We start from the raw sequence: 72,089 nt of genomic DNA, 5'->3' as shown, positions 1-72,089 counted from the left end.
ATCCACACACAAAGGTCAGCTCAAGCCTCCACCTGTTACCTGCAACAGGGGGAATAAAACCCTGAGTACTCAATTGTACTCAGCAAGACTTACCCGGCAGGAGAAAAGAAAAGACTCCAAGGATATGCAAGGCTATCTGGATGGTGGGTTTATTGCATTTGCAGGAAGCATTACTAAGCGTGCGTCCTTATATTCGATTTTTATTAATAGCCGCATTGGTTCATTAACTAACCATTCTATGTAAGCACCTGTGCTACTTTCAAGCAGGTGGTAAGCAATTAGATTTCCTTTGTCCATCTTCCATCTTTCATCTTTCAGTTCTTACTATGATGCTAAACCACAGACAAGCCGTACCGGATAGCCCGGCGATTCGCGAATCAATGCCCCCAGCTGGGTACCCCGAAAACACACGCACCACTTGTACCCCAAGCACAAGCAGGACCAACCCATCACTCTCCTATCCCGGGTGTCCAGGTCCCCGTCCAAACTAGGACTCTAAGCCCCCGCCCCTGAGTCTCGGACTCAGTGCGGTGCAACGACCTCCTCCACCAAAATAAAACCCTAACAGTCGGTCCGGAAAGAGCCGGATCAGCGACAAGAGAGCAACAAGTCTTCCAAGCACCCATACACAAGTATGTGCTCGGGATAATAAGTCTGTGACCTGCCTAGAGTCATATGCAATGATCGGTCCTTAACCGACCAAATAGGGAAAAACGGTGTAACCAAGCTATGACCCGCCTCCACAGCGACACAACTTCTTACACCCACCAATACCCAAACCATATCCCTGCCCAGTCACCATTTTCCTTTCCACCATTTTATATATTCCAGGTGATAATCATATAGTAACATATTTCCTATATCTCGCGAGTGACAGGCAATCACGCAACTTCTACCGGAGTCCTGTAGCATAGCAATCTACACGATCCAATCATACTAGTAAGACTCATAGGATAAAGATATATATATATGCAAGTAGGTTTCATTCAACTCCTTAAAACTTAATGCACAAATATTATTTAAACTGCAGAAAGTAGGGGTTATGCACCGGGGCTTGCCTAGGTAAGATATATTAAAAAGTTAGTAGTTGCATCTTCAGATCATCCACCCTCAGCTAAAAAAAAGCCCAAAACATCATCTCCTGAAGAGAATACCATCACACCATCTTCGGAGTCCCAATCATCCTTCAATTGATCTGCTGATCCATCATCGTACCTATATGACATGCATGCGATGCAATGCAAAAATGTAATTAGACAACTGTAACCGTGACTCGTAAAATACGATTTACGCCTCTCAAGTTAACGGCTAGTTCTAACGACAACCGTACCAGGCTACATATACACGTTGTCGAATAAGGCATTATTTCCCAACAATTATTTTAGTTATATAAACCAAGATGTTTCTTTACTTTATTCTATCGATTTAACCTTTATTCGCAATGAGTCATCATTATCTACTTAGCAAACTAATTATTACGAAGATACAAAATTACGGTGAGTACCTAATATTGCTAGGAACCTACTATAGAAATTTTAGATCCAACACTATTACCAATTTACCACGGAAATTCCTACAAGTTCTCCTTTTAACAATATTAAGCATTTTACAATAATTAGAGGAAACCCTAAAAACATACCGAGTCTATGTGAACAAAATACACTACTAGGTAGATCATAATTTTAGGAGACTAACAAAATTAGTTTTACCATTTTTGGACTCCTATGTTATTTTATATTGATTTTACAACTTTACCTTTTCAAACTAACTTAGAAATTATTCTACAAGTCGAAATGGGCCGGCGCCAATCACTTGGCCCAACGGCGCGCGCCGTCAGCCGTAGCCCAGCCGGATGCGACCAGGACAGTGTTGCGTGGCCCAGTGGTGCGACCAGGCCAGCAGCGTGGAAGTAGGCCGCCAGGCGGCCCATAGGCGCGGCGACCGGTCGGCCCAAGAAGGCGTATAGCACGCGTGGCCCAGCATCACATGGCCAAATCGGACTAGGCACGCGACCGACGGCCTCGGCCATGGCCCGCGGCGCAGTGAGCCCAGGCGCGGTGCGCGAATGGCCCACCAGCCAGCCCACGCGGCCAAGGCGGGCTGGCCCAGCGCGGACAGGGGCGTGTCACCTTCTTCTACCCATTTCGTGAGTAGAGCAGAGGAATGAGTGCCAAGCCTCACCGATGGCCGGTTCGGTAGGGAAAGATGTCACGACGACGACCAGCTCCAGCACGTGTCTTGTGTGCTCGCGCTCACGCGATGGTAGCCGAAGTGGCCACGGCGGCGCGACGATGGTGGGAGATCGGCTTGGCCCATAGCGGGGCATGGGCACCCATGCCCCACGGCTCGTCTGCCATGGACGGCCACTGAAACTCATGAGAAGCTCAGCTCTGGTAGAGAGAGGGAGAACCGTGGGTTGGGGAGGACAGAGGGTGGTGAGGGGATTCAATTACAACGCTTCATGGCATGAGTGAGGGAGGAAAAAGGGAAAGGGGCGTTGAGGGCCACGGGAGCCGCCATTGACGACCACTGGAGCTCGGGAGCAGCTCGACATAGGCAAGGAGGGGAAGAGAAACGACTTAGAGAAGGTGGAGGAGGGTTTGGAGGTGCTCACTGCCAAACCAATCGAGCCACAACAACTGGACGCGAGAGATCAATGGTGGTGGTCATCACCGCGCAAGAACCGAGATGGAGCACACCCGAGTTGAGAACGGAGCGGCAATGTGGCTCGGGCGCGGACGGCACTCCAGACGCAGCGTGGAGCCCGCGCTCGGAGGTGGGGCGGTTGCTCACGCGAGGTGGAGCGGCACGGCCACAGCAGCAGAAAGGAAGGGCGGCACAGAGAACTTACGCGCGCTCGCGTGAGGAAGAAAAGGAGACCAGGTAGAGCCGCATGTAGGTTCGAAAGAGGGAGGAGAACAACAGCATAGCTCGAGCAACGGCTAGTTGGCGCGATGGAGGTGCGGTGGCCAACTCAGTAGCAAGAGCGGCGGTCACGGGCGCATGGAGAGGACATCAGTGTTGCGGCCATCCCAGAAGGAAACAGCGCGGAGCAACCCAGGGCCAAGGGGCACGCGTGAGGAGGAAGAAAAATGAGAGAGCAGGTGCGGCAGAGAGCAAAAGGAGCGGCCGAGCGCCTCGTGAAGGACAGGGTGAGGGAGCAGAGCGGCCAGGACGGCCAGTAGGCCGCAGAGCCGTGCGTGACGTGGACTTGATGGCAGGCGAGCCATAGCATGGTGGTCGGTCATCAAGCGAGGCAGCGAGCAGAGCACCAGAGCTCAGAGCAGTGCATGGATGGAACAGGTCAACCTAGCGGGACATGCTGGCAGACAATGGCGTTGCGATCAGGACAAAAGTGCGACAAGACACAGAGGCAGACCGCAATAGTTGAGGGGGGAAAAGCCAAGGCAGACAAGGATGAGACGCTAGCTTCACTGGCCAAGGTGACAAGCGAGGACTGAGCGAGTGTAGACAAACACGTTGTTCGGTCGACGTGAAAAACAACCGAAGACAGACAAGACAAGCGAAGCAGAGTGAGAGCAGCAGCTTTGATTGCTCGACGTGCCAGGCAGCAGCAAGTTGTGGCCAAGGCCCCTCCAAAAGCAGCACATCATTGCTCAACTCGAAGAGCAATTACAGACTTTAGAGACAGACACAGACGGGATAGTAGAGGCATGGCGCCAGGACACAGGACAGTGCAGCACAGCAGCGTCCAATGATGTTCATGAGCTTATTTAAAAGTTTTTAAGCACTAAAGAAAAATTGATTAGCACTACTTATGTTGATTCTTCTCAGCCACAAGGGTGAAGTCACAAACGGTTCGTTTATCATTTCATGATCATAAAAAAACTTTAAAATTAGAGAAACTCGTTTCGAAGGTTTTTACTGAGGCCTAAATCGCGGCGCTAAAAAGAATTGTAACACCAGGGTGTTACATCAAGAACCCCTCACAATCACCACGATCGGAGCCGGAGACAATCACCAACCTCCGCTCGATGATCTTCGCTGCTCCAAGCCGTCTAGGTGGCGGCAACCACCAAGAGTAACAAGCGAAATCCGCAGCGAAACACGAACACCAAGTGCCTCTAGATGCAATCACTTAAGCAATGCACTTGGATCCACTCCCAATCTCACAAAGATGATGAATCAATGATGGAGATGAGTGGGAGGGCTTTGGCTAAGCTCACAAGGTTGCTATGTCAATGAAAATTGCAAAGGTGTGAGCTTCAACCGGTCATGGGGCTTAAATAGACGTCCCTATGAAATAGAGCCATTGTACCCCTTCACTGGGCACAACACTGGCTGACCGGACGCTCCGGTCAAGTTGACCGGATGCTGGACCTCAGCGTCCGGTCGGCCAATGACTGCCACGTGTCCTGACTTTAACGGTAACTTGTGTTCACCGGACGCTGCGCTATAATTGTCCAGACACTGAGCCACTAGCGTTCGGTTATTTCCAGTAAGGTTCCAGAAACGCAAATCATCCACCGGACGCATCCGATCATGCACGACCGGACCCTTCTGTCGTCCGGTCAGAAACCCTAGCTTCTAAGCGCTGTCCGACAATAGGACCGGACTCACCTCGCCAGCGTCCAGTTAGTCAATGACCCAGCGTCCGGACGATTGACCGACACTGGCGTCTATGCTGCCACACTTGACCGGACGCGCTGGTCCTTCTGAGACCAGCGTCCGGTCACTTGGTGACCAACAAGACTAACTCTTTTTCACCTCTAACTTCTTCACCCTTGCTCAAATGTGCCAACCACCAAGTGTATCATCTTGTGCATATGTGTTAGCATATTTTTATAAACATTTTCAAGGGTGTTAGCATTCCACTAGATCCTAAATGCATATGCAATGAGTTAGAGCATCTAGTGGCACTTTGATAACCGTATTTCGATACGAGTTTTACCCCTCTTAATAGTATGGCTATCAAAACTAAATGTGATCACACTCACTAAGTGTCTTGATCACCAAAACAAGATAGATCATATGGTTTATACCTTTGCCTTGAGCTTTTTGTTTTTCTCTTTCTTCTTTCCAAGTCCAAGCACTTGATCATCACCATGGCATCATCATCATGCTATGATCTTCATTTGCTTCACCATTTGGAATGTGCTACCTATCTCATGATCACTTGATAAACTAGGTTAGCACTTAGGGTTTCATCAATTCACCAAAACCAAACTAGAGCTTTCACATGCCAACATCCAGCTTGGGGGAAAGGCATCCCCATGTGTCTAGCTAAGTATTTCTTTCCTTTTGTTATTCTCAAGTTTGCTCTACATTTGCTAAAAATAATAATAAGAAGATGCATAACTAAAAGCAAAATAAAAATTTATCTTTGTCTTATATATATATATAATAGTAAGGTGTGATATGAAAAAAAATGAGAAAATAAAATAAAAGTGTGCGTCTAGTTTTTTAATTTTTAAGAGCTGAATAAATAAATAGACTGTGAAGATAATCTCGTGCAATGGAAATGATGAATAGTTGCTATGTTGTAATTCCTTTCAAGTACCTAGTTTTTAGCTTTGAATTCTCCCGAGTTTTGTATAAGATTGGTTGATATAAGGATTTACTCTGAACTTGAAACTCGTGAGTACCATAGCTCGATCTAAGTCTAGGTAATTGACAGGTATGATATGAAAAGGTCCAAATTGTTGTTTATCTTGTTCCGAGTGATACTAAAGTTCTATAGATTTATTTTTTGAAAAAACATAAAAATGCTACATGATGAGTTTCTGTATGACAAAGTTTGAATTCCTACCAGAGCCATATATGATATTTAGATTAGAAAAACTTTTACTCATATATGTTGCTTGCTTTGCATTGAGTTTAGTCAAGCTTTGTTGACCCTTATGAGAGGATTGTCATGCTCTTAAAATCAAGATCACGTACACACCACTCACATATGCACTACTCCTACACTGGTGGTAGCGCGCAAAAACATGTCATTCCATCTAGATCCACCTAAAAATATTTTACTCCTACACTGGGAGTAAACACAAAAACATGCTTGATAGGATTATCCATCAAATAAATTCTTCAAGTTCTTATTGTTATCTCTCAAAAGTTTTGTTGCAGAAAAGAAGCATGTGGATATACAAAAGTTATTCACAAAAAAAATAAAGTTGAAAAAATAGACAAGTGACCGAGATATCTAAAATAATGGGTACTCAGATGCCCGTCTGAAAAAAAGAAAAAAGAAAAAAGAAAAAAGAAAAAAGAGATGAATAAGATAGTCCATGTTTTCTTACAAAGTATTTTCTGAGTTTCAAAAGAGAGATATGTTTTCAAGGAGCATAGTAGAATTAGGTTAGCCACCATAAATAACCACCATATACATCCATACAAATGCACATCTTGATTTAATTGTATGACACAACTCTCATTGGATCCGAGGTTTGACTTTACAGTATATGATTACAAGTATGCTCTTTCATGTTTTTTTCCACTCCTATGAGCTTCACATAAGCCTTAGTTGTAGGAAGAGAAATGCATATCATCATTATTGTCTTGGTAAGGATTCATAAATACTACATATATTGAGAGACTTGAGAGTATCATACAATGTAAGCTCTGAGTTTTATTTTGAAAATATATAAAAACTCTAAAATAATGGTAGAACAAAGAACTTGAGACACCGTGCTTGACTTGATTGTTCTGTCTTTCAATTGCTCAATACCTAAGTGAAGGCTAAGAAGTTCCATGGTTAAAGATAATATGTGTAAGTTTGAAAGTCAGATCGATTTATTCTAATCCGGAGGAGAATTTTTGTTTGAACGCATGTGTATTTTTTAGAGAAAAAACATCGATGTAACTCCTGATCCAATTACTGAGATGAGCTTTACTAAGAAACTAGCAAAAGTTAAGCTTGGAGAAATTTGTTGATGGTAGATAACAAATATTATAAATAAAAATATTCTGCTACACGGGATATTCTTCCACCCCACGGTTAGCTGTCATCCCCTGATCAGGCGATGCACGGTCCAGACATATATCATGCCGTGGCAGACTTTACTTCTTTTGTTCCAGCTAGACAAAAAAAAAAGTACAATGCATGGTCCACAGGTAGTCTTCACGGGCATCTTGCTGGCCCTCTGTGGCGCTCACATTGCTGCTCGTCTCTACCCCTCGCCGAATCAGTTCCCGCTTGTGGTGAGGCTGCCAGGCGCTTTTGCCAGGGGACTACATCAACAAGCTAGCTGTATTTCTCCCGTTCAATGCATGTGAGAAGACTAGATGTTTAATTGATATTATTTCCTACGGAGTAAACCACAAGACAGATTTGCATTTTGTTTGCATCATATTATTTGTATTGATTTTATCTTCAAAATAAGACCAATATTAACTATATTTTTATACTAAAAATAAGTGACACGTGGGGCCCACATGTCCCTCAATCACTGTCCAAACCAACACGGGAAGGCCGCGCGCGTCCAGCCTGGTGCTCTGTCGACGTATGCGATTGTCTACCCTTGCTCTAGTTGGTGGGACGCGGCCTCTCGTGACCCCATTTGCAGCCTGTGGACGGGCTTGATCGTAGAGCGCGCGTCGCGCGTCAATTTTTTGCGTAGGGAGCGTGCGAGCGAGCAAGCCTGCCGCTCCTGGGAAAATTGAGGAACGCGTGGGGCCCACCTGCCACTTATTTTTTTTTAGTATGAAAATATTGTCGATTTGGGTCCTATTTTGTAGATAAAATCAATATAAGGTACTACTTGATTTCAAACAGTTACTACAAATAAAAAATCAAATAATTATTATTGCGGGAGAAGAGAAAGAGTAGTGCTACAAGATTTCAAAAATGAACTATTACAGGTGGATGAATATTTATGGATTCACGTGGTCAAGATGCTATTTTACTACCAGTTTACTATTTGGTTAAGGCCTGGTTTAGTTTTAAAAAAATTTTCACCCTAAACTATCACATCGAATATTACGGTATATGCATGGAGTATTAAATATAGACAAAAAAAAAACTAATTGCACGGTTTGGTTGGAAATCGCGAGACGAATGTTTTAAGACTAATTAGTCCATGATTAGCCATAAGTGCTACAGTACTAACATGAGCTAATGATGGCTTAATTAGGCTTAATAAATTCGTCCCGCAGCAGACGAGCTATATAATTAATTTTTTTATTAGTATCCAAAAATCTCTTTCGATATTTCCAAAACCTTCAATGTAACCTCTAAAAATTTTTATTTCGTGAACTAATCGCAGCCTAAAATTATTGCTGCGTACACAAGTTGGACCACAAGCCATCATCATTTTATAAGCGAAGCATGTACGATGTTGGACCACAAGCCTGAATTCGGCCGGACACCCATCCACCTTGTACTCGCTTACTATTTGTGAACAATACTAATCACACCGTTCCTTTGTACACGTGGCTTACATATGAGGCATGGGTAGCCGTCGCCCCTATGGGGCAGCTATCCCCCACCGTAGAAATTCCACACTAAATTATAAACCGGGGATATAACTTGTATAAAGTTATAAATATGATCACCAACAAAGGTTTTAGGGGTTTAAACTAATAAATTCTACGAGTTTTGGTGAATTTGTATTTTCTGTAAGATTTATCCAGAAAACCGTCAAGGTGGACCTAGATGTTAGACTTAATCACGATTATCCGTGGGATAAATAACTCTAGAAGGTTCCAAAGGACACCAGAGGACACCACACCGAAGCAAAGGGCGAGAGGCCATCAGGTGGGGCCAGTGAAAGCTCAGTTTAGTTTTGGTGAATTGATGAAACCCTAAGTGCTAACATAGTTTATCAAAGTGATCATAAAATATATAGCACATTTCAAGTGGTGAAGCAAATGAAGATCATGACATAATGATGGTGATGCCATGATGATGATCAAGTGCTTGGACTTCAAAAAAAAGAAAAACAAAAGGCTCAAGACCAAGGTATAAGTGGTAGGAGCCATTTTGTTTCGGTGATCAAGACACTTAGCGAGTGTGATCACATTTAGCTTCGATAGCCGTACTATTAAGAGGGGTGAAACTCGTATCGAAATGCGGTTATCAAAGTGTCATTAGATGCTCTAACTCATTGCAAATGCATTTAGGATCTAGTGAAGTGCTAACACCCTTGAAAATATTTGTGAAAATATACTAACACAAGTGCACAAAGTGATACAGTTGGTGGTTGGCACATTTGAGCAAGGGTTAGAAACTTCACCGGCGGAGTGTCCGCCCATAGAGTGCGGACAGTCCGATGGTGCCACCGCCATCCTGTACAGAAAAGACAGGGTTTCACAGAGTGCATCGGACGCTGGTCTCAACTGGACCGAAGCGTCCGATCAGTGGAAGCAGTGAAGACGCTGGCATCGGTCTTCGATCGGACGCTGGCTGGCTACGTCCGGTCCCGTTGACGTGGTAGTGCACAGAGAAGACCGTGAGTGACCGGACGCTGGGCGAGTCCGGTCAGGCATGGCCAGACGCATCCGGTCGTGAGTGGAACCTTACTGGAAACGACCGGACGCTGGTGTTGGTGCGTCCGGTCACTTCGAGCAGCGCGTCTGGTCACAACTTAAGTGCTCTGATGACCGTTGAGATCAGACGATCAGCATTTGAAGTAGGGGCCACATGGACTGCATCGCGCGACCAGACGCTTGGGTCCTACGTCCGGTCGATCTGGCCTGCGCGTCTGATCGTCCTATTTTTTAGTAGACTGAGGAGCCAACGACTCTATTTCGTGGGAGCTTCTATTTAAGCCCCATGGCCGGTTTAAGCTTACTCTCTTGGCCATTTGCATTGACATAGCAACCTTATGAGCTTAGCCAAAGCCCTCTCACTCATCTCCATCATTGATTCATCATCTTTGTGAGATTCAGAGTGAATCTAAGTGCATTGCTTGAGTGTTTGCATCTAGAGGCACTTAGTGTTCGTATTTTACTGCAGGATTCACTTGTTACTATTGGTGGTTACTGCCACCTAGATGGCTTAGAGCAGCGAGGATCATCGAGCGGAGGTTGGTGATTGTCTTTGGGTCCAATCATGGTGATTGTGAGGGGTTCTTAACCTTTCCCTGGCGGAGAGCCAAAATGTACTCTAGTAAATTGCTCGTGGCTTATGTGATCCTCATCTTGTGTTGGTTGTGCGATACCCTATTGAGGGTTTGGCATGCGATGCCAATTTGCGCGTGAACCTCCAAGTGAGTGAATCGCCACAACGAGGACTAGCTTGCCGGCAAGTAAGTGAACCTTGGTAAAAAATCATTGTGTCATCATTTGATTCCGAGGTGATTAGTCTTCATTGGCATTCATTCTTATAATTGATTGGTTCATTTCTCGACACGGCGGTATAACTATCTTGCTCTCTCTCTTTATATTACCGTAAACTAGTTGTCAAGTTCTTTAGTGTAGCTAGTTGTGAGAGCTTGTTAGTTTGGTTAGGGTAGCTCTTTAGTTAGCCATTGAGAGCACACTAACTTAGTGTAGTGACATAGCTTTTGTGTGGATAGAGACTATAAAAACTAGAATTGTGGTAGGTGGCTTATAATTTTAGTAGGCTAGCGCAACACTTGCTTCGTCTCATAATTGTCTAACCGGTTTGTTAAGTGTTGTTGTAGAAATTTTTAATAGGCTATTCACCCCCCCTCTAGCCATTAGGACCTTTCAGCCAGCCGGTCCCACCCTCAGGCCGACCGGTCTGGGCCCCCACCTATCAGCCTCCGCCTCGCTACGTCAGTTCTCCACCACCTTAAGAATTGCATCTACGCCATTTATTCAAGTCGGTTTGATATGAAGGCTCATGATTGACGCTCTGACCTATATATACCAGTCCTTGCCCCTCCTAAAAAAGAATTCATTTGAGAAGACAGAAACCCTAATCATTCTCAAAGCTCCATCATATTCTAGGACATAGCTAGTTAGGCTAGGTCTAGAGGGAGGCAAGCAAGTTTCGCTTGGATTCCCGATCTTGTCAACAGCGTGGTTTGGTATAATTTTTATACCTCTCTCTTTTTTGTATCTCTCATTACTTTTATATGTTTGCTATAATTGTTATGACATTATTATTTATATCGTTTATGTTCCTAGTTATCATGTTCATTATCTACTTTGATTATATGCTTAGTATAGTTGGATTAGCAATATATTCATGCATAAGTTCATATAGCGCTCGCTCTAGTATACACGGGGTGAGTGGTCGACATTGTGTAAGCGTGGTGCTTATACGTTATTTACCTGCAGATACACCCTATATTCTGGATTATGTGGTAGGTCGCAGATGTGACACTCCCGTTGAGTCCTTTGTAGTCCACTCCCTAAATATAGTACAAGTAGGATCTAGTTATGAAGAAAGACAAGCTCTGTTCTTGATCTTTCTTAGTAATATTCCTTATGTGTAGATATGAAGTTGATCTTAGCCATGATTACTAAGTGTAATTGCTCTAATCAATGTATACTTTGACTTGTAATTAAGAATAACTTATGAATTATTCCTCTAATTGAAACATCCTCAATTTTCCTTAAGGGGAAAATCCACAGAATGAATTTTAATATGATAGAACCAAGAACTGATTCCATCATATTATCATATTTCAGTCGATGTCACAGTCATACATCGTAAGATTACAAGAATACAAGATATTACATCACTGGGGAACACACCTATTACAGAGTTAATCTAGCAGAAGACTATCGAGTGAAGGCTCCTCCTTCATGGGTCATCATTAGAGTTGACGTAGTGTAGCGTAGATTCCATCTCTGAACCAAACTTGAGCGTAGGCACGAGACCTCCTAATCCTTCTAAAGTCAACATCTCTAAGAAGCAGGAAATCTGCACACCGCTAGATGTGTGCAGGCCATGGTCAGCACCGATAAGCTTTAGTGGAAAAGATAAACAAGGGATCTGACGATCCTAATATTTGGCTATGGTTTGCATCCTTAGCGCATGGGAAGTAAATAACATTAGTAATATAAATATAATATCCAATTTTTAACACATTCACCACCACACCATCCATATCCATCTGTCAACCATTCATCCCAAACCATCTCCACACCACCACACCTCATCTCATCTCACACACTCAGGTCGATAGGCCAACTCCCTCTCGGCCTTGTCTCAATGGCCCGCAGCCCCCAAGGCTCACGACCAGAAAATACCCCAAACCCTAGAGGGAGGAAAGAAGGACTCATCTCCTATCTAGTTTAAGCGAAACCCAGGAATGGTCCATAACCGACAAGTCGGTATATGTATCGATCGATCAACCATACACTCTGTAGAGGTTTTACATACCCACAAGATAGCCATCCTCGACGGTGCCCCGCCTAGGTAGATTCCAGCCGCTTGCTAGCCTAGAACGATGCCACCCTACCTCTCAGCCCTGGAACATCCCAAGTCTAGTCTGGGATGGCTGATACTGTGAGTCGTAGACAGAGCCGGGGCCCTCCGGATGTCAAGAGCCGGGTCCACAAGGCCTCCTAAAGTCTCGGAAGGGTGTAGGGGAAACCGCGCGCCCCGTACCTCCTTGCACACATTCGCCTAGCAGTAGTGGCATTGTTCTATCAAGTAGTTCGACTGTCCCGCACCATATAGGGCGAGTGGGATGTAAAGGATTCCCGATGAGTCTAAGTACTAGTAAGTCCTTAGGGATGACCAAGCCAGAATGTCTTTATCAGGGTTTCCATTTCACGTGCCACCACAACACCTCTACCCCGGGCTCCACCTTCCGAGGTTCACACCCAAGGCCACCTCTAATTACTATTTACCCACCATAGGTATTCCATATCCAAGTGCCCAGGTAGCACCACATGGCAAGACTCGCCCCAGGCTCATCATTATCCTAGCTCGGTCAACACAACCCTCACTCTCCACGCACCCAAGACACACGCAGCACGCTCATACACCACCAAGTCCGGCACCCATAGCCAAACCCTTCCTAGGGGGTTCACCACCAGCATCACATCCTCGATATAATGCGAAGTGGAGTTAATAATAAGTATAGTGGTGTAATATGCAAGCAAGCAGGCAAGTAAGCATACATAGGCGAGCGAATGCGCACACAGGGTGACTTGGTAGAGTGGGTTGCATCAGGGTAATAATGGCTCAGGTAGTAGCATGCATCAAAGTACTAGCAAAGGAATAATTATAAAGCGCTAGCAGTTCTAAATATTATGCAATGTCTAATGGGATTCTCTAAAAGAGGGTGCTGCCATGACACCTGTGATGTCGAGGTAGTAGTGGTACAATTCTCCATTCGTTGGTGTTCCATTAGCGGGGCCACCTCCTCCTGCGTTGACTCCATTCCGCAGTCCTTGTCATCGTCCACGTTCTCTTGGTCCGATCGTCAGCTACTTCGCGAAGTGACGCGTAAGGCAAGAGAGCACTCAACACTCAAAAAGACGACGAGACGCAGGAAATCCAATAACGCCAGCGAGATAATAATAGATACATGGCTTAGCCCTCTCGGTGGTTGTCCAATTTCCTTGGGCCAAAGAAACAAGAGTGGTGGTATGTTGAGCACAAGCTTAAGTCATGGCCAAGCCAGTATGGCTTTACGATAAATGGTTTAAGCTAGAGCTTATCCAGAGCAAACACCACGGCTCACAATCTTTTGATCTGGTGTCATTGAATTGACGGGGATTAGAAGTCGGGCCCCAAGAAAGAAGAACGACGGGGTTCGGCTCTTATAGCTTTATCCCGCAAGTCACAATTGGACACGAGTAGCAAACAAGAATGATTAACACTATTGTGACTTGGCTCCAACGTACTTCGGCTCAACCGCTATGGTAGAAAGCGGTAGCGCAAAGAGATTGGACATCAATGGTTCCCCTCGATCCACACGACACAATAAGAGGGTCGCTCAACACGGCTAAAGATGCAGGGTTAGCTAGGCACATCCATGTCATGTTCTCAGACACATCTTCGGGAAAGATGGTTTTAGACAGTCGATCGGGTCGACACGCACGGGTCTGAGGTACGACATAAACCATTGCTTCACTAACCCAAAGGGGATAGTCCGGTCTTTGATCCAATCATCATGGGCAAGACAGAATCGAACAGAGCAGGCTAACGGTGCAACAAGAGCAAGAACAACAAGGGACAAGGTCTACTTCTTCCAACACTCGCACCACGACGAAAGACGGGGCATTGGAAGGAAGCGACAAACATCAAGTGTGCAAACCACTCATAGGGTGCCCGACTTAGGTGCACTGGCACTAAGACATCTCTCTAATTCATAGCGGTGCGGTTGTCACCGCGGGAATCAAAGAAATGCGATGGTCATACAAGGTACAAGCATACGGGGGTTTGAGCACGAAGAGTCAAGTAAAAGCAAAAGAGTGGCGTAGCTCCATGGTCATGGCGAGGCGAACTCATGGCCACAAGCTACACCAACGAGTTGGCATCCATCATTCCATGATTGTTATCTCCCAGGTCATCTCCCACAAGACTTGGTCATGGAGGGCTCAAGGCGTGCGGGTGATATCCGCATTGATGTTAGTATCGACATTGAATCCATCACGACCATGTTCTAGGGCCGAAGACAGGAGCTATCACTCGTGGTACTATGAAGTCAACTAAAAAGTGAGGGGTCGAGTTACACTCGGCTTCACGGCCATGGCGAGACAAATCCTGCGATCGTAACGTCCGAATGAGGTACGATCCCTCTGCCGGCTCGAAGGTTTGGCACACAGGCAACAACACCGCGATAAGAACCAAACATGACCGAAAGATGCAACAACTCGACATGACTGCGGAGTAGCACGTTCATAGCTAGGGGAGATGGGTAGACCAGCTGGTGAAGTGGTCGAAGAGGTCACGGAGGTGGTCGAAGCGGTTGCCGAGGTGGTCAGAGTGATCACGGAGGTGGTCGGAGTGGTCGCCGAGGTGGTCGGAGCGGTCACCGAGGTGGTCGGAGCGATCGCCGAGGTGGTCGGAGTGGTCACCGAGGTGGTCAGAGTGATCGCAGAGGTGGTCGGAGTGGTCACCGAGGTGGTCGGAGCGATCACAGAGGTGGTCGGAGTGGTCACCGAGGTCCCCGATACTGGTGCGGTTTCATCTTTGGCATGACGTTAGCATGGCGTTATTAGAGCTAAACTACGGCTGACAGGTGGGACCGGAGCTCTTGGGTCACTGTCATGAGGGTCCGGTTAACGGTCAATGCTGACCGATCAACGGTCATCAGGGTTGGGCCCAGTATGGGCTTCGATGGGCCAGACTGGTCTGGCCCGGCCCAGACACGTGTCGGGTAGGTAGGCTATCCACGTGGTGCTGTTGGGCTCTTGATGGGCTAGGTCTAGACTGTGCACGTGGGAGCGGCTCACGGTGGACCGGCAGGCGCTGGTCCATGGACCGCACACTGGGTCCATGGTGGACCGTGTCCAGTCCCCCTTTTTCCCCCCACTGGTGCATGTGGATCAGGCTCACGTTGCTACATCACTTTGGGGCTTTGGTCTATGGCGAGCGCGGCGGCGAGAGATGAATGGGGGCTAAACAGCTGCCTCGACCGCGGTACGTGTCTCACGGGCAGGCGACTTCAGCTTCCAGGCTTCGACGGTGCGACAACTCAGCAAGGCAGGGTCTGGGGCTGGGGGTGCTCGCGACACGCGCGTCCGTGGCCAGGCAGAGGTGCGCGGCGACTGTCCTCCAGGTGTTCGATGCCATGCATCGCTGGCTGCGTGCAGCTTGTCACGCTCGTGGTCGTGGTGGCCATGCGTGTGCGTGGTGGCGTGCCGGCGTGTCACGCGAGTGTGAGGGTGGCGCATGGCCGTGCTGTGGCTGTGGGACAGTGTGTGTGTGCACCACACACGGGTGTGTCCATGGCGTGCGTGTGCAAGTCCAAGGCCGCTGCGTGTACGGCGAACAAGATCGATGCTCGCCAGCTTAGACCATGCTAGTGCGCCTGTGTTTGTTGAACGGCGGAGACTTGGTCATGGCGGTCATGGTCATGGTGGTGAGATCAGACGACTGCGAAATGGTAGCAACGTCGTCAAGCCTATGGCGTCCGCGGTGTCTGTGACAGCGCCGCCTAGGCTTGGGGCAGCCGTGAGCGGGGCTGGGTCAGAGGGACCGTGCTCGTGTGTGTCCACGTGCAGTCACAGCCGCGTGCTTAGGTTGCGGTGTGGCGTGCGTCTTTCCGTGGTCAATTGGCAATGGGCGGGCGTGGCCGACGTCGATGGTCGAAACAGGCAAGCAAGGGCCGAAGAGCTAAAGGAGGGCGAGGCCTTGGGGATCCTGGTGCTTACCGAGGTCGAGGCGGACGGTGGCGATGCTGGCTCGACGCAGGAGCGGCGACACGGTTCACGGCGAGGTCACGGCTGTAGACGTGGTGGCACGACGTCGGCTTGATGGTGGCATCATCACAGCGCAGGCGTGCTACTCCGAGGCGAAGCGGGCTCGGTGCCGAGGTCACGACGGCGTTCCCGTGTGTGGGCACGACGACGACGGCGTGGGCATGGGGGTGCGGCATGGCTGCTCGAAGGCTCCGACGGCGTGGTGCTGTGGGGCTCAAAGGTGGAGCAGTGGGAGAAGAAGGCGGCGAGGATGGAGGAGGAGTGGCGGCGTGCGTGACTTTTATAGCGGCCGATGCTAGGGTTTTGTGGAGAGCAGGGAGCTACGGGCGACTACGATCATCGGGGTGCGGTAGCCGGACGCGTGGTGTCCATCCATGGCATGGGGTAGGTGCGTGGCTTGGGAAGGTTCGAGAAGAGGAATGGGTCATGGTGTGGTGCGGTCACGACGCGGGGGCGGTCAGGGCGCGATGCGGCGTGGGGCCAGTGGTGTCGCGACGTGAGCGCAAGGCGAGTCGCGACTTCAGGCGTGGGTCCGAGTGACGTGCACGCAGAGGCATCCAAGGGTGAGCGGTTGGGCGTGGAGTCCGAGCGGCGTCGCCTGGCTGGCTAACGGAGGGAGCAGGTGGAGAGGACGAGGCTGGGTACCTTATGAAGAGGACGACGGAAGGGATACGGTGGGTTGACGGGGGAGCGGCATCATTATCTTTTCTTTTCTTCCCCGGCTGACAAGCGGGACCCACGGGTGAAGGGACAGGGCCATGCAGTTCGTATGCGAGGCAGCGGCGTCGCATGCTGCGTATGCGAGCGAGCGGAGGGTTCTGCTGGCTGGGCCCGATTGAGCGGCATTGACTCTTTTCACTCCTCCGCTGTCCTGCTGCGCTCATAGAGGAAACAAATGGCGTCGGCGTCCCCGGATCCTCTTTCTGTTGAGCGGCTGACGGGAGGGTCCTACGGAGGATAGCGCATAGGTGCATGCAAAAGGCGGCGGCGGCCTCGCGTGTGTGGTGCTCGTGAGCAAGGCGAGAAGCTGGCTGCTGCCGCTCTGGTGCTAGGCCGCGGAGCTTCTCAGTTGGGCCATCGGCAAGGGTGGTGGCCCAGGCTAGCTTTAGGTCGACACATTCAGATCGACGGCCGAAGAAGCCACCAGTGGTGGTGCCTCAAGATGAATACATGAGGAGGTGTGGGACCAAGGGTACAGGAGCATGCATGGCTGGCTAAGTACGTGGTTCTCGTATAAGCAAATAAGCATAGGAGCATGCAACTCTATGCATTGTGCTGCTGCACGTGCATGCTTAGAATAAATAGCAAATAGAATTAGGAATGGGTGGGCCTATTGGAGAAGATAAAGAGAATGGGAACTTGAAGGGGAATTACAAGGGATAAAATGAGGGATCTTGCTACGGTTTTTGTGCTTCTCCAAGCATGACAAGACTCGAACACCACACTAACATAGGAGCACAAGTGCTCTCCTACAAACAAATCTAAATGCATGCAATGACTTGTTAGTGGCTCGGACTCATGTTGGACCTAGCAACTACATGTTCCACGTAATCGTAGGAAAAATTTTAAATAGTTCGCATTTTTGGCTTCTCCAAAAACCCAGGTTGTTACACTAATATTATACTTAACCATGCTAATGCCATAGAAAGGAGTACTATGAGTGATCAATAATTAGTTATTATGAACCATTCATATATACATTTACCTCTTGACTTACCCCTGTTGTGAGTAGAATATTGGTTATGGTTTACTTCTCCATCAATAGCATAAGTTATCAATACATGTCCTTGCCATACCTTTCCTGTGGTAAAAATATAAATAACAATACCTAGAATACTTCCGGGTGAAGTGCTACAATGGTATATTATCTGTGCGCTTGCAAATCCCTTTCATATATATATAGTCTTCCTAGTCACATAAAATAATAAAGAATTATTTAGTATTATTCTAGTAGTAGTGCTAAGTAGTACCAACAAGCATCTCTGGCATCATCACTTGTGATAACAACCTGGTAAAGTAATGTTAAGAGATGTAGACATTCATTAGGTGGCTACTAAAATAAGTGACAAGTTAATAAATACCAATAGATGGTCGATGAAAGAAGGTCAAGTAAAGATGTGTCGTGCTGATGGACTGAACCGATGAAGGATAGACGCGAGGCTTGGACCGAGGGACCTAGATTGCCAGAAGACTAATCCGGGGTGGCTGACACTTGGTTACATCGACAAGCAAGTTTACAGGTGGAGAGTAGACCGTGTTGACCAAGTCAAGAGATAACAGTTGACCAAGTCAAGCGGAGGCGTCGGAAGACTTGGTGATTGGGCGGTCGAGGACGACGATGACACGTGTTGAGATCATGGAAGAGGCGTAGCGGATACGCTTCTCCAGGCGGTTTGGGCCTATCAGGTTCATAAACCTGAGGTCCCTTGCGGACCGGCTTCCCAACAAAAGCTCGACCCAAACAGACAACGCGCAACTCATGGGCCGGCCCAAGTACCTAAATGATAGGCCAAAGGGACGATCTAATCTTTGACCGAAAGGCCTGGTCGAGGAGGAATGGCACCCGCTTCCGACTCTGGCCCGCCTCTCTGACCGGAGCGCTCGCTTCGGTCTCCAGCCTGCCTCTAGATAGCCTCTCGACCAGAAGGCCTGGCCAAAGCACTACTTCCGACTCCGACCCGTGTCTCCGACTAGGGATGCACCAAACCCCTGCACACTGCTCTTCTTCAACTAGCGTATTCAGAGCCGACTGGGACCAACCGACCGGGGACACTCGCTCTATAAGGACCAGGAAATGGACGAAGAAAGTAAGGCAGGGCGCACAAATCAAACCGCAATACCGGGGACCGTACCCTGTACACCTATAGAAACAGTACTCTGCGACCTTCCTGGCATGACAGAACCCAAGCAGTATTACAGGCGCTGATATTTTCCCCTACAGTATTGTGGGCGCCATTAACTCCCATACGGTAAGGCTCCCCGCACATGCCTCTAGGCATCGACAGAGTTGTGGGTGACAGCATTTACCGTATCAGGCGAACATGGTAAAACCCCTTGCACGCCTCCGGATACCAACAGTGTGGCAGGCGCCGACATCTGCCATACCCGAAGAAGACAACACGACCTCCCACATGCATCTGACATTCAACAGTATTGTGGGTGCCTACCGTTATCCTATACCCACCGCCATGGGTAACAAGGCTTAGTAGCATACGTACTCTCTCCCTCTCACTTGTAAGGACATCCCCTTCATCTATAAAAGGGGATGCACTCTCTCCCAATAGAGATAGATTCATTCAATCGATTAGTTCACTAGTCCACAACAACAGAACCTCCAGGTTGAAACCACGAGCACACCCTTAAACACTTAGCGCATAGCGAGGCTCTCATCACTCTTGGCTCCTCTAACCAGAGTCTGACCGGACCTCTTGTACCCCCCATCTTTCTCCTTCTTATTTGTAACCCCACTGCAAACTTCGAGCACCTGAGCTCAGGAATAAAGTCACCGACTGACTCAAACTGGATGTAGGGCACATTGCCTGAACCAGTAAAAACCCTATGCCATTGAGTGTTAGGCCACCTCCAATCACAACGTACGGCAAAACTACAAATATTTACGTGTTGGTCACTTTCTGCACCGATAGTTGGCGCCATCCATGGGGAAGACGTTGTACGTTCAACACTTTTTGGTCATCAGATGGCCCACTTTTCTACCACCTTTGCCATGGCAGGCTCAAGCGATATGACTCGCTTCGGCTCACTGGAGTTTCCCGCACTCCCACCTGTTGGGATGTGGGTTCCACCCAAATTCGAGCCATCCCAGGCCTTCCTCTTCGGAAGCCTGGACTTCATCGCCAACCGGCTCAACATACTACAACTCCACGACGAGGCACTCGTTCCAGCGCTTGTCAGAGGGGCACCCTCCATCAGCTTTGGAACGCACGATGACTTCAATGATGAGGCACCTATGCTTCATTTTGAGCAAACTCTCTGCTCAAACCCCGTTGTGAGTAATGTACATACTGTTATCTACTCTCTATTTACTATCTCTCGCCGATTATCTGGGGAGGACCGTATTATCCGCACCGCAAACACTGCACGACCGGTTCCCCTATGACCTTGTGTCCCCCGTAAACGTGTGTGCTCGGGGGCTCTGAGGGATGCTGGCACCACCCCCTCTCACATCTGAATTCATGGGAATGGTGAGCTATGCTTCCACCACCTTTCACAAACTCCTGGATGATGAGGTCGAGAGTGACAGCTCCAGCATCGGTGACATGGCACCTAGCCAACATCCATCCTAGGAGTGTGTTATGGCGGACGCTATGGGACAGCCACCGGTGGTTGCGGAGTCTGCACAAACTCACACCCCTTCGGACCCACGTGCGAGGGCCCTCGCACTCGCACAAGGGCACGTCGAGGAGCTACGACAACGGCGGTAGAACCAGTTGTCGCCTACGCCGACGAGCTTGGTGCAGTACGTTGTGCCCCATGCTCATGACCTGGCTGGCGGCGTCTGGGGTCATGCCCGCTCGGTCCAACGTGACATCATGAATGAGGGAAATGACCCCCCATAGTTCACTCGGGCTAGACAGAACATCACCGCTGTGGCAATGCTTCTGCGCGGCGTTCCCGAGCCCATCGACAAGGCTTAGTAGCATACGTACTCTCTCCCTCTCACTTGTAAGGCCATCCCCTTTATCTATAAAAGGGGATGTGCTCTCTCCCAACAGAGATAGATTCATTCAATCGATCAGTTCACTAGTCCACAACAACATAACCTCTAGGTTCAAACCACGAGCACATGCTCAAACACTTAGCGTATAGCGGGGCTCCCATCACTCTCAGCTCCTCTGACCAAAGTCCGACCGGACCTCCTGTACCCTCCATCTTTCTCCTTCTCGTTTGTAACTCCACTGTAAACTTTGAGCACCTAGGCTTAGGAATAAAGTCACCGACCGACTCAAACTAGACGTAGGGCACATTGCCTGAACCTATATAAACCATGTGTCATTGAGTGCTAGGCCACCTCCAATCACAATGTACGGTAAAACTACATATATTTACGTGTTGGTCACTTTCTGCACCGATAGGGCCTCAAAACCATCGTCAGACTATTTTTGAATTTGAGCCTCAAAACCTAGTTGGAGTTTTGGTCGGAACGAGAGACGACACGTGGCATCATCACGAAGTTTGTGTCGAGGCAAAGCAAAGTCGTGAAGAGCTCGTGGTCGTCAGATTCACCGATCAAGAGATCAAGAGATGGACCATTTTGTCCTTTGGTTAAGTGGTTCAGCCTAAATATCTAAGGGCAAGTTAGGGATTATGTAATAGCTCTGAAATTAAGAGGATAACTGCTCCTAACCTGCCTATCTCTCTAGTTGTCATTTCCTAGGCTTCCTAGTCCCTACTTTCTTAGTTTTCTACTGTTGAGATCTGTAGTGTAGAGGGTCATTACTCTGGTGTTTGGTTCTTCCTCTTCCCTTCCCTTTCTCTTGTGAGTTTTTACTGGCTCTTGTGTTCTAGCGAGTTTTGTGATGTTTTGAGGTTCTAGATATTGACGGACTAGGGTCCTAGGGGTTCCCCATGGGGGTACTACCTAGATAGGCCCTAGTATGGCCCACAATCTGTTGAAGGACGTGAGACAAGGTGGAGTGGACTTCAAGCTATTCCAGATCGACTTAGTCGGCTGACTATGAAAGCTAGATTCTGTAATAGGACTAGGACTCTTCTCTTGGAACCAACTAGGACTAGATACATGCACTTACCCTCTCTCCTATATAAAGAGAGGTACGACGCACCCCCTTGTAATACTAACAATCATACAATCAATCCAATACAAAAGGCTACACGTTGACTGGACGTAAATGCTATTACTCGATAAGAGGGCCCGAACCAGTATAAATTGTTCATCTCTTTGCATTTACTGTCGAGTTCTGTGTATGTCGAAACCCTTCAAACACCATCCTAGGTACCCCTATGATGGGTTGTCAGTCATCAAACACCGATAGCTGATGCGCCAGGTAGGGGCTTTCGATGACTTCACGATTAAGGGCTCGGTGGACCTCGATGATATGATTTTCTAGGCGAGTATCACCTTCATCTTTGGCTCCTAGATCTGCAAGGCAGACGACAACGGCAAGCTCCAAAGTTGTCTCATGGAGATCCCAACGCCTCAAGCTTCACCAGACGTCTCGACGACCGCACTGTATCAACTCGCCGAGAAGTTTTCACACCTCTCAATCTCTGATCCAACTCGAACTCAGGAGGTCACCATCAACCATGACTCCCGCTTGGACATGTCACCTTTGTCTAGGTTAGAGATCTCATCTAAAGTCCAACATGAAGACCCAGTTCATTTTCCACTCGGACTCAAGAACTCAACTTCAATCTATCAAGATACGATCAGCTACCTCGTGTAGTCTGAGCAAGAGATTCCTCTTACGGATGCCCAGAGAGGTTTGGTTCTATCCATCACACCCAAAGGAGGCATCATCCATTGGCCTGGTGCTCAACCTAACACTTCTTTAATAGATCCATCTCATCTAGTTGGCATGGTGGAACTCTTGCCTTATCAGGACGACAGAACTCTTCCAGCAGATAATAATGATCACGGTTCTACAGAGATCTTGGACATCACGACGACTGCAGAATCTAAAACTCACTCGGCCACAAGACACTCCAGAGAAGTCTTTATGGCTGGGCAACCACCTCAAATCCCTATGCCTAACCCACCAGATATCCAAGATGGAGAGGAAGCCTTGTTCGACATCTCCCCAGACACTGCGCCACCCAACGAAGAGACAGATGAGCAGAAGACGGCTAGGGAAAAAAAGAATAGAGCTCGATAGGCTTGGCACGACCACGTCCAACACCACAAGGAAGAGTGGCAGCAGTATCAGTCAGCTTATCGAGACGTTGAACGTTGGTGCTTAGCTGTAGAGGCAGCATATGAACAACGTCTATGGGATGAAGAAGCAGAATGACAGCACCAAGACCGTGATGCCACCAGAGCCTCTACATCACACAACCTTGAGCCTGAGTTCATGGAAGTAGCTGGCCACATGGTCTTCACTACACCCTACGCCAATGTCTATGCCCTGGTAGAAGAGATGGCGGCCATAGAAAACCCTACTCCAAATCAGCAACGACTCAAAGTCATTCTAGAATACACAACCCTTTAGATGCAGGTTGCAAAAGTGACATCCCAAGCTAACCCTTCCTAAGGACCAGAGGCGCGGGCACCAGCCCACTCTCGTTTGGAACCACAAGGTATCCAAGGAGGAGGATAACGAGTACCAGTCCACTCCCGTCTAGGGCCATAGGGTAACCAGAGCAGGAATCAGGGTGCCACACAATTGGCCTATCATGGGCACTAGTGCAGCAACAGGAAAGGTAGAGGCAAGTCTAAATACAAAGAGGCTGGCATCTCATCGGACATGTTCCCATGTTTCTCTAATAGACTACTCTCTGTCCGGCTTCCCTACAAGTTCAAGCCGTCTAACCATACCAAGTACGACGGGAAGACAGAACTCAACCAATAGTTGTGCATCTACTCTCAGTCCATCGAGTTGGCAGGCGGCGACAACGACATCAAAGTGTTATATTTTCCCATGGCACTTGACACTGTGCCCCTCGCCTAGTTTGATAAGCTACGAGCCATCTCCATTGATACTTGGGGACAGCTTCAGCGCAAATTCTGTGAAAATTTTTGCGACGTCCTTATCCACCCAAGTACTCGGAACGAGCTTAGAACTTGCAAGCAGAAACTAGATAAAACCTTCCAGCAATATTATCGCCGCTTTGCTGAGTTATGGGCCTAAGTCTATGATATCACAGACAGGGAGGTGATAGATCACTTCGCCAATGGGATCAAATATAAGTGGCAGTTTGGAAAATTTTGCGACGATAATCCAGAGACTGTCGAGAAATTTAAGCGTATAGTATAGAACATGATTGCATCTGAAGAACGTACTCGCAAATGATTCCCACACGGCCAACAAGATAAGGGTGGACAGTCCAATAGAAAGAGAGGATCCAACAACACCCTTGCTTCCATGGATAGGTCCAAGAAGTCTAACAAAAATAACAAGAAGTTCGAAGACCTCAAGAATTTACCCTGTCCTTTCCGTAAGAACGCCAAGCACACGGCGCCCGAATGCAGACAACTCCAAGAACTAGGTTTCTTCGGCAAAAGCAACAAGGGCAAGGGTAAAACTGATAACAAGAAAGATGGAGACGACAACGCTGACCCTGACTTTCAACAGTTTAAGGGCCAAATTGCAGTAATCTTTGCGGGGCTACTGACTTTATCAAACAAGCGCTCAGGGAAGTTGGCTCTTCGGGACATCATGGCAGGAGAGCCCTCAACACCAAAATACCTTAATTGGTCTGAATACTCGATCCAGTTTTCCAGAAAAGATCAATGGACTAGCGTGACTAACGCTGGCCACTATCCACTCGTCTTGGGTCCAACAATAGCCGGCATGACAGACCCCAAGGTCCTGATCGATGGCAGCGTAGGATTGAATATAATATTTATAGATACGTTGAAGAAGATAGGCCTGGATTTTACTAGCCTACTCACCACCACTGACGTCCCTTTCTACGAGATAGTACCCAGCAAGGTTGCCATGTCACTCGGACAGATCACGCTCCCGATCACATTTGGCAACCCAAATAATTTCCGAACGGAGTTCATCAAGTTCGAGGTGTCTGACTTCGAATCATCATACCATGCTATCTTCGGTCAACCTGCTTTGGCCAAGTTCATGGCCGTACCACATTACCCAAGTGATCTTTCGCAGATTCATCACGAGCACGAAAATCCATCATTGGGAGGAAATTTGAGAAAACCCCAGCCTCTTTGATGGATTTTGAAATTGTGGTATTTCGGGTGAGATCTGGGTGTTGCTGAGGATATCCTCTCAACACCCTCTGAAACCCTCTGCAAAGTTTCAAATTGATCAGAGTTGATTTGAACCCTCAATGATTTTTTCTTGAAAAATTCAGCAGCAGCTCAACCATACTAGACATGTCCGGTGTGAATACTGGACAAGTTCAGTATTAAAACTTTTAGTTTGTAGCTGAAATTTGGTGGGTTGCTTCCTTAAGGTGTCAGGAGGTTGTGGTTAAATTTTCATAACTTTGGACACTATCTGATAGGGTTTCACTTTTTCTCCCAAAGTGACTCAGTGTTGTCCCGTTCATACCAGACAAGTCCGGTATACACACCGGACATGTGCGGTATGAACTGAGTTTTCGAGCTTTTTGCTGTTTCGTGCTCGGTTAGCTTCCCCTCTTCTCCGATGTGTTCTCTAGGGTTTGTTGAGTGCATCTGGTCACTGGTCGTCATGTGTGATCTTTTCCTTATTTTGGAGAGTTTGAGTTTGTGAGTGCTTTGGGGTTGAAAGGCCAAAATCGAAAGAAAATTGGATTAGGCTCCCATTCACCCCCTTTGTTCGCTTGCACATGCTTCAAATGGTATCAAAACGGGTTAAGGATCAATCTACCTTAACCAATTCCTGATTTGCGAAGGCAACCTGGTGCAAGGCACTAAGGCTCCCTTCTTTGATGGGACCAAGTACCCCTACCGGAAGGTTCAAATGTCTTGTTACTTGCAGAGCATCAATTCGAAAGTTTGAGAGATTTGGTTGGCTCAGGACTATGTGGTTTTAGCGGCTTGGGTTGATCAGACCCAAATTGATCAACACGAGACTAACAGTAAGGCCCAGAATACTCTTTATGTGAGTCTCTCTTTGCCTGAGTCGATTTGTGAACAAGATGTGTGCTAATAAGTCGCAGCTAACATATGATGATCATGAGAAGGCCTTGAAACTGCTACATGCCCTAGATCGGAGGGTTTGAGAGATCAAAGTTGCCGTAATGATTAGGTCCCCAAACTACGAGACTCTCATAGTCGATAAGTTGTTCAGTAAGCTAAGTCCACGGAGATAGACCAGCAATTCGGAGCCAAAATTAAGAGCTCAACAAACCCATCAAGGCTCTAATGTTTGGTCCAGGAGGATCTTCTGCTAACCTTTCACCGTTTTTTTTTTGTTTTATATTCTTTGATGTTCATTAGAGAGGAGCAGGTTGAGGTGCTTGATGACGACAAGCTTGTGCTGGTGATCAACAGGTTCAAGCAGTTCTACGAGGGCATGGTGGACAAAAGGAATTACTAAAGGTGAAAAAAGGTGGAAATAACCAAAAAATCAAGGGGCTTCTTTAATAATATATATATATTTCTCCAAAGAAAAAAATATCAGTTGACTATTGGAAAATAGAAACATGTCCATTCTATTACTCTACAAGCTTGTTCAAAACGCATATTAGCATTTCCTTTTGTGGTTGGTACGTCACGGATTTTATGTAAAGCAACATTATAAATTATATACAATTTGCAAGTAACATTTCGGCAATACAAATAATTTGTCTTCTAGAATTATCACGAAAACTATTTCTTTTTGAAAAATGATGAAAAGATTGTACTATTTTCTTTGTATCAAAATAAGTGTATATCTCGTCGAGCAGTCTTCTTGTGAAACGGAATATGTACTGCTTATATATTTTGGAAAGGTGAGGAGTAGGTAGCAATTTCTCCGTGTTGAGTTTTTCTGAGTTGGACTGAGGAAAGGTGAGGAGCACGTAGCAATTTCTCCGTGTTGATTTTTTTTTTTCTAAGCCCATGTTTAGTTCCAACCCAAAATCCCAAAAAGTGCTACAGTAGTCATCACATCGAATGTTTGTGGCCTGTGTATGGAGCATTAAATGTAGACGAAAAAAACTAATTGTACAGTTTGGTGGGAAATTGCGAGACGAACATTTTGAGCCTAATTAATCCTTGAACATTAATTGTTAAATAAAAACGAAAGTGCTACAGTAGCCTAACTCAGTGAACCCAAACACGGCGTAAGTTTATTTAGACTGAGTTTACCCCCGTTCGAGTTCCTCAAAGAGATGTGAGATCTGGCACCTTACCTGTTCGGTTATTCTCCCCACGCTAGTCACCTTCAACCACCAGGACCGAAGCCACGCCACACCACACCAGCCGTCCTCGCGATCTCTCCGTCTCCCATCCCCCACCGCGTCCTTCTCCCCGCGCCTCCCCGCCGGATTCGGAGGCGACTCGCGGGGCCGGTGCGCAGGCTGCTGGCGGCGGCATCCGCGGTGGGCGGCTACCATGGAGGATCTGGGCATCGAGGCCAAGGAGGCCGCAGTGCGCGAGGTGGCGAAGCTGCTCCCGCTTCCGGAGCTCCTCTCCTCTATCGCCTCCATCAAATCCGACTACCTCGCGCGGCAGCAGGTGACGTGAACCACCCCGAAACCTCAAAATTCTACTCGCGGTGGTGCCGCCAGTTGCAGCGGAATCTCATGTAGTAGGCGAATTTGTTGGGTAAACCCGGATTGTCATTCTCAACCTGGTCGCACGGGACCTCTCCATGTAGTTTTTCTCCTCCGTTCTGACTTCTGAGCCCAAATACGCTGCTCTGTTCTGGTTGAAATTTAGTCGTGGCGTGGATCATAGTCTTATTCCCAGCTTATTGTAATCACATTCGCGAAATTACGACTAATGACTAAGTTATTATGTGCCACTGAGCTTCTTATAGTGCCACATCCAGAGGTGGGTGACTGTTCAATTCTTTCTGCAGTCAGTATAGGCAATATGTTCATGTGAAATGGTGATGATTTTTTTTTTTTGAAAAAATAGCAGGAGCACTGCCATGTCATTTAAGTAGAGGAGAGAAATGCAAGGTTACAAGGTGTTATTACATAGGAAACTTAAAGCACATAAGCGTAAAAAATGTGAACACACCGAGAGAAAAAACTATCATTACAGAACAGTAGGCGAATCACTTGCTTGAAATCGTAGCGACAAATGTGCCACAATATTCTGGGCTAGCTCAATTATTTAGCTGAATCAGAGATCTCTCCGATTATGGTGAAGTCTTGCACAATTTTTTCAAGTAATTTATCTTCTATGCAAAGCTGGAACTGCTAAGTTTAAAAGCATGGACACTTGGTTCAAACCTTGATGAGCTATGAGCTATCTGCAACTTTGATATAGACGGTTGTTTCTGTTCTGCAGTGTCAGATGAAGGTGCTAGCAAGCTGTTACAGTGTTATGTTAATATAGTTTGATACTCACACTTTCAGTTATTGAACTGGAACTCACATTTCTTCCATACAAGTTATATCTAAAGTTTGATTAACAAATAAGGCTAGTGGAGAGATAAACCTGAACAAAATTTTGAGATGACACGGTTGGGGCCTTTCGCTCCTTTTGTTTGCTTGCCTTTTTTGTCAGTCTACCTGCTTTTGTATTTCACTTTAGGACAATGTTTGAACTGTAAAACAGACAAAATTCAACCTGCTATTTGAAATATTTTCAATTTCCACACAAACTGAAAATCAAATGCACATTGATTCTATTGACAAACAACAAACAAGAATGCCTTTTATTAGTCCTAAGCTGGTTGGGGTGGGATTTTGTTTATTCAGTCACCCCGTTCTTATGCTTGTTTTATTTCTTTGTATTTTGTTATCTTGATTATAAGCTAGCTACATGTTTTTTCTGTTTCATTGCTGTTATTGTGCAAGTTCATTTTGGGGTTAGCTCAGGCTCTTGTTGAAAAGATTTAGAGAGTGTTTGAATGTAGATATTGGAGGTGCTGGAATTGAATCGTTTACAGTACCAATCAGCCTAGTTTTGGAAATGGCTTACAATACCAAATCTATCGTTTGGATGTACATAGAATCGATCCATCTTCTTCTCTGCCTCTTCACTGTACACATGACCCAACTCCTCACATCACCGGAGCTGGGGAAAGAGTCTGCCGGGGCTGGGGAAGGAGCGGTGAGAGAGGCGCCAGGGCTCGAGGGTGCGGAGAGGGTCCGGGTGGCGGTAGTGGCCGGGCATCGGGTCTGGAGCGGTGTAGAGAGGGTGGACCAGCAAGGGAGGCGTCAGGGTCGGGGGCGCATGCGCGGAGAGTGTGGGGGCGGCAAGGGACTAAGGGAGGCGTTGGGGTCAGTGCTCGGGCCTTGGGGCGCACATGCGGAGAAGGTTGGGGCGGCGAGGAAGGCGTCAGGGTTGGGGCTCAGGGCGCACGCGTGGAGAGGGTTGGGGCAGCGAGGAAGGTGTCGGGGTTGGGGCTTGGGGGCGCATGCGGAGAGGGTCAGGGCGGTGGATCAGAACGCCCAATTTCACCCAATACGGAGCCACACCCAATCTCTGGCGGCGGGATTCTCCGTATTGGGAGAGGCCACTTCTAGTTGTAGTCCAATGCCAAGGAATTGGGGTTGTAATTCCAAATCTCAATTCCACGGCATCCAAACAACAGAATTAGGGAAACCTGATTCCAATTCCAAATTCCAAGCTCCAATATCTACATCCAAATGGGGCATTAGAGAATACTTACAGAAACTGTTTAAATTAGATTGGTCATCTCGTAAAATGGCTTGAGCCACAAAAGAAAGCATGCTAAAATATAATATGTTATATAGAAAATGATTTGGACATATGCAAGTGCAATATCTTCTTGAGATTTTATCATCACATTCACTGTTTCAACCACTTTGTGTACCTTTTTGTTGTCTGACTATTTTTTACAAATTTTTCAGACAAATGATGCACAACTCAGTACAATGGTGGCAGAACAGGTATTCCTTAATATCTGCTATGAGCAGGCAAACTTATTAACTGAACTATGTTCGGTTATATTACGTTACTATTGCCGCTTCCATCATCTATATCCCTTCATGTGTGTCAGCTGGATGATGAGTTATTTCTGGATATGCTTGAAAACTGACAGGTTGAGCAAGCCCATGCTGGCATCAATGCTCTAGCATTATCTCAGGAAACAATAAACAAACTACGTGAGAATTTCATTGATATAGACAAGTAAGCTATGTATCTTGATTTCTACATTTTTCACATTCTCTTGCTTGACTGATATGCTAGACTAGCATACTTCCAAAGTTTATATGTTTTTTCCTTCATTTCTCGCTCGTATTATCATTAATTCATTAATTGCTTGCAGGTTGTGTCAGGAGTGTCAAACTTTAATTGAGAACCATGACAAGATCAAGCTTCTTAGCAATGCAAGAAACAATTTGAACACAACTCTAAAGGTTTGCTAACCAAATTTGTTGTCACCATTGCATTCCCACTCTCTTGCATCATGCTTTTTGCGTTTTCTTATACTCCCTCCGTTCCAAATTATAAGATGTTTTGGCTTTTCTAGATTCATAGCTTTTGCTCACACCTAGATATTTGTTATGTCTAGGTACATAGTAAAAGCTACGAATCTAGAAATGCCAAAACGTCTTATAATTTGGGACAGAGGAAGTAGTTATGAAAAGATTGAGCTAACCACGTTACAGGAAACAGGACCATGGAAACCTAATTAAGTATACTTGTTTGTATGCTGGTAGGATATGGGAGGTATGATGTCCATTTCTGTTGAGGCTGCTGCTGCACGTGACTCATTAAGCAATGACAAGGAGTTAATTCACACTTACGAGGTTGATTTTTCTTCTTCTTTGACTTATCAGTCAACACCATTATCGGATGCGCTAATGGTAATTTTCTATTTATCTGACTCTTCCTTGTCATCTTGCTTGTGTTGAAATTAGAGACTAACAGCTCTTGATGGTAAGAGGCGTTTTGCTCTAGCTGCTGCTGCATCTCATAAGGAAGAAGTTGGAAGATTAAGGTTCTCCTTTTGAACTTCAAAGGCTATCTAATATTAATTTTTCATGAGACACAGCATCCTTATTTAATTTTCCTTTCAACTCCCTTGTTAGTTGTTAGAATAAGATAGGCATTTCCAATAGAGGTTTGCTTCATTCTAAGGTCACTTGTGACCTAAATCAGCATTTAACTAATTACCAGTAGCATGTATTTTTTCTAAATATGAAGTTTCTACTGCTCTGCATATGCAACTGTACTCAACCAACCACTTTCTACTTTTCAAATTTAGTCCATGTGTGAATCATTTAGGCTTTTTTTAATTACTCCAATGGACAGGTAATAGAAGTATTGCTGATGGCATAATAAAAAACAGTTGAAGAAAAGAAAATTTACTCTCATTGATCCTTCTAAGGATGATGTGTTACCTAGCTGAGCTGAACCGTTTATTTTCATAGCTAGCCTCTTTTACGATATCAATGGATGCAAAAAAATAATTGAGTTCTGTATTGCAATGAAGTACACAAGTGTAATTCACTTGATGGATTCTTCACTCCACAGAGAATACTTTGAGGATGTTGATCGAACATGGGAAACATTTGAGAAAACATTATGGTGCCATATCACTAACTTTTTCAAACTTTCAAAAGAGAGGTAACTTTTTTGGCCACATGCATTGTTTATTCTATACGATTATGACATATGACTATAAATCGAGGCACTGTTTTAGATTCCTAGATTCTGGTCACTTTTTTTCTTCTTATATGCACCTGCTGCAAAGTACTAAATATTAAGTCTTGCAACAAACAGGTTTCTTTAGCATTTAAACACCAGATGGAATAATTGCCTTTCAAAATTGAAATATAATGTTTTTACATTTGAGCAGGATAAATTCACATTCTTGTTGGAGACGACATGAACCAAACAACCCCTAGAGACAAATATAGGCTATCTTATATTTAAAGCAACCTGCTGCCTTACCCTCTTCGACATGTAGCTTTTTTCTGGAGGATATATCCAAAAATGATATGACTCTATTGTTCCAGACATTTTTCCACATTATATTTCATTGACAATAAAGATACATGCAATAAACATGTTACTGCTTGTTACGTCCTTGTGCCAAACTGCCAATTTTTGGTTAAGTCTTGGCTGTGGTCGGGTTTTATTTTGTAACATAGGCGAGTTTTCTGATCTGGGTGTGTGTGTGTTTGTAAGGTCTCTTCCCCTTTATTTTCCTTCTTAATGTAATGGTACGCAACTCTCCTGCTTGTTCAAGAAAAAATGTTACTGCTTGTTATGATCTAAATGGCACATGTCTTTGTTATTTATTCTTTCTATTTGTTTATCCAAAAACTTGGTTTATCAATATTGCAACAGTAAACTCAGAATACATGCTTTAATTATATTTAAAGGTACCTCATGCACTATGTATGCTAGTATTTATACTTCCACCTTTAATTTTGCAGCCCTCAGACATTAGTTCGAGCTTTGAGGTACAGCTCATTCTTCAATTTTTGCTTTAATACAAATTTGTCAATGAATATATTTTTCAAATACAATATATTTTCTGTTTATTTTCTATTAGGTATATATCATGGCACTCACAAATTTACATTCTTGCATCAATTTTATTTTGGACTACATCAGGGTTGTTGAAATGCAAGAGATCTTAGATCAACAAGTTGCAGAAGAAGCAGCTGAGGCTGAGGGTGCTGGTGCTATGGCGACAATAACAAACCAACGTAGAACTGCAAAGTACACTTCTCCTTTTTTTCGCCAGATAAATTTCTGTTCTTCCAGTATGATACCTTTCATGCTTTAGAGGAGTGCAGTCATAAGTCCTTCAGGATATAGCATTTTCTGTTAACCTTCACTTTTATGCTATTATGATATGTGTAACACAGAAATATGTCTTGCATTTTGTGTTTTTTTTTATAAGTCTTGCATTTTGTGTTTATTTATACCAGCATTTGCACATCTGTGCACCTTACAGTTGTGCCTGAGTTCAGTAAATGAATTCACAAGCAACAAAGATGGCAGGAAACCTTTCATCCGTTTCTGCATATTCATATTATTCTGATGGTCATGTCAATCATAGAATGCCATCTTTCACGTATTGTAACTGCAAGACTTGATGACTTGTTTCTACTATTGATTGTATTGCTTTTTCTAGTGTCACACAACTTGATCCTTTACAACGCCATTTTTGTCCTTCTTAAGGTATCTATATCAGTCATAACATATGTGAGAAAGCAATGAATAATAATATAAGTTACCAGGTTCTCTATAATCGGCTTACTAATGATTTTTTGCTGCCCTTCCCAATGCTAGCAGAAAAGGTGCAGGGGCAACCCCAAGAAAGGGCACTCAAGAAAAATCGAAGGTTCAGGGAAAGGGCTACAAGGACAAATGCTATGAGTCTATCAGGATGGCTGTTGAGGCCCGCTTCAATAAGTTGCTTACTGAGGTAGTACTTGTGTCAATCCTGGATTTTAGGATCTAGTATTGCAATTCATGCACAACAGTAGCTAATGTTTTCATCATGCAGCTTGTTTTTGTGGAGGACTTGATGGAAGCTTTGGAGGAAGCCAAAGCAGTAAGAACTCTATTTCTTAGCTTTGGTTTATTGATTGATTGAATGCACTTCTGTGAGTTCTAGACTCACGAGTTACATGATTCATGATGGTGAAGCTGTCATGGTCAAAACATGTTTGCTAATTAGTATTACTAACCTGGTACACAAAAATTCACAGCTCAGTCCGGACCATACAATATTATCAGCTAATTAAAACCTATTTGTCATGCATGAGGGGAAATGTTGTTTGTCTTCTCTACAAATATTCCTCGTCACAGAAAAGAGTACTGTTTTGAACATAGACATGGTCCCCAAAACAACTTCGATCATTTATTTGTATCAAAATATATGTTGAAAAACAAATTAATTGTGATATTAGGTGCATTCTCAAGACAATTTATGCATATTATTTCCATATGACAAATCTAAATATATATAGACATACTATGTGGCAAGCGAGCTTAGAAGTGGTTGGGTGTAATATCCAAAATGCCGCCTTTCTTTTGTGACTAACGCGCGTGTGTGCGCGAGCAGGAGGGGGGGGGGGGGGGGGGGGGGGGGGGGGATCTCACCATCCTACTGGCTCTGTAATTTGGGGTGTAAAAAGAAGTACCTGATGTTTCTTTGTAAAATGTACTTGCCTTGGTTTACCTTATCAATCTTTTTGACTCATAGCTTGCTACTTTGCTTCTATTGCAACACAGATTGGAGATGAGCTTGGCGATATATATGATTATGTTGCACCATGCTTTCCTCCTAGGTATGTTGATAATTAGTATAAAGTATAAACTACACTTATCTAGTTGCTAGATTTGGAATATCTGTTCTGTATACACAGGAAGTTGGCAAATTTTTTTTTAGAGTTTTAGGGCATAGCCCCAGTCTTTCAACTAAAGTCAAAAGACGGTTCAACCGTTTACAGCATAGCGAGCGGCATCCCACTCGGGAAATATAAGCTTCCAGTTTAACCCAGCCAAACAGACACTGACACAAACCATACCAGCTACCGAAAGAAAGACAGCACCTTACAAGACAAAAAACAGGAAGTTGGCAATCAGTTTACTATAATAAAGACAAGTCTGTGCGCATCAAAATAATGTAATAGCCACCTCTTGCTGTAACTTTTTTTTAAAAAAAAAACTATAACAAGACAAAGGCATGTTAAGAGCTCACACAATGGGCCACAATTTGTGTCTCATAAAATTACCTTTTGTGAACGCTTCCAAATTCAACAACAACAACAAAGCCTTTAAGTCTCAAACAAGTTGGGGTAGGCTAGAGTTGAAACCCAGCAGAAGCAATCAAGGTTGAACACTTCCAAATTCATGTTCTTATAATTTCTCGATAAGTCAGTTGATAGAGAACAGAAGTAATGTTATTGCTGAAAACTAGTATGCAGGAGTAAAGGGAAGAAGTCTTTGCTTTTATTACTATAGAATATTGATGACCTGATTGGTTATTTTGACATGCCATCTAAAGCTAATATCCTGAAAGGAAGCAGGGCTATCCTTAGAACTAGTGATTTGCAGAACATTTCCTGATGGTTTCCTTATCTTTGCCAACACGTTAAATTGTCGCATTCCTTATTTCTGCACAGATATGAAATTTTCCAGCTCATGGTAAACCTGTATACTGAGAGATTCATTCAGATGCTTCGACTTCTCAGTGATAGAGCAAACGATATTCAAAATATAAATATCCTGAAGGTACCTTATCTCAAATATCATAATATAGTTCTCACCGCACCTTTTCAGATTGTGCTCCTTCGATTCATGAGTAATGAGTAAACATTTTTTTTACTTCTGTTCTTAGCAAGCTCGTTAATAGACTAATCACTGTAGGTGACTGGTTGGGTTGTGCAATATCAAGAAAATTTGATTGGTCTTGGTGTGGATGAATCACTTGCCCAAGTTTGTTCTGAAAGTGGTGCACTGGATCCCCTCATGAACATGTATGTTGAGCGTATGCAGGCAACAACCAAGGTACTTCTTTCTAGATCTGTTGAATGTAGATGAACTTAAACATGAGAATCATGTATTATTTCTTGTTTTCTTCTGTAGAAATGGTACAGTAACATTTTGGAGGCTGACAAAACACAACCACCAAAGAGCACAGAGGATGGAAAACTATATACACCTGCAGCAGTGGATCTATTCAGAATATTGACCGAGCAAGTTCAGATAGTTAGAGACAACAGCACAGACGTCATGCTATATCGCATTGCTCTTGCGGTTATTCAGGTATTTATATAGTTACTCTATGAGATTATGTAGTCTACCGGGTTTGTTGTGTTGTGCTTCACGCTTTTGTAATCAGTTAATACGTTATTTAGATCTTCTATTTTTGTCATTTGCAGGTCATGCTTGATTTTCAAGCAGCTGAGAGGCAAAGACTTGAGGAGCCGGCTTCTGATGTTGGTCTGGAATCTCTATGTGCATTGGTATGTTCCTTTCTGCTTTTGGACCTCGATGAGATGTGAATTTCCTGTCTTCCTTTATTGCTTATTATTTGATCCTTATGTTGTATGTGGGTGCAGATTAACAATAACCTGCGTTGCTACGAACTTTCATCAGAGCTAAGTAGCAGTACATTGGAGGCACTTCCACAAAACTATGCTGAACAGGTGCAAATCTGTGACAAAGCTTTTGCTCTTTATTAGATGTCATTCTTTCAACCATGTTTTAACTTGTCAAGAGATGATTTCATGTTTTTTGAATTACATAGCTCGGTCATTCTTAAGTTTCTTCTTATGAACTTGAAATATTACACATAGTATCAGGGCCAGGGTTCTATTTCCCACCAGGGTCAGATTTTTACTTGTCTCTGAAGGAAAAAAAAAAGTCTTCTGGCATGGTTCCAGAGAGAAACTTGTCTAGGCATACTTTTTTTAAGGGTACAGAGAGCAACCAGACTGTATGCATTAGCTATATCGGTTCTCTTTCTCTGTAGGAACCAAATTTCTTACTTTTGTCTGGCGTGCAGAATAAAGTTTCCTGGCAAATATCAGTAGATGGAAGCTGTCTGGATTTTGATATTCATAAATCAAAATTTGGATGTAAATATGTATTTGTCCTATGGGTGTAATTTTCAACTTTGACCTGACCAACATGGAGGCATTCTTGTGGAGTTGTGGTTGGTCTAAAGAATACATTCTTGTTGTAAAAAAAAAGAATACATTCTTAAATATCACCAAACTTGTACTCCCCTACCTAGCTAGAAAGCATCAGATGTATGTTTCTTGGATCATAGCTTGCAAAATTGAGAATTGTCCTAAATCTAAGCATCGCATGCTTTGCAAATCTATATCTATACTATAGTATAAAGAGCGTGCAAGCCGGCAACTTCCGTCGCTCTCACAGATCACTGTTACCGGCACAGCCAACGCGTGATGTTTTTTTTCATTTTCTGTGAACAGTACCGGGTTTTTATGAACAGTGACGGGTTACTATGAGCAGTACTTTACCCATTAATAAACAGTACGAACCTGTTTTTTTTTTTTTTAAAGACGCAATACAAACCTTTTTTCCCCACTATTACCCGCGCAAAGCGCGGGATTACCTGCTAGTATTGTACTATTTATATGCAAATGTTGTTTGTGCTAGTGAAATTCCACTGGGAACCAATCTCACTTCCAAAACTGGGATGTTTGAAATTTGAATCGGGAGAACAAACTGGCTGGGAGAAATCCGGTCCCTGTCGACTACTGGTCTGGGTGCTTGGCTGTATTCTTGCATTCTCTGTAAAACTGAAAATATTAACCCTATTTGTAGCTTGATGTTAATTGTTCTTTACTGTACAATGTTTCTATCTCTTCACTCACCTTATGTTTTTTGAAGTATAAGCAAAATATTCTGTTACAGGTTAATTTTGAGGACACTTGCAAAGGATTTCTCGAGGTTGCCAAGGTTTGTGCTGCATGCATACGATATAGCTATACATCTATTTACCTCGTCCATGAAACAGTCATTTCAAGCATTATTATTTGTTCTTTCAACAGGAGGCTGTCCTCCAAACTGTTAGTGTTATTTTTGAAGACCCAGGTGTGCAGGATCTACTCGTGAAGCTTTACCAGAAAGGTACTTCAATAGCAGCATTGTCTGTGTTCTCTTTTTCTTTTGGGTGTTTAGTTTCTGAAGTTAATCGATCCTAGATGGAATGGCCCATCATGAGATAATCCCATGAAATTTGGTAGGATGGCCTCATTCGTCATGTTTACACTAGATGTGTGTTTATGAGGGACGAGTTGATGGGTCAGGTGAACCCATTCCATTTCTCGAAGCAAACAAGAAAATTAGGTTTGAAGCTAGTATAAAATGAACCATCAGCCTCCCACTCAAACCAAACACTTCATATATGTCAGTTCTTGGTCAGTTTTTGAATTTTAACGCCTGCAGGTCCTTTCATTCTGTAAGAGATTGATAGATTTTCTGTAAATATTGCCTACTATTTTCAACAGCTACTTGTCATATTTGGTGCTAACAGTTGGTTACACTTGTTTGGTAGTAGTTAACATTCAAGGCCTTTTTGGATAAGAAGCATTAGGACCTGGATGCTTAGGGTTTAGCTTAAACTAAACCCTAAAATCATAGAGCGATCCCATTCTTTTGAACACACCCTCAAATTCTTTGAGAATTTACTTTTGCCATTTTGGCTGTATAACTATGTGCTGAATCCCAAGTGGGCATATCTGACGTGTGCTTTAGTAGTGAGTCCAGCATGATTCTGTTAATACCCTCCCAGTAAGCAAGCTAAGTTGATGTACTGCTTGGCACAAAGGTGCCAACAGTCATGAACTGTTCTAGTGTGCTTTGCCTAATTTTTGTGACATACTTCATGTAGTGTCTTCTCTTGTCTATGGAATGTCTGGTTGCAATTTGTTTTCTCACACGATTCTTTCTGCCCAGACTGGCTGGAGGGAATGGTCACAGAATATCTTGTCGCGACATTTGCTGATTACTTTGGTGATGTTAAAATGTAAGCTTTATTTTCCTATTAAAACTGACATGTGGTATGGAACTATGTAGGAATGTACATTCCCTGGAAAATCCTGTGGCCTATACATATTTTGTTCATTAATTATGAAACGATTTGTGGCATAGTTTTGAGAAAACTGCACCACACCATATTCTATGCCATCAAGCCATGCCTGAAGTTTACTGAAAGATCACAAAATATCAAACATAAACAATGTGTTTGCCAAATATGGAAACTCATGTGCATGTTAATAAATTTAAAATACTTGAATGGATTTGTGAATGTTAAAAGTTGCAGGTAGATCCAGTGCAATTAATTTTGTCTGCACTATTTAATGTTTTCAACATATCAGTAGTGTTTCTCATAAACTAGGGAGTGTTGTTTGAATGTACACTTCAAATTTCTGCTCCGGTCAATTTAGTTTCTCGAAGTTAAATGTTAACAGTCTAGAGTTTTGCTTATAATAGTTGTCTTTATGTGCTTTAGTTGTGTGTGTGTGTTTGTAGGTATATTGAAGAAAGATCATTTCGAAGATTTGTGGAGGCTTGCATAGAGGAAACAATTGTGGTCTATGTTGATCATCTCCTTTCTCAGGTTTGCAGAACTACCCTTAGTGTTCAAGTTAGTTAAATCGTATCATACTGTACCCTAAATCTCCATATCTGCTGTAGTGTTCAAGTTAATTAAATTGTGTCATACTGTACCCTAAATGTCCATATCTGGAGGGACTTTAAGGATCATATAATATATATTAACACTCTAAAAGGAAGACTTGCAGTGTTTCCTAGAAATGATTCTGTACAGAATAGTCACTGCTGTACACTGGGTTCATACCAATTTGACAACATTCACCTCCAAAAAAGAAATTCACATGACATGTAATATTATGTCTGAGAAGAACTTTCAAAAGCTAATCTCACAACTGCTGTCTGACATGTCCTTTCAATAATTACTATGTGTTTCCTTTGCGTCTGTAGAAAAACTACATAAAAGAAGACACAATAGAGAGGATGAGGTTAGATGAAGAGGTGCTTATGGATTTCTTCAGGGAACACATCAACGTGACAGTAAGTATAATTTCTGCTAGGATTTTGTTCAGTTACTACTACAGATTTTTCTTCATTCAAAGCTGAAAACTAGCCAGTCTCATGTGACAGTTCGAATGCTGAAAATCGTCTGCAGTTTTGTGCATGCATTTTATTGAAATGTGGATACTGTGGGGTTTTTTTTGTCATTGAACACCCATTGTCCTAGAAAGGCATATGATGTTTCTGTATTACTAACTTGGAACTGAAAAGTTGTCTTTACACTGATCCAGAAAGTTGAAAGCAGAGTGCGGATTCTGGCAGATATGAGGGGAGCTAGCTTCAGCTGAGAGTTTGGATAGCTTTACTCTCATTTACACAAATATACTGGAACATCAACCTGATTGCCCGGTAATTTGTCTGCCTAACAAATATATTCAGCTTTGCTAATGCTTGATTATTAAAAATATGAAACCGCGTGTTAATTTCTCATTATGCCCTACAACTTGACATCTGCGTTTTTTAGCCTGAGGTTGTCGAGAAGCTTGTGGCAATGCGGGAAGGCATTCCAAGAAAGGAAGCTAAGGAGGTAACGTCACAACGCCTCTCACATCGTATGCGTCATTGGTGCTGCTCTGTTTTCATGAACCTATGAACGGTCAACTGTGGTCCAACGGAAGGCCACTTTGTGCTTATTGACAGATTAGGGTTTTTTCGTATGCTTACTAGTAATTTGGTCGTAGATTCTTACTCCCTAGTCGTTTCTTAGGTCGTACAAGAATGCAAAGAGATATACGAGAACTCGCTTGTGGATGGCAACCCTCAGAAGTCCGGTTTTGTGTTTGGCAAATTGAAGTGCTTGACAGCAAAGAAAGGCATATGGAGGAAGCTTGGGCAGTAAGTGAGGACTTGCAGCACAGTGGACAAACTTACCACCAAGACAAAGACTGTACATTTCATTTCTAAATGATCATTCTTTTGTTTTTTTTTTTGTCGATGCTACTGTTGGGTTTCACGTTTATACTATCAGTGTGTACGCAGCTTCAGGAGCAAAAATGTATATTCCACTTTGCTTAGCTACAGAAAATTTTGGTGTAAAAACATGTAATTTATTCAATAAAATGATTGTTATTTGCAAGAAGTTTGCGCTAAGTCATCGTACGCGCTTGACAGCTGCGGATTCAGGCGCACCGCGCACGTCATGTATGCTACTCTGTAATCTCTGTGAAATCAGAACGAGGCGGCTATAGCATATAGACGGTGTCAAGTGCAGAGAAGCCTCATTCGCTCGTGGGTCCGTCGAGCCATTCGAAACATGTGTTCGAGGTGACGAGGTATAGGCCGAACCCGCCCAGCAGAAGGCGACTTCCCAACCGTCGACAGTGAAGCATCGCGAATGAATTTGTTTCTTTTTCCGGCGCTGCTACGAGCAGTGCCACGACGGATAAAGTCGACGATGTTTAGACGAGGGGAATCGCCGGCGTCTAGACGTCCGATGGCATACGATTTTGTCGGACAGTAACATGGGCGCACTTTCATCGAACGGCACAGTAGAAACACCATCACGCGACCTTTGATCGCCAGCTCGCGTCTGCCGTTGCGTTGTATGGCTGCTGCACGGACACATCCGTCTCGTTCCACCTCGCACGCATACCTCGCCCCCGTCCGCCACTCCTTACCCATGACCCCCTCCTCTCTCTCCGTGCGGGTGGGACCCGGGAGCCGCGATGAGGACGAGCACGCCCTGTTCGCCCATTCACTGGCCCCCAGCTCGTCGCGCCCCTTCCCCCGGCGCCCGGGGCATATCCCCATGACTCTCTGAACATACCTCTGAAACATAAAACACTTGCAGCATGAAACACTTGAATGCAACATACGTCTGAAGCAAATGAAACATTTAGAACATACACTTGCAACATGTGTGTGAAGCATATGCAACATCCAGACAAAAATACTTGCAACTCACAACATGAAAACACTTATTGCAACATAAGACCGAAACAGCTGCAACATTTTGAACATACTCTTGCAACATATGTGTGAAACATATGCAACATCCAGATAAAAAACGCTTACAACATAGTCTGAAACAGATGAAACATTTTAAACAAACGCTTCCAACATATCTCTGAAATACTTGCAACATGCCTCTAAAACATTTGTAACATATGTAACATCCCGATCTACTTTTGCAACATCCATATGAACCACTTGCAACATACCTCTACTGAAACATTTGAATTGTAGCACTTGCAACATGCATCGTATCCCCGTGTGGCCTCCTCCGCCGTCTGCAACGGGGTGCGGCGCGCCGCAGCCATAGCAAGAGGCGATGTTGGAGGGCTTCCGCACCGGGGCCCGACGCTTCTCCTTGCGCTAGCGACGCCTGTTGGCGTCGTCGGGCGAGGCAAGCAGCGGAGCAGGAGAAGCAACAGTCAGGCGGACGCGTGGAACAAGAGCAGGAGCAGTGTTAGGAGCGGTGGAGCGGGCACGTGGAAGAGGAGCAAGAGCAGTGGGGCGGCGTGACAAAGCAAGAGCGGGAGCTAGGGCGGCCGTGGTGCGAGGGTGGGAAACGCTGCGACGGATGTGGCCGATGCGAATGAGGAAAACATCACTCTCTCTTTTTTTTACAAACCGTTTACGTCGTGGTGAGGGGAGCAGGCCTGTGGGCGGGTCCACAGGCCCAGCTAAGAGCGTCCAGACAGACGGACACGGAAGGGACACCCGCTGGAGCATTACCGTCAGATGAGATGTCCACCACGACGGATAAAGTCGATGATGTTCATGTTTGTTGAGATGAGATGTCCACACCAGATTTTCATCTACGCATGCCCGTGATTCATTACGGCGTAATCGGATACCGGCCTATTCAGATACGGCCCCGCCTCCTTGGCCGTAATCGCATCCAACTTCCCTCAACTCGTGTCTCCCAGCTAAAAAGCCACAAGCAGTAAGCCATCAGTCCTCAGCGACCTTATCATCCATCCATTCGCCTGTCTGTTCATGACGCTGACGGACCATCTGTTCGTTGCCGCCACCGTCATGCCAGTTCATGATTCGATTCATCTCCTGCATTCGTTCGACAAACAAAAGCAGACCCAGGAGCGAAGAAAGTGATGTTTCAGCCAACGGTACACTTCGGATTATCTCCCTTATTCCATTCCTTTACAGCTTACAACAAGAAATGCTTCAGTTTTTTCCTCCCTCGTGACAATGCAACGAACAAATCACTCAACAATGCCCTAGGTGATACGCTACGGTACAAGGAAAAGGATTAACATTCTACAAAGTCTGTATCCTTTGGATCTGCGACTCAGCTTGCGAGTCGCTAGCTGGATTATCTGGAGTGTGCTCACTGACAAAGCTCTCGATCTTATGAAGTGACTGTGAAGATGTTAAGAGTGTTATCTTATAAAAAGCTGTCTGATGATATGTGGAAACTGGAAAGAGAAATGGTATTCGAGGTAAGCTTACCTCAATTGCGATATCAGTGGGTGTCAGCTTAGAGACATCATGGTGACCTTGTTTAGATGCAATCTCTGCAAATGCCAGGCACAGGTGTGTTAATCCAACTGGAACTTGGAACAAAACTATAATCAAGTCTTATGAAGGACCATCTGATCATATAGTTTGCCAGATTATCCAGATGGGAATCTTACCTTCCAGAGAAACCCTGACATCTGCATTTGCATAAGCATCACCCCTTTGCTCTGCAAGCATGCTGAGCTTAGAAAAGGCCTAACATAGAAGGAACCCAGTGAGTGATCCGTATTAGAACTAGCATAAAAAGTGTGATCATGCCTACAGATACCACAAGTAAAGGCCTGGAATCCAGGATAGGGCTTCAAGGCTTAAGTGGATCTATGAGCGGTTCTTTGTCCAAATAGAATGGAAGAAACAGTTCCGTTTCACCAGCATGAAAGAAATTGAAGGAACAAGTAGCTACCATTGTGTATGGATCACCAGATGGTTGATCCAGAAGAGGACGAGAGGCAGTTCCCACTTTAGCAATACGCCTAGCAAGAGCATCCAAGGGCACATCTAACCAAACAGATAGTCCCTTCTTCATATATTTCCTGATAATGCAACGACAGGTCACAATACTGATTTAAAGAAAACAAAGCGACCCATTTAAAAGAAAGAAATAAAGTGAGCTCTAGATACCAGTTAACCGGTCGGATAACAGCACCACCTCCGGTGGCAACAACTAATCGTTGCATGGAGGACAAATCTCTCAAGACACTACTCTGCAAGGCATGAAACACAAAGAAAGGTAACATCATAAGCCAAAGCTTCCAACTCTGGGCATTAAGGAATAAAAAACAATCATTATAAATCAGAGAGAGTACTTGAGGATGTCAGTAAAGAATCGGTAACCATTACCTCATTATCCCGAAAGAAGGCTTCGCTATGAACCTTGAATATTTGGGCAACTGAAGGCATTCCAACAGCTTGCTCCACTAATTTGTCACTGTAAAACATAATTCAGAGCAACAAATCTCATCATCAGTACCTGTGCATCACAACATCCATAGAAACCTTCAACAAATTGCTAATTTACTTTCACAAAAAGACACAGACCTATCGAAGAACGAATAACCCAAGACTTCAGACATAATCTTCCCCACGGTACTTTTTCCAGAACCCATCATTCCTGCACACAAACACTCACTCATCAATCATAAATTCAAATATGGCAGTTTCATCTAAAAGTGGACATTCTTTATAGCAATCGCAATATAGGAGGATGAGGACTAACCTACTAAGTAAATACACCTCCCGTTCAAGTAGAACAGGACTTCTTCTGATTTTCTCTGAAATCGTAGTACAATAACATTAGACCGGTACAAAAACACATGCACTCTCCATAGTAATTGTTGATCTGATGTTTTAGGAATCCAAGATCTTGGTCAATACCTTCAATAGGAGAGCTTCGTCAACGGAGTTATGCAAGTTTTCATGACCTGCACAGGGATAAGATCATAAAAAAATGTCAACCATAGGGATACAAGCATGGGGCTCCATCTTCCTATTTTCCATTTTCCTATAATCCGAAACCCGATTGATTTATCAATTTCTGACAAATCAAACCACTCAAAAGGCATAGATCCTCCCCGCAACCCTAATAAGAGGAAAACAAAACTCCGGAAATCACTCGGAACCCATGGAACCAAACTACTTCATAAAATCCTACAGCCAAATCACACGTCAATTCCATGAAAGTCAACAAATATGACGAATCCAAACATGGCCCAATAGCATTGATTCGATTAGAGCGAACCGAATTCGCAACAGACGGAGTAAAAAAAAACGACAAGGAAGACAAAAAATGCCGAATCACGCCAATCTGACCACAATATGTGTATGTAATGTAAAAAACAGAGAGGCGAAGAAGGGGCTGTACCACCGAACGATTTCTTCGCACGGAGCGGTGCGACGGGCTTGGACCCGCGAGCCCGCACAGCAACCGCTGTTCCCGACGGGTCAGCGACTCTGAGGCTGCCGCTGGGCGACTGTAGGCCGCCCCGGCGCCGGCCGGAGCCGAAGCCCGCCGCCCGCGTCTGCAGCGCCAGGCCCACGCCCCCCGCCTCCATTGCTCTGCAGCGCGGGGAGAGGGGACGCGGCAACTAGTCAGCTACGGCTCAATCTCAGCGCGATCCGGACGTGTAAAGAAGCAGAGGGAGGTGGTGGTAGCCGGTGGCGGTGGCGGAAATGTGGGCATGTGGGGACAGTAAAATAGTGACGGGCGTGCATCGGGCAGGACGCACCAGACGCTGCCGAGTAGTTGCGTATTTCGACCTCGAGTTTCCCTTTTTGCCCTTGGGCATTTGCTTTTGTTTGCTGTTTTGTTCATTTGTTGTGATCGCTTAGGGGGTGTTTGGTTCCTGCAGAGAAATTTTAGTCCCTGTCCAATCGGATGTTTGGACACATGTATGAAGTATTAAATATAGATGAAAAAAATAACTAATTGCACAGATTGTGGCTAATTTGCGAGACGGATTTTTTAAGCCTAATTAGTCCATGATTTGACAATGTGGTGCTACAGTAAATATGTGCTAATGGCGGATTAATTAGGCTTAATAAATTCATCTCGTAAATTAGTCTTCATCTGTGTAATTAGTTTTATAATTAACTCATATTTAGTTCTCCTAAATAGCATCCGAACGTCCGATGTGACATGGACTAAAATTTAGTTCGGGAAACCAAACACCCCCTTAGGTAGTTGGTGCCCTGCCCTGTGGCTGCGCCTAGAGCCACACGCTTATATTGTGAAAAATCATTTAGCTTCATTTATATTTATTGATTGATTGTTCTTGTGTAGTTACATGTCACCGGTATTAATTATTTTTAATAAATGTATAAAAAGAGATATATCGATCGAGATTTTCAGAGTTACTTATAAGGCCAAGGGCATAAGGGTTGGCATAAAAAGATGGGTGTTGCCACAATGTCACCTACCATTTCAAGGATCCTCGTCTTCCAAAACGCAGCGTTGAAATGAATTTGGATCGGGGCGTGTTACTAGTATTGGTGAAAAATATTTATACAATCGCATATGAAGGTTGGAATTCCTCAGCTTATCCGGTTCAGCTGGGTATTTTAGTCAAGGATGCACGGTGGGTTAGTTGGGGGATCTTGCTGAGTCAGAGTCACCTAACGCTGGGTCGGGGTCGGGTGCCACGTCAGACAGATGCGGCTGGTGGGAAGGGGGTATCTCGGCAGAATCGTGCGGTGGACTGATGCGGAATCGATGCAACATGCGGGAGAAGATCATGGGCCGGCCCGTGCTTTTCGCTTGTTTTTTTGTACGTATAGTTTTTAATAAAAGCAAATTTTCAGGGAAAAAAATATAGTAAAATTCACGTCTTCCTCAGTTCTATTTTGGAAGTAAGCCCCTCAAAATATATTACTGGGAAATCAAGCATCTGCCCTTTTTCTTTCGAGATAAAGATTGGGAAATTCTATTGTTTTGAGACAGGAGCAGTAGATTGATGACCGTCAATAGAACTTAGATAGACTTGCCAGTCAGCAAGGACTGCGGCATCATTAAATATTCTGGTTAAATATCACGAGGAGCATAGGAGAAACGGAAAACACTAACAACATGTATTCCATGTGGTTGTTGCACTGTGTGGAGAAAAGTCTAAACAAAATGCAACGCGATAGTAGCTCGTAAATGCTTGTTTCCTGCTAATTTAAACGACCAGTCGAAACATGCGCCCTCTTCGCTTGGCTTATAAGCCATACTTTTTCAGCCGACAAACATTATTTTTCTCTCATAATAAATCAGCTAACAAATAGTACTTTCAGTCATGGCTTATCAGCCAAACGAACAAGACAATGGTCTTAAGCCACCAACCACACAACTCCTGCTAATTTAGACGACCGGCCGAAACATGATCCTAAGCCACCGCCCACCAACCGCACAAGCACAACTAAATAGTCGCAATTGGGAGCGTGCTTGCTTTTGGCGTGGTCAGAACCAACTCTTCAGAGTGACAATGCCATCCCATCACGGCATCACGCCGGTCGCCACCAACCCAACAAATGGGGCAATTTAATTTATTGCCACTCTTACGGTTGCCACTCCTTCAGTTGCCAGCGTTAAAAGTGCTCCTACATATTTGCCACTGCATGCAATTCGCCTCCTACGAATTTACCATTTTCGCCGACGTGTCGTGCCAGATGGACTCGCCAGCGTGGAAGGCAGCCTGAGAACCCTATTTGGGTGTGGCAAATGACCATACTGCCCCTCCTCCACCTCACGTTCTTTTCTGGGCCAGGCAACCTTTTTCTTCCTCTTCCCCCCTTGGTTTTCGTTTCGGTTTTGCTCGAGCTAAGCTTTGAGCTTCCGTTTTTAGATTTTGGCCTTCCTTCCTCTTCTTTCTTTGCTCTCCGATCCGTCGTCTCTCCCTGACTCCTCCTGACAAAAAGAGGGAGGAAACCGAAGCGACAAGCAAGCAAGCAATGGGTGTCAAGGGATTCGTCGAGGGCGGCATCGCCTCCATCGTGGCCGGCTGCTCCACGCACCCGCTGGACCTCATCAAGGTCCGCATGCAGCTGCAGGGTGAAGCCGCCGCAGCGCCGCAGCCAGCGCTACGCCCGGCGCTCGCCTTCCACGCCGGTGGCCACGCCGTCGCGGCGGTTGTCGTCATCATCTTCGTCGTCGGCACCGATCGTCTCAGAACTCGACGCCCTTGAAGACCTTGCGCACCTGCTCGAGCGTGACGAAGAGCACGACGGTGAATGGCCCCTAGCGCATCACGGTGGGGATGAACCCCTTGTACAGCGCCATGGGCCCTTCCGACCTTACCGTCTTGAGGGCGTAGTCGACGGCGCCGGCGTACGGCGGGGGCGAGCCGGGCGCCACCTTCATGTTCATCATCCTCGTCTTGACGACATCCACCGGGTTGGACGCGGCCGCCGCCACGATGCCCGCGGTGAAGCTGGCGGCAACGTGCGTGGCGAGCCCGTCGGCGCCAGGGCCCCGGCGCGCCAGGATGGCCTCCTTGGCCTGGTCGTACGTGGCGAGCTGCGACGCGGTGACGATCATGGCGCGGTTCACCGTGAGCGACGACCCGCGCCACAGGCTGCGGACGCCCTCGTCACGTGCCATCCGGCCGATGGCGTCGCCGACGCCGGCGTAGTTCCGGCGCTCCGCCAGGGGGAGGCGCCCGTCCGCCTGCATCCGCACCATGGCCACGTCGGCCGGGTTGCCCACGGCCGCGCCGACGCCCGCCGCCACGAGCCCCGCCGCGATCTTGCGGTGCAGCGGGAGGACGCCGTTGTTGTCCTGCGGGGTCCACTTTGTCTTGAGGATGTCGTACAGCCCCATCCGCATGGTGGAGTAGAGCGTCTGGCGCAGCATGGTGGCGGAGACACCAGAGAAGAGCCCCGCCGCGCCCTCGGACCGCAGGATCTACGCGCCCACGGCCAGCGGCCCCGGCTTCCTCGGCGCCGCCGGGATGTCGTGGTGCGGGAGCGCGACGGCGTGGCCACCGGCGTGGCCACCGGCGTGGAAGGCGAGCGCCGGGCGTAGCGCTGGCTGCGGCGCCGCGGCGGCTTCACCCTGCAGCTGCATGCGGACCTTGATGAGGTCCAGCGGCAGGAAGGTCATTTGTCAGGCCCAAACAGGCCTCCCAGGCTGCCTTCCGCGCTGGTGAGTCCATCTGGCACGACACGTCGGCGAAAATGGCAAATCCGTAGGAGGCGAATTGCATGCAGTGGCAAATACGTAGGAGCACTTTTAACGCTGGCAACTGGAGGAGTGACAACCGTAAGAGTGGCAATAAATTAAATTGCCCCAACAAATGCGTTGAACAGTGTAAGAACTAGCTATGGATAGAAGGGACGGAGCTGATGCTGAAATTTAGTTTATGCAGATGTTTATGCTCAAATATTATGATAGAAAAATATTGTTTAATGGTTAAAAAGTAGTTCTGAATAAACCCAAGCGAACAGGGCGCATAAGATGATAACTCAACCAGCTATTCAGGCAGAGAAAGCAGCCAAATGGTAAAAAAAAATGCCAGCAGACTTTGATTTGATTACGGGCATGACGCGAGTGGTTTCGGCGAATCTCCTTTATCTTTGATCCTCGCAGTTGCAGGGAAAGCCGGAAAGTTACTGCAGCCCGTTGCTGTCACTCGATAAAATGGAATGACCGTCACTTCGCTCACTTGGCACGCTTGTTGATTTCTGGATTGGTTTAGGCTGACTGATGCTGGTTTGTTGTGAGAGGAAAATACTATTGGTTGGTTGGTTTGGGCTGGCTGAAACTAATAAGCGAACAGAGTGAAACCATCATATTTCTGACTAGGCATAGACTAGTCTGGGCCTTTTAGCTTCTCTCTCGAGTCATGACAGCGGCACAATATATTCATCTGCGGACATGTGTGTGGAGCAGTATGAACATTTCCGACTCGCATGCGTGACTTCACGCCGGTCAAGGGATCCGGCTAGCCAGTGTGTGGAAAAGACGAAGCTGAGACCTGAGAGGACAGTCAAGGGATCCGTCAAGAAATGGGCAGTTTCGTGCCGCCCAATAAGTGAATAGGACAGCGGTCTTTTACACTTTGGTGGGTAATAAAGAAAGAGAAGTTAAGCAAATAAATACAACTAGTCCCTCGCCTGCATTCTCCCATTGCCCAATAATGGCCCCGTTGGCTTCGCTGAAAAAACAAGCCGAAAGTTCCGGCTGATTTGTTGTGAGAGAAAAACATCGTTCCGGTTAAAAAATAAGTTGAAAAAGACGGATTATAAAAGAAGCGAACAGAGCCACTGAGCTCCAGCTATGCAAACAGCGTGGAAGACTGTTGCACACTTGCATTGCATAGATCGTAGATCGACCCTAGCATATCAGGTGGTACCGTGGCATGGGCGCACGCGCATGGCACCCAACTGCCCAGCATAATTGTCAGGGACGCGAAAACGTGATGAATGAAAGAGACTCCGCAAATGCACTGTGTGCATCACCGATTAAAAGGATGGCTCGCCGCCGCGCCCAATGCTGTGGCCACGGAATTGTGAAATCGGACGCATGTGGTGCTAAGTCCAGGGACGATGCGATTTCTAGAGCACACGTTCATTTGTTCCAACTGCTCTCTTTGCGTGGACACAATCTTTTCTGACAATAATTTTGAGAAGATCGTGCTCCCTAACCTCTATCATGGACGAGTCAGATGATAGTTCAGTACGCCAGTTTGATTGCTACACAGGGTTCGCAGGTGTGAAGGAGAACTAACCAACACATTTACAACATGTAAGGGCCAAAAATACAATACTGCTAACAAACTATTCCCTTCCATTGTTTTGATACGACAACGTTTCTTGGCAATGGGAGAATGCGAATGCTTAGGCATCGTGGTGATTCCAGCCATCGACTAGCTACCTTAATAGTAAAGTTGTTCTGCTGAATTCCATGCTGAGAACTAGTATGAATTAACTGAAAATTCGTAAGCCGTTTACATCTTGTTAAGCCTAATGCTTACCCAAAGTAGCTCAGATACATCATTCTGTAGCGTATAGCCGATTTCTTCTGATTCTACACCAACATTACCAACCCTTGTATAGTAGGCAAAACTGGTGTTTACCTAGATTTTTTTTGTTTGTACAGGGTGATTACAAGGTTATTCAAATAGGCTCATGGTAAAAAAAAATGAGACTGATTCCCTAATCTACAACAGGCAGCCTAGATGTTACAGAGATACAGTATGGGTAAATCTCTACTATAATGTCAGTTGCCAAACCCAAATGGTGATTTAGTCCTGCTGCCACCTTCCCCATATTGTTCGTTCCATTTTCTCAATTCATTCATACTCGTTGCATCATAAGAAACAGACGAGCTAACCTGCGTTAGGAAATAGCCAGATGTTACGAAAAGTGAGATTAGGCAGAGAAGGGAAATCAGGATTACAATCAATACCTTAGCTTTTGCTTGGATAAAATCATCCAATTTAAGGGGTCTCAGATAACTGTTTTCGTTACTCACACGTCCCTAGAAAAGATAGGAATCATGTAAGGAAACTTAGTAGAAGTGCAGTCTTTATGGTAGAAAGGTCGACACAAGTGAACAGTTGAACGAGCATAAGCACCTTTTTTTCTTCTTCTAGCAGTTCATGAACTGGCCTATATGCTGCAGCTACACATAGGTTCTGCAGAAACAAACAGTGAATGGGTTGCACATAGACATGAAATAACAGTTTCATTCTTCTGAACAGGGAAACAAGAATACCACGATTGTTCTAGTTTGGTACCTTTAGGTCGCTCCCTGAATAGCCTTCTGTGGCATTTGCAAGCTCATCGAACTTGAAATCAGATTCTATCTTTTCTTTAGCAAGTAAAATCTTTAGAATCTTCATTCGGTTCTGTGCATCTGGAAGGTCAACATATATCCTGTGGACCATGGAACCAATGAACATCTTGCTAGATGACCATTGCTTAAATTTGTGTGGGAAGCAAGAACATGGAATCTTAGATGTTACCGTCTGGGTAAACGCCGTATCACAGCATCATCCAGATCAAATGGACGATTTGTCGCACCAAGAATAAGGATCTGTTGGCTCTCTTTGGACCTGAGACCATCCCAAGCTGCCATAAATTCATTGCGCATCCTTCTTGTTGCTTCATGCTCAAATGCACCTCCTCTTGCGCCAAGTAAGCTGTCAACCTATAACAACCAAACCGTATCATGCCAGGAGATCATAAAAAAACCACCGTACGTTGAATCATGCTCAAATTTCAGCCAAAGTAATGACAAGAAATGGTTAAGAGTACTCTTGTTTTTCTTCTTCCATTTTACTAGTAAACATACAAAAATTCATCTTTCATGTTGAGATTCAAAAAACACAAGTGTCACTGTCAGCACATGATGAACAGTGCCAGGTTGACTGCTTGTCTCTTTTGTTTCTTGACATCTAGGATGAATTTCAAACTGAATTGCTGCAACTATACTTAACTTTATGTGTACTAAATACATGTTTTTTTTAAAGATTTTTTGAAGCATTGCAACATGATATTTTAGCTAATGAGGGCACCAAATCTGCATTGATTAAACATACCTCGTCAACAAATATGATAACAGGAGCTAGTCGACTCGCAAAGGAGAAAAGGGCCTTTGTGAGCTTCTCTGCATCTCCAAACCACTGTTTAAAGAAAATATAATTTTAAGTCAGTGGTTGGTTGGAAAATGACTAGCATATATGCATGAGACTGCTGGTCAATGATCATCTTGTTCACAATCATTCAAGATCTTTGGTTGCTTGTACAAGGAATAAGAATATAGTTGATTGCTAATATATTTTGATGCAAGATTAACTACAGATGGTCTTTTGGCTGCTTGAGTTAGACATGTCACCCTTGTATCAAATTGAGAAAAATGGTGCTTTCGTGCTCACTTACAGCCATGACCACATGGAATTTGACTTTTAGAAAACCAAAATTTATGTTAGATCATTACTATCTAATAACTATCACCAGCCATCACTGATTGGCACAAAACACAAGAATTGTTAGCTAAGCCACTAATAGTCACTAGTCACAAATAAGGTGTGCATGTTTGAGAAAAACAAATAAGGCGTGTGACTAGGACATCCTAAAGCAATCTGGTGCAGCATGAACCAAAATTTCACAGTTGCCACATGTGGGAAACATTATCATAATTTGAATCCACTTATCCTGCGTTTATTTGAATATTATATATTAGTAAATCCTGCATCATCCCAAACAGGAACGTTCAAACCCTTAACCAGACAAGACCTAGAACAGAACTTTTCCCCAGTAACAAATAACAGATATTGTTACGATCCAACTTCACACAAAAGAAATTTCATGTATGTCATGAGCCAATATTGGTACCTTTCATCAAGCAAAGAACCTAACTGCCAAAGTCAATGGACAACCCCAAGAACATATGCCTACATAGAATAAAACTGCCAACTTGCCAAGATTGAATGGGGTTCTATTGAAACATCATTTAAGGTGTTCATAGTTTACCCAGGTGTGCAGCCCTCTAATTTTTTGCAGCAAGAATCTTCAGCAACATTTATCAAGCGTCTTGATTTTCTTATATAATTCATTTTACATATTACTAATGAACAAATAACTGAAAAAATCGATATAAAGAATTAAAGATACAGGTCAAATGAAATTACCTTTGATGTGAGTGTAGAACCAGTTATACTGATAAAATTTGCTCCAGCTTCTGTTGCAAGGGCTTTTGCCAAGAGTGTTTTTCCTGTTCCAGGAGGCCCAAAAAGCAAAACACCTTTACAGGGCTGACAAGGTGCACACAATCAAATCTTTGTTAGAAATTCAGTCAAGCACTTAGACCAATTCGAATATGCATAACTTCTGATAAGACGAATATCACAATGTTCGAACGATTAAAAAACTAGAACTCAACATTTAGAGAATGAAGCTAAAGCAACAAGCTGTCTAAGAAATAGTGATTTCACTTGCAGAATCTCCACATTTTTCTGTTTATCTGTAACAAGTGTATCTTTAATTGCACAATCTCATTTTGTAATATAAGAAAGAGTTTATCTAAGAACCACAGATCAATTTAATTGAAGAACCTCTGCTTTTGGTTATCTGCTTCACATAAAAGCTAAAACTTATTTTTGCATCCATATGAAATTTGCATGCCTCAATCACATTACACGTTGAAAAGCAACCATCATAAAACTAGACTTAAATACAATTAGGTGAATAAATGAGCAGTCATGTATGATAAATTGGTAACAATCAGAACCAAGCAGTAGCTTGGATGGTTAGTGCCACCAGTTAAGAGGATCGCCACCCATGCTCGAACCCGGGACTCAATTTGTGGGTGCCGGCACTGTAGGCGCTTTTTTCTGACACACAGACGGCACAGTGGCGTGCATGGCTTGCACAGTACCGTACAGTAGCGGGAGCAGGAAACGCGCAGGGGCACGTGGCTAGTGAGCGCGCAGGAAACGGACGCAGTAAATGGGCAGCAGGTGGAGACAGTAACACACAGGATGTGAACAGTAATATACCGCACTAAACGAACAGACGTGAACAGTGCGAACAGTGCCGAAGCGCTGAGGAGCCAGGGATTCCTGGGCGCTTAAAGAGAGTAGTTAAGTTATAGTTATAATTATAGTTATTTACACAGCAATATTTGTATCAATTTACAGAGTGCAAAATAGATGTTGCAAAAGTGTAGTGTAAATGGGAATAGGATCATTCCAAATGACGCGAGCAGCTTTGAATGTTGCATCTTTCTCTACTACAGCAACCACATACATGGAAAGAACTCAAGTAATATCTACAGCGAAAGAACTCAAGTGACATCTACAGCATAACCTTGAATTCAACCTGAAACATACTTCTGGAAGCTTGACTACAATGCTAAAGCAACAGCATCTTATAGCTATTTATTGCAGAAAATGTTTTTTTTTCCTGCAATAACTAATTCTACCACCTAGCATTTTGAGTTCATGCTAATATGAGGTGACTTATGTGTCTATCAATAATAAGGAGTCACTTAAATGCAATATTCAAGGCTCTGTGATATTTCTAGCAAAATATACATTGTGATTTTTTCATCATTGTTTCATACAGTTTTGTATCTCTATTGTTAATTTACTATTATATGTCTTACACTATCAAAACAATGCTAAAATATTTATGATATTTTTTAACACAAATTATGATGTCCGCTATCACCTCACAAAATTTGAAATTGAAACTCAACTTGTAAGTGGAGAAACAAAAAACAAATCTGTTAAGAGGTAAATTAGAACAACTGAAATAGTTGGAGAGAGTAAATCGAACCAAACATTAGTTTGAGGGTTATCTGGACGTAGCGCAAGCTTGGGGGGGGGGGGGGGGGTACTTTTGTCTTTTTCCCAAAAAAAAACAATATATCTAGCAGAAAGTATGAAGTAAAAAAAAATCTAGCAGAAAAGCAAGCCATACCCTTAATAAATTTCCATGCGAAAAAAGTTCAGGTCTCCTCATTGGAAGAGTAACAAGCTCATCCAATGTTCTCTTCACGTCCTCAAGTGCACCGATATCGTCAAATTTCACTCCAATTTCATTTGGAGGTACAACAGCAGAAATGAAATTGCGTTCATACTCATCTTTAGCCAAAACCTGAAGTTAGGAACCTTATGAGTTTGTGTAGGCATATAGAACAATGACATAACAGAAAAGGCAGAGGAAAATCTAACTTTATGAGATAGACAATCAGTTGAATACCTTCAGATTTTGAGATGATTTCTTAATTGTTATACCCTGTTCCTTCAGCCTCTCGATTGCTATATCCAGACTTCATATAAATAAAAAACATTAGTAGCAAGGGACTGGCTAAGGTAAAAACAAATAAAACAATATTCAATGTTTCCCTAAAAACTATATGATGTGAAGTAGATATACCTCTCACGGGGAATGATTAATCTGTCACCCTTGATAGAAGGAAGATCTGTTGATGACAGATAGTGGTTTCTAGCCCATCCAACGACCTTCTCCGCTTCTGCAATAAACAACAAACTCATTGAACTTACTGATTCACATCAGTGCCACCAACTAGCAACGGAAACCTGTGACTGTTATGCAAAAATGGAGGAACAAAAGGAAATATATTTCAAATTTAGCACTTCACCCCGCTTCACTATTTCAAAATGTGCACCTTTTGCAGCGTAGCATTAGGATAGTGAATATTTTTTTATACTTTTCCATCTGCAACCAACCAACTATAGGGTTTATACAATGGAGCAGACCACTTCACAATTAATTGTCAATAACTTTCAATGATTCATCATGTACCAGAAGTCCAGAATTTTTACACTATCTCTACATATAGAAACATCATGCTACCACTACAAAACCTTCACTGCAACAAGATTAATCTGGCACCAGGATTTTAGTACTGGTAACCACCCCCAAGCTGGCCACTGCCAATCTGCCACGGTGCCACCTAGGTGAAACCAGGATGTAGGTACATTTTTTTTTTTTGACAAAGGGATGTAGGTACAGTTGGTTGCAGTAGAGGGTTAGTTGCACTTCAAGTTAGTAATAGCAGTGGTTCACTCGAACAAGCATAAAAGCACTAAACCCGAAAAAGAAATTCAGGATATCATAAAAAGAGTTGGTGTCAAATTCCACTATACTTATAAAAAAAAATTATATTTCTGTTCCATTTTTCTTGCATTGAACCAGCACAAGACAAACCAGTTAAAAAAAATCAACTCATGTGATGTGCATGAAATTCCAGCAGAAGCATGGGCTAAAAATTTGAGTAGACATACTTTGTTTTGTTAAAACAATACCATCCGACTTCACATGCAAAATGTCCACACAAGAAAGATCATGCTCCTCAAGCACCTGCATTAACCAATCATCGCTTAGAACTCAGGAACCATGATAGTGAAGTGGCAATCTGAACGAAAATGGAGATGGATGGGAAGCACAAGATCTGCATCCAAACCTTGTGCAATTTAACAAGGTTATGCCGCGAAATCATAATTTTTCTATCCTCTTCAATCTGATTATTAAAAACTCGTAGTTGTTCATCTTCCTGTATGTAAAGTAAAAAAGAAAGAAAGAAAGTTAGGAGCTATCATCAAGCTACAGGGCACTTGTAATTGAAATGTGGACTAGGCACTGTAATTCATTGATTTAATAATAAGAGGCACCGTTATAGCTTCATCATGTGCTGGTACAGTGCATGTCAATAGTTTGTTTTGTGTAGTGCAGAAGATTGGTGAAAGATGCTAACCTCTGGAAGAGGAACAGTTAGACTATTGGTGAAGAGCTTTGATATGTCACCGGACCTTGAATATCTTTCTCCCTTCAGGCCCCCTACCAACTGCTTCAGTGGTGATGGCTGCATAGAAACATTTCAAATGAGTCGTATTGATTGTGAAATACTATAACTGAGAAGACAAACTTAAAACTTTTCATAGGCAATGACAAAAGAAGTCAAAGCTAATATTATAGGTTTCACAATTTGTGCAAATAACATTTTGTAAAGAGCTAAGCACTTCTTCAAGTAGCACAATTTCAATTCGTGCTAAAACAGTAGGTTTACATATGTCCTAGTAATGATAATGACCCACATTCTCTACCCACTCTAAGTCAAGGAATGAAAAACATATGTAATCAGTCATCATTCGCAAACAAGGTACTGATAACTGAGAATGGACCTGAACGAGCTTGCTAGACAGTCATGCTTCACAATGTAAACCAACTAGTGCTGTTTTATGAATGTTTAGAGCAACTCCAAGAGACTCTCTATATCCTTCCTAATTGCTAGGAATAGAGATTTTGGTGAAAAAGTACCATTCAATAGCTTCTTTAAGTGGTTATCCAGAAATAGCCATCTTCTATCCGGATTTCTCTCTAGCCAAAGATAGAAAACGAGAATGGCTCTCTAGAGTGCAAACAAGATAAAGGAAAACTGTTGGAGAGTGGAAAGATATAAAAAGCGATTTTTATGCAAATGACTCTCCAAATGATGATTTAAAGAGTGAGCTTTAGAAAGACTCTTGGAGATGCTCTAAGGCAAAATAGGAACAGCAATATAATGGTGCAAAACTCATCCATTAGTTACCAAAAGAATGGAAATAATCAACCAAGACCCTTGATACAATAACAATAAAACCTATCTCAAGCATGTTTTAACATAAAAACAGTCAATAAAGGCTTTTGATACAAGTACTGAAGAAATAAATCATGATTATAATAGAAAATAAACAGACAATAAACATATATTCATTTGAACAACATAGGATAATTACCAGTGAAGACAGGCGAGAGAGATTGTGGAACATCAGTGCAGGCTGTACATGTCCATAACATGCATAAGACCTAACAAATTGCTTATGTAAGTTGAATTTGAATTTTAGCAAGAATTATTAGATCTTACATGTTCCTTATCCTTGGGTGCTGCTGCCAGTATGTTCTGCCCACATATCAATACTACTGGTCCGGTAAGTCGGTCAAACATTTTCTCAACCCTTTGCACAAACTCTCTGCGATCTGATTTTGAAACTGCTCTAGATAACCATTGAGAACTGTCTGGAAAGTAGACAATTATTGGCTGTAGAGATGGCAGAACCTATACAGAAAAAGGTTCATTAAGCAAGTCCATATAGAGATTAACTTCTTCAATGAGACCAACAACACTGGCAATATTTGAGGATTAAAACCAGCAGTAAGGAATGATTGCAGTATGCATATGTAAAGCACCATATTTTCAAAACTTATGTAAAAATGCGTGTCAAGATATATTTTGAGAAATCACCTCACAAAGTGCTTCAAGTGCGATATGCCAATCGTCTGATTCGGTATCATGATCATGTGCAATATCCTGAGCTAAGGCACAAAGAAATCAGATGGAATCAAAGTGATGGAATTGTCAAATTAAATCAAACAGCTGTTAGGGCTAGAGAGTAGAGACATACAATCAACCCAGTAAACAGTTGCTGTTCCATTTTCCTCCTTGCTAGTTACATCTTCATGGGCATCGTGTGATTTCTCTATAGAAGGATCAAATATGACAGCAACCTGATCCCCATTGACCTCATATACCTCCCCACGCTGTCCATTTGATAGACCCCTGTGATTATTAGAGTTAGAAATGTTCCTCTTCATAATCTATAAGAACAATTTTCTAGACACAATTACAAGAGCAAATTTTTACATATCTTGTAAGTTTCTGCATGCATGGTAGAAATATCAATAGCAAAGAACTTTCCTCATAAAAAGGACAGCGATAGACAGAGAATCAATTGTCTAAGGAGCCGCAAATCAGGTATTTGCCAATTGCCAATACATTTCACTGGAACAAATTTTCAAAATCCCAAAATACTCAAATAAAGAATACAAAGTTGTCTGAATTGCTCCTATTAGAGAAACTACATCCTAAACTATCATACTTTTCAAATTGGAAGATAAGCTCATGAGATATTCAGAGTGTTTCAAATAATAACTGGTGACCATTAATGATTTGCCATGTTTCACATGCTACTAACAATGCATGTTTCAGCTTATAAACATCACCCAATTCTATATATGTAACATTGACAATTATATTGATAAAGGGAAGATCACAATTAAATTTTAATATTGACATGGGGAAAATAATATACAGAACTACAAAGGGGAGGCCAGAACTGGCATAGCACAGAATCGGGTGTACTACAAAATCATTTTGTCCTGTTCCATGATATATACCCACCTTCCACTAATAAAAGTATAGGCACTCCTTGAGCCATCTTGAGTAGGTATTTTCCCCAAAATGATCCTGTGTAAGGTATATATGGTACATATCAATGTTAACATCAAGAAATTGAACTTTTAACATGGGGCCCATTATTGTGATATAAAGCACTTGTGAAACCAGAACAAAAAAAATATTTTCTATTTTTCACCACATCATTATGCATCTATGCGAGCACATGCATGCATGCTCACTTGCTTATTCCAAAGCCAAATGATCCACACCTATAAGACCAAACCCAAACAAACCAATGTTGTTTGATATTTGAGTAAACATAACAAAGATAAGTCATGGTACCAAGCTAAGAACCACAAAAGTTAACTCGGATCAGCATCTATACTGTATCAAACTCATCAGTTGGTTTGTCCTTCGCATCCACACACATTAGCCTACAAAGGTCAATCTTATCCATCTATTTGACCTCATCCAATGGTTCATCTTGATTTTGTGCTTCACCTTCCTTTATAACAATAAATAACATTAATGCTGCTAATAATGCTCCTAATCACCCTTCACCACACCCAACTGATAACCATAATATCAACTAATGTGCATTGCATGCAGAAAAAAAAAGGGTAAGAAAGTCAATATCCAACAATTACCTCTGATCTGCTTCAACAACTGCAGAGGCCCCAACATACTTGACCCTATCTCCTGAAAAGGTACATAACAAAATTAGAAGAAAAAAAACAGATTTAAACTCCAACGTTGAAAGACCCAATTTGTATGTATGATTTAAAGAATTTTTAGATGAAGCAGATTTAACTTCTGAGTTGGTGTAGCTACATACAAGGTATCAATAAAGAGGGGCTAAGCCTCAATTATGCTCAGGCAGTCATGGACTCATGGGTTAAGTTCAAACAATAAAAGCTTATTTTTCAACGCAATGTAGTCGATAGTTCACATAGTAAAGTCTGAAGGGAAAAATAATGGGAAATTACCCCTTTTGAAAGGCCTTTTCTCTTCTTCTGATGACTCAGGAGTTTCAGAAGATTCTGACGCTGTGCTTTCTTCAGCACCAACAATTCTCTAAAATAACAAGGCGGGAAAGGATAATTATAAGCCACAAATTTGTGAATGAAGAAAAAATCATTAAAGAGGGCAGATAATATGAATTGTTGGTTCTCCTTGCCTTTCCTCTAGTAAGGGAAGAACACTAAAGAAGAGAAGTTATTTCAAACGATGTTTCTATCAACTGTATTTTCTTTTCATTTAAAACCCACTTAACATAAGATTGTCTAAACTTTGGATCCCCCTTCGTTTTAGAGAGACACAAAAGTGGCACAATATCATTTTTTCTGTAAATGAAACAGGTGAACTTTTCAGAAGCACAGTCAAATATGTGTCTTTTCTGTGAAAAGCATCGGAAGACACTTCTGATGCAACTAGACAGGGAGATAAGATAAATCACCTTGGCAAATTCCTCAATAGTACAAGGGACCAACTTTTTTAGGTCATCCACGGACTTTTTCAGGTCTTCCACAGATTTGAGAGCATCCTCATCGTCACTTTCACCAGATTTTCCATTGTTGCTTGTCCAATCTTCATCACCATCGTCTTCCATTTCAGATTCTGAGCCTTCATCCTCTGACTCAGCATGCTCATCCTCCTCCTCCTCACTTTCTGAGTAATCCTCCCCATAATCCTACGGATAAGGTGAAATGTGAGGTTTGTGAAGTTGCATCATGTTTTTATACTTTGTGAAAATGCAGTATCTTACATATGGTGCAAGGACGCTGCTGTCCAGAACCAATAGCGGCACTTGCAACTCATGTGCAAGAGCTCTAACAAATCTCTCCCTGTAAAGCTCAGTTCCTGCATTAAACAAATTTCACAATCCAAGCATTTGTAGCAACACTAGTATCTTCATCCTAGCTGCTTTATACCTGGAGAACTTTGGAGCAATATCCGCCCTCCTGAGGATTCCAAACGTGAGCCATACTCTGACGTGACACCCTTGTGCCGCAGGTGGGACGCCACACACTCACTCAGCAGCTGCCTCGCATTCTCACTTGTGCATTCAAAAGGGAACAAATACACACTCTCTAGTCGTCAGCACACTAATGTTAGCTTGGTTAAAACAAAACGTCGAACAGATGATGAGGCGTCTCACTTGACATAGTAGGGGAAATTCTGCCACGAGAGCGAACCCTTCTCCCACGGCACGACGCGGCGCAGGAACTCGCTGCGGAACCTCTCCCGCCTGGTGAGGAACGTCGACTCCCGCCGCTTACAGCCGGTGAGAAACCTCTCGCCGCTCAGCCACTCCTGCTGGTCCTTCTCCCCGAGACGCGCGTGCTCCTGCTCGAAGCACCTGCCGCTGCTCCCCGCCGCCGCCGAGGACGCAGCGGCGCCCCTCGCCTCAGCGCTCCCGACGCCGCCCTTGGAGCCGTAAAACCGGCACAGCCGTCGGGCAGGGCCGGGCGGCCGCGGCGCGCCGAGCGCGCTGAACCTCCTGACGAAGGAACCTCCACTGACGCCAGTTGCGGAGATGCTGAGGGAGCTTGAATTGCTCCACATCGGAGGGCGCAGGAGGAGGCAGCGCAGCCGCATCGCGTGGTACATCTCGGGCGGCTCTAGGACCAAATGGTGAGGAATCGTCAGCCTAGATCGTTTGCTTGAGCATGTGAAGCGAAGCTAGGAGCGACTGGTGGTGTGGGAGCCTGGGAGGATTGGAACGAAACCGGACCAGGATGGCCGATGGTGGGTGGCGCGGCGGAGACGGTGGCGCCCGGCTGCGGGGCGACGGAGAGGAGGGAGACGGAGACGCCACGCCACGGCACCCGCTCCACGCCTCCACTCCAGGTTTCGGCTAATCCGCATCTCACGCCGTGCCGCTCGGCCCGCTCCTGCGCTGGGTTGGGGCGTTGGGCCCCAGTTGGACACCAACACCGACAAGCGACAAGCCATGGATCCAAGTCCTTTGTGAGAACCTAGTGGGCTGTCGGCCTTGATAGAATCTACAGTCATTATAACGGGCCGCTTTGTTGGCATCACCAGTGGACGTATGAGGGCCCTAACCAGAAAATTTGTTTACGGGCCCCAGCCCATAGTTGTCGCTTCGTTTCCTAGCCCGTGACTTGGATCCTGGATTTGCATAGCGGCCCACGTCCATTTCAAACGTCTGGATGGTCAGGCCCAGGTATCTCTTTAGTCTTTATTATATTATGATGATGACTTGACTTATGAGAACAATCTCCGGGAGAAAAACAGATCTGGCTCCATATGAGGAACTGCGGGTTGCGATATCACGAGGTCACGAGCAGGAAGATCTAGCTAGAGCATCGGAATCGATACCAAGAGTGCAGTCCTAACTCACGAACCATCGAGTTTGGCCGATAAAGGCCAGAGAGAAATGAGCTGTCTTGGTGAGTGGTCGCCCACAGGGTCGAGTGGGAGTGGTACTCTCACAGAACATTAGGCATCATCTTTTTGCAGTATCATTTCCCTTTCTAGATTCAGCAACAGCAGGCTACTACAGCTCACCAAAAAGCGGTGTACTCGTCTTCGCAGTTACTCTTAGGTGGGCTGAGATGACAGATGAGTCTTCAGTTCAGTGTGGTGGCTCGGAATTGTTGAACGGTATGCAAACCCGATAACCCATGCTATCAGAAAGGTTTTGTTTGAGTAGTGCTGCTTCATGGAGACTGCTACACATGTCAGCACTTTGCGAGCTACGACCGATCACTTTCACCGATCCTGTTTTACGAATATTTTCGCCGTGACCGATAGTACCATTTAACCCGCCGTACCGTGGTCCTCCACGCGCGTGAAGAAGAAGAACAATCCCGATCTCCCATCCCAATCAATCACAGACAGAGACAATTCGATGGATCACGCATACCTGTCTGTCATGCAACCGAACCAATCCTGCAAATCCCAGATCCAACCTGTTCCGAATTAGGGAGCCAAAAAAAAAGCCCTCCTCGCCATCAGAAACAGACCGTCATCAGCACAAAAATTAAGCAAAAACCCCAAAGAAGTGCGGTGCACTACTAACCGGGAACCATCAGAATTCAGAACCCGACGACAAACCACCGACTAGTGCTGATTGCTGAAGCCGGCTGGGCAGGTGAGTTGACATGCCATGCCACCCACGCCGCCACTCATGGCTGGAAGTGGAAGCAGCCGACGGGCACGGGCACTCGCCTTTGTTAAAACTGTTGAATTGCTAGGACCATAGATTTAGTCGGAGTGCTTGATGAAACAAAGATCTAGAACATATTCTAGTGCAACGATAGAGAGACAGAGAGAGGTGGATGAGGTCTGACGAACCTGACACCGCGGAAGGGATAGATCCAGAGGTCTCCATCGAATTCGTTGGTGAAGTCTGCTTACGGGCAACGACGGTCGGCGAAGACGTGTCGGAGATGCGGTGCCGACGGTGAAGATCGATGACGGCGCAGTGCTGTGATGGAGGTATTTCCCGTCACTGGCTGCGCCCCTCACTTAGATTGGGTTTAGGGTTTGTCAGTGGGGAGCTCGGCTCAGGCGAACCTCGTGATAAGAGCCGCCGGCCACCACCTCTTTTTATAGCGTAGGGTGACAGGGGCCCTCCAGCCATGGTGGGCTGGGCGCCCCCGATCAGGGCGCGAATCAAAGGCCCAACTGGGTCGTTGGGTCCAGTTAGGTTAGAGATCAATCTAACAATCTCCCACTTGATCTCTTTCCATCTTTCACTTTCATATCATTTACTTTTGTTCATTCCATTACAGATTAGCGCATAGAGCATGTCTCATCGTCACAGTCCATTACCGATAGATTTAACAGCTACAACACACTACTCTGTTCTGAAATAGATACTTATCTTTGGGCCTTCTTTTATCCAGGAATTATAGGTTTTCCCTTAAACACATGCCGGCTACATGTTCTCTGAACACGTTGGGTGGTAAGCCTTTTGTAAACGGATCCGCGAGCATCTTTACTGTACTTGTCGGGGACCTAATACCGGTGTACCCCGGTGAGGTGGAACTGATAAACCATCACTCCTGATCAGACGAGAACGTTGCTGCGTCTCTTGTCTGAAACGACGGGAGACTGGTTCCGCCTCGCCCGACCCTCGAGGGTCAGACTCCGCCTCGCCCGGCCCCCGAGGGTTCGACTCCGCCTCGCCCGACCCCCGAGGGCTAGACTCCGCCTCGCCCGACCCCCGAGGGTCAGACTCTGCCTCGTCCGGCCCCCAAGGGTCAGACTCCGCCTCGTCCAGCCCCCGAGGGCTAGACTCCGCCTCGCTCGACCCCCGAGGGCTAGGCTCCGCCTCGATCGACGGCCGAGGGCAGACTCCGCCTCGTCCTACAAGTACACCCTGCTCCATCATCAGGATGAGCGTGAGGTACGACATGACACTCGAGTCAAACGCAGCGCTAAGGACCATGCCCTGCGCCGCGGGAGGAAAAGTACCGCCAGGGTACGACGGGATGGGCGCTTTAGACCATTCCGGCATTGCAGAGTTCGAACAGTATTGTAGGCGCCGCCTTCAGCCCTCCACTACGGTCTAGGAAGAGACTCGTGCCCTCTACGATGATGGATGTACTGTCACCACGCTGTGGTCCCAAAGGAGCGGCGCCCGCTCCACAACCCCTTGGGCCCACCAGATCAGAGCACTCGCTTTGGCCTCTGGACGCCCTCTCCGGTCGGAAGGCCTGTCCAAAGCGCTACTTCTAACTCCGACCCCTGTGTCCCTTCAACCGGGGCTCATAGGAACTAGAAGGCGTGCGGAGAAAGGCCGGGCAAGGCTCATAAGTCAAAACCACTGTACCAGAGACCATACCCTGCAGATCAGTACTCTGCAGCCATCAACAGTGTTGTAGGCGCCTACCATTATCTGGTACCCGCTGGTATAGGCAACAGGGCTGGGTAGACGTGGGCAACAAGGCTCGGCAGCATACACGCCCTTCCTCTCTCACTTGTAAAGCCGCCCCCTTCATCTATAAAAGGGGGTGCGCTTCCTCCAACAAAAGGGGGACCGACTCTTGACAGAGAAGTGGAACACACACACAACACGACAAACACACTGAGCAGCGACCAAGCTCTCGGCAACCTTTTCGATCATTCCATCAGAGACTTGGAACTTATCCCTCTCTCGACTGTTTTGTACCCCCTACTACGAACCATTTTTGGTACTAATAACACGAGCAGCAGCAGCAAACTGGACGTAGGGACATTCTGCCCGAACCAGTATAATCCTCGTGTCCTTTAATGCACCATCCAGGCCTAATGTGCATCAATTATAAATTTACTTGCCGGTGTTTGTTCAAAACATCGACAGTTGGTGCGCTAGGTAGGGGCCTTTGCGTGTTCCAAATTAGGCCTTGGATGGCTAACCACGCAATCAGCTGGGTCCCAGGTGCACACGTACGTTTTGATGACCTAGACTTCATTATCACACTAGGAGGAGAGTTGGCGCTGGCCCACGCGGCCGTCCAGTCTCCCCCATCCGCCAACCTCAGCTACCGAAGGCTTGAGGGCCGGCCGGGTGTCTTCCTTAGACCCCAGCTATCCAGAGAGGCCTCGCGCTGCATCACCCTCTCTCCAGAATGCTCCACATGGTGCGCCTCGACGGCGTTTCCATTTGGTCTCTGCAACACCACGGCAACCATAAGCCACCTTGTGGCCCAGCGCGTGATCCCGTTTCCTACGAACAGCGAGTTCGTGGGGATGATCGAAAGCGTTATTGAATTCCTCCATGGCCTCCTAGCGGAGGGCCCAGGATCTTCAACCGGTTGAACAAGTTCAGCGCACGCTAGCTCGTTAAGCTCCCAGCGGTGCTCTGGAGCCTAAGGATAACTCCCAGCCAAGCCACTGGCTACACACCTTTCTTCATGGTCTACAGTTCCGAGGCCGTTCTCCCGGCGGACCTTGACTATGGAGCACCAAGAATCAGAGCCTACGACGAACAGGGGGCCAAAGCATCCCACCAAGATGCCATAGACCAGCTAGACGAAGCTCGTGACATCGCCCTCCTCCGTTCGGCCAAGTACCAGTAGGCGTTGCAATGGTACCACAGCCGACGGGTGCAGGACCGAGCCTTCAACGTCGGGGACCTTGTCCTCTGCCTCGTGCAGAGCAACAAGGACTGCCATAAGCTCTCCCCACCCTAGGAGGGGCCGTACATCATTGCAGAAGTACTCCACCTAGGTGCCTACAAGTTGAAAACCATCAACAGCGAGGTCTTCACCAACGCCTGGAACATCGAGCAGCTACATCATTTTTACCCTTAAATAAGCACATACTTCTTATCAGTTCTTGTCTTTACAAATCCCTGATCTTTAGTGACATCCAACCCCTGCAAACCAGGGGTCGGACCTCACTCGGGGGATGATACAAATGATACAAGTATGTTTATCTTGCAAACACTTCCTGTGTTAACCTTGCAAACATTCTCTAAGTTTTCCACTCTTCCCGTAACAAGTCTTAAGGGCTAGGATTTTGGGAGCAAATTCTGAGTATAACTGGTAGGACTGCGGGAATCCCACGCCCCAGCGGCTACGACTTCTTTGCTCACCAGCGTAATCAGAATTAGTTCACCCGCACTTCTAGTGTTTTGCAACTTGAGCCATGGGAAGGGTCGGAGGGCACCAAAACCTCTCCTACAAAAAGAGGAAGTTGAAAAGGCTGTTTGCTGTAACAAAAGATGAAATTTTGTTCATTTTCGCACAAATTCACCACTTACAAAGTGATTTATTTACAAAAATGACTGTTCACTCGGGGGCTCCCCCACAAACTTATTCAACTACAGCCTCTACATAGCTTTGCTACAAGTACTACTATGGCCGCCGCGCCACGCTCTCCATCGGCAATGTCTAAGCACATACACAGCCTAGTTCGTCTACTGTGGGCACCGCACACTGCTCCCCATTGGTGGCGTCCTACCGCTTTGCGGGATCCTCGAAGGCGCCGTCATTTGCAACGACGAGCACTGCGCCGGCGACTGCGGTGTCCCTTCGCCGGGGCGCCCAGGGACTACGCCATCGTCATCAGCCGCAACCCCAACAACGGCGCCTTCGCCGGGATGCCTAGGGACTATGCCATCGTCATCGGCCGCAACCCTGACAACGGCGTCGGGGTAGGAAGCGCCTCCCATAGAAGGAAGGCCGCAACGAATGACGGCAAAGTCGACGACGCTCGGCACCCTCCAGTGCCCTTCCTCCTTTGGCAGCGGCGACCCCTCCTCAGCACAGGTGACCCGCACCATCTCATCAACGTTGGATGACCTCCAGCTTGACATCACGCTCTAGATTCACGAGCAGATCTGTGAGTTTTTCTCTCCCTGGTATTACCCTCTCTTACTTAGGAACCGATGCATTTGGTGGAAAGGAAGGAGAAGAGGTGGTGGCTCAGAGGCTGGCGAGGAGGTGGGACGAGAACTCTCCCCCCTATTTAAAGAAGGGGCTCAGCAGCTAAGGAAAGGCGAAAGGTTCGGACGAAAAACTCTTTGCCTTCCCCTATTTAATGCAAATGCAAAATCAATGCTGACAGAAATCTGAGGGGACGCGACGGAGCCGGAGGGACACGCTCTGGTCGACAAGACGTCGCCCGGTCAGGCGGAACATCATCTGGGCATGGCCCGCGCACTAATGCGCCCCGGGCATAAGAACCGGGGCATGCTCGTATGCAGGCAACTCTCCGCTTCCCTAGGCAGGACCGTGGAACGACCCAACAACGGAACCCCCCTCCAGGGGGAGCCCAACAGGCCACCTGGGTTAGGCAAAACAACGAACGAACGACCATTGAAAGATAAGCACCTCTGTTTGCTTACTTTGAGTGTTAATTTCTTTACCGAGCCTCTGACCCCAGTAACAGCAGAGGCACGGACATTGCTCGGGGGCTTCCGAGGGTGTCTATCCGTTTAGACACCCCCTTCGCCTGACCCCTCCTTACGTTTAAAAATCGAAAGCATGGCATGTGGGTATAAAACTTTGAATATAGCTGGATGAACTGCTAGACCTTACGCCTCGATGGCTATGGTGTTTTATGTTCACCAGCATAAATCGAACTCATAGTTCCCCACACCGCAAGCCTTGGGCTCCCACCTTCCCGAAAAGGGTTTGGAGGGGTCCACCTGCAGAACCTCCTTTGAGGAGAGGATGCCAGGTCGACTAAATCACAAATTACCGCCAAGGAACAAGAACAAAAAATAGCGGCTCTTATGCAGGTTATGCCAACCCCGTCGCAAACATCGGGTCCAAACCCCGCGTGGACACATCTGGTTAGAGCTTCCCATCGCTCGTGTCACCAAGGTAACATAACCAAACCCCACTTTCGTTTCAATTAAGTAATACATTGAAACCATACATCCAATCATGGCATATGCAAATCTCTGCATCTCAACGCTTCGTGTCGCGTCACGAGGCAGCAGCCACCTCATTCAATATGAGCGGCGACCGACCGAGGTTCGAAGGCCAGCCCACGAAGGGCTCAAGGTCGCCTTGCGTCGAACAGAGCTAGGGGAGAAAAATAGAGACAAGCCCCAGCGGCCTTGCCCGACCCAGCTCAGAGGTGGACAGGGACGTCTCGACCTTTCTCGTTCGATTCTAACCCTGAGCCGAACCCATAGAATCTCCATCGAGGAGAGGCCAACGGGCCACCTAAGCCTATCGAACGGCTCGGGCATCTATCGGGAGGCGGGTTAAGAAGTAGTGAAATGCCACATGAGGGCTCTACCGACCCCATCAGCAAATGATGGACCTGGATTTCACACGAATATACCCAATAGCGAGCTCATTGAGCGCGACACTCGAGCCATCGAGGCAAGTGTCATCGACTCAGCCCCTCTGATTGTGGAAATCGAGGATGGGGTAACACGCGAAAACACGGCCGACCCCCATCAGACCCTAAAGGGCTCAGGGGCTCAAGCCAGATCGAGAGACCGAGGTTCGAAGGCTGACCCACGAAGGGTCCGGAGCCGCCCCGCGTTGAACAACGGCCAGGGGAGAAAACACAGATGAGCCTCAACGGCCTCTACCCAACCCACATTGAGTCAGGTAGGATCATCTCAACTTCTAGGTCAATTCAGCCCCTAGCCGAGCCCACAGAAACCCCATTGAGGGGGAATCTATTGGAAGGCGGAGCAAGGAGCAATGGAATACCACCCAAAGGCTTTGCCAACTCTATCACAAAGCATTGGGATCAGATTCTGCCCGTTAACAAGCCCATGAAACACGTCACTCGAGCAATCCAGGCAAGAAACGTCACTTCCCTCGCTCCGGTCTCTAGTAACATCCGACCCCAGCAACCACAAGGGGTCCGATCTCACTCGGGGGCTGATAAAGGTATATGTACCTCCTTTCCTTTTTTTGAAAAAGTGTTTACATCAGACCTCTTCCTCGCACCAAGACTAGCTACAAAGTTTGGGGGAACAGATTGGTAAGACTACAAAAGGCCCACACCTAGACGGCTATGGTAATTTTGCTCAACTAGCATAATCAAAATTTCCCCTAAACACCATAGGCCCTATGGTCTAAACAAACGAAAGGGTCAGATCACGTAAACCTTTTCTCATTGCAAAAAGGGAAGAAGGTAAGACCAAACAAACAAAACCAAATTGCGAAACAAAAGCCATGAATCTGTTTTTGGACACAAAAATACTGACACTTGTTCACATATTATAGATAAGTGTTTATCAAACTTATTCAACTAACTACTTCCATGAAGGGAGAACCTCTTCTTTCAGCCTGTTCGTCAGGTTCCATGCAAGGGGAGCCACCGCCTTCTCCATCTCGTCCAGCTCAGCATCTTCATAGACCGGCGCAAAGCCTTGGCTCATTACCTCCAAATTGATCTCCTTATCACAATGAGAACAGGCAACGGCGAAGGCCTGGGTGATCATGACGTGAAAGGCGTCCTCCTCAAGTTGCCCTACCCGCGTTGTGATACCCACAGCATGAGTCGTGAGCGAGCTGGTTCCCTCTGGTTGCGCCTCCCCTAGGTCATCGATGACCACCCCGACAGCGGCTTGCAGAAGGTCGTGCTCGTTGCTCTCGGTCTGAAGGATCCCTTGCACTTCAGTAAGCTCCTTATCCAGCCTAGCAGCAACGTCCTTGGCGCCCAACCTTCGGTTCACCGTGGCTCCAAGGTCCGCCCGGAGGGACTCGACCACCCGACGCTCCTCGTCGTGCTCCCGGATGGCCCGGTCGCGATCCTCACGAGCTATGCCATGCTTCGAGCGAAGTCTTTCCTCAGTCCGGCGTAGCTCATCCTGCTCCCTGCACAACTGGGCGATCACCTCGGCGTCTCGGTCCACCCTCTGCTGCAACACCGTGGACCTCTCCTCAGCCTTCAGCTTGAGGTCCCGCTCCGTCTCTAGCTCCGCCAGGAGCTCGACGGCCTGCTCACTAGCCGCAGCGTCCTTCTAGAGCAGCTCGTCCCACTCCTTTTGGATCCTGGTGGCCTCCTCCCCATCTAGCTTCACCTTCGCTGATAGGTCCTCGAACATCCCATGGATCTCCTCCACGTCCCAACACGCCTTGGCCTCTCGTTGCTGGGCGGCAGCCAGCTGCGCTCCCACATCTCCTCGTAGCCGGGCCTCCTTGGTGAGGCGGTCCCATTGGGGGTAAGGTGTTGAGGCTCCACCTGGTAGTAGTCCATCAGCCCCTGAAGGAACTGATGGGCGGGCATGGCGAATCCCCGCTCATGGAAGTGGGCGAAAGACACGATGTACCCTTCGGGTGGCTCCGGTTCCTCCTCTTCATCGAGCAGCCGCCACTCCTCGGTGGCGGTCAACGGGTGAAGGAGGCCTCGGCAGACGAGGCCCTCTAAGTGCTGACGGGAGATGTTGGATTTGTATCCCGGGTCCATTGCGACGGCGGGAGCAGCACAGGGAAGAAGGCAGTGGTGAGTTTAATGGCGGGAGTAGTGCGTGTGTCGGAGGCTCTGGCGATTGATGGTGGAGGCTCTAGTGATTGACGGCGGAGGTTGGCGACGCGAAGGTGAAAAGGCAGAGTACGGAACCCTAGGGGCGGACCCCGTGGTTTTATAGGGGCGACGGATGCGAGAAGCGCAACCGTCCACCTCGATCTCCAGATCTGCCACACGCACCGCCGCGTCACCTTGCAGGATACGATCCTGCAATCCCTATCCTTTCCCACTAAAACCGCGCTGGATGGTTCGCCTTCCCAAGCAGACCAGACTCCTTTCCCATAGATGGGACATGGATTAGAACGCTTCTTCTCAGGCCCACCTGGGCCTGGAACGTCCAGGGATCGGCCCAACAGTCTCGACGACCAACCCAACAAAAGATGGGCCCATAAGCAACCAAAACCTAGGTACACGAGCATCAACTGGGCCTAGATCCGAAGTCGAGCCCCAACCAGGTTAACCCAGGGCAAAATCTCTGCAAACAGGACACTAGGGTTCCATTAAAGCTTTCCGAATTGACGAAACCAAACCTCATAGCCTTACTCGCGAAGGGTCCAAAGGACCCCCCAGGCGATTCTGCCCAAATCACTCGAGGGCTCGGGGGCTACACCCATCGGGTGCACTCGCGCGCACCCGATGGCAAATCAAAATACTCCTTGGGCGATTCTGCTCGAATCACTTGGGGGCTCGGGAGCTACTGTCGGGAACCAAATACCGGGGTACCCCGGTGAGGTGGAACTGATAAACCATCAAACGTTGACACTCCCGATCAGATGAGAACGTTGCTATGTCTCTTGTCTGAAACGACGGGAGACTGGTTCCGCCTCGCCCGACCCCTGAGGGTCAGACTCCGCCTCACCCGGCCCCCGAGGGTTAGACTCCGCCTCGCCTGACCCTCGAGGGCTAGACTCTGCCTCTCTCGACCCCTAAGGGTCAGACTCTGCCTCGCCCGGACCCCGA

The 72,089-nt window shown here is 45.7% G+C and overlaps 2 protein-coding genes and 2 pseudogenes across 3 annotated transcripts; 1 reads left to right on the top strand and 3 right to left on the bottom strand.

The window, feature by feature from the left end:
- Positions 1–27,224: 27,224 nt before the first annotated feature.
- On the top strand, positions 27,225–40,664 carry LOC136467750 (exocyst complex component SEC6-like; annotated as a pseudogene).
- Positions 40,665–42,642: 1,978 nt separating this feature from the next.
- Positions 42,643–45,246, bottom strand: LOC136467752 (shikimate kinase 1, chloroplastic-like). Its single transcript, XM_066466530.1, has 10 exons — positions 44,928–45,246; positions 44,441–44,487; positions 44,283–44,337; positions 44,105–44,177; positions 43,907–43,994; positions 43,688–43,770; positions 43,470–43,599; positions 43,183–43,261; positions 42,998–43,062; positions 42,643–42,907 (listed from the first exon to the last, which is right to left on the bottom strand). The coding sequence occupies exons 1-10, from the start codon at positions 45,115–45,117 to the stop codon at positions 42,806–42,808; spliced, it is 912 nt and encodes a 303-aa protein (XP_066322627.1). The 5' UTR covers positions 45,118–45,246; the 3' UTR covers positions 42,643–42,805.
- Positions 45,247–47,705: 2,459 nt separating this feature from the next.
- LOC136466140 (mitochondrial uncoupling protein 5-like) lies at positions 47,706–48,641 on the bottom strand (annotated as a pseudogene).
- Positions 48,642–50,253: 1,612 nt separating this feature from the next.
- LOC136467749 (uncharacterized) lies at positions 50,254–62,098 on the bottom strand. Of its 2 annotated transcripts, XM_066466528.1 has the most exons (24): positions 61,387–62,098; positions 61,160–61,284; positions 60,994–61,088; positions 60,685–60,918; positions 60,215–60,302; positions 59,876–59,927; positions 59,232–59,297; positions 58,456–58,610; positions 58,296–58,366; positions 57,918–58,109; positions 57,790–57,831; positions 56,769–56,876; positions 56,478–56,567; positions 56,299–56,374; positions 55,427–55,523; positions 55,250–55,319; positions 54,968–55,144; positions 53,176–53,298; positions 52,084–52,167; positions 51,508–51,692; positions 51,280–51,418; positions 51,118–51,177; positions 50,949–51,020; positions 50,254–50,873 (listed from the first exon to the last, which is right to left on the bottom strand). In XM_066466528.1, exons 1-24 carry the CDS (start codon positions 61,836–61,838, stop codon positions 50,760–50,762), a joined length of 2,967 nt encoding a protein of 988 aa, XP_066322625.1. In that variant the 5' UTR covers positions 61,839–62,098; the 3' UTR covers positions 50,254–50,759. The 2 variants fall into 2 exon arrangements, with proteins under 2 accessions (XP_066322625.1, XP_066322626.1); XM_066466529.1 differs by lacking the exon at positions 57,790–57,831.
- Positions 62,099–72,089: the final 9,991 nt, after the last annotated feature.

This window comes from Miscanthus floridulus, chromosome 7 (assembly GCF_019320115.1).
Source record: "Miscanthus floridulus cultivar M001 chromosome 7, ASM1932011v1, whole genome shotgun sequence".
In the NCBI taxonomy this organism is placed as follows: Eukaryota; Viridiplantae; Streptophyta; class Magnoliopsida; order Poales; family Poaceae; genus Miscanthus; species Miscanthus floridulus.
This window is presented reverse-complemented; position numbering and strand designations above follow the sequence as displayed.

Excerpts from the sequence above, each read along its gene's own strand:
- LOC136467752 (XM_066466530.1), bottom strand. The coding sequence starts at position 45,117 with ATGGAGGCGGGGGGCGTGGGCCTGGCGCTGCAGACGCGGGCGGCGGGC. Across the intron at positions 44,178-44,282 it reads GAGGTGTATTTACTTAGTAG|GAATGATGGGTTCTGGAAAA; the intron begins GTTAGTCCTCAT and ends GTTTGTGTGCAG. Across the intron at positions 43,063-43,182 it reads TGTCAGGGTTTCTCTGGAAG|AGATTGCATCTAAACAAGGT; the intron begins GTAAGATTCCCA and ends TGGCATTTGCAG.
- LOC136467749 (XM_066466528.1), bottom strand. The coding sequence starts at position 61,838 with ATGTACCACGCGATGCGGCTGCGCTGCCTCCTCCTGCGCCCTCCGATG. Across the intron at positions 56,375-56,477 it reads ACCTTGTTAAATTGCACAAG|GTGCTTGAGGAGCATGATCT; the intron begins GTTTGGATGCAG and ends TGGTTAATGCAG. Across the intron at positions 55,320-55,426 it reads TTAATCATTCCCCGTGAGAG|TCTGGATATAGCAATCGAGA; the intron begins GTATATCTACTT and ends ATTTATATGAAG.